Here is a 71,015-nt window from a genome sequence, read left to right as displayed (position 1 = left end):
CAAGGCTCCTGGGACAGCTGTGGGTGAGTGGCTCCAGGCTCCAAGGTTCCTGGTATTCCATAGGGAGATGCTGCTGCTCGCAGCCACGGTCACACCAATGGGGAGGTGGGATTTGAGGAGCCCCACTTGCTTGCCATCAGCCGATGCGGTGGCACAGCACAGCTATGGGGCACCCCGTAGGGTCCTTTGTCCTGCAGCACCCTAGGAGGCAGGATGATGCTCATCTCTGGGACACTGCGTAGGGTCCCTTTTCCCTGCAGCACCCAATGGGGCGGGACAATGCTCACCCTTCATCCCTAACCATCAAGTGTTGGGCTTCTGCTTCAAGAGGGACCTGCGGTACCCGTCCCATGGCTGATTCTTACGGGATGTCGCGCATCGTCGGAGGCATGGATGCGCACCAGGGTGCCTGGCCACGGATGCTCAGCATCCAGTTCCCCACAGCCACCGCATTCTCGCACATCTGCGGGGGGTCCCTCATCCCGTATGAAGACAGGCTGAGGAAGTTGGGGCTTTTCAGCCTGGAGAAGAGATGGCTGCGTGGAGACCTAAGAGCAGCCTTCCAGTACCTGAAGGGGGTCTACAGGGATGCTGGGGAGGGACTCTTTGTCAGGGACTGTAGTGACAGGACAAGGGGTAATGGGTTAAAACTTAAACAGGGGAAGTTTAACTTGGATACAAGGAGGAAATTCTTTCCTGTTAGGGTGCTGAGAAACGGGAATCGGTTGCCCAGGGAGGTTGTGAGTGCTCCATCCCTGGCAGTGCTCAAGGCCAGGTTGGATGAAGCCTTGCGTGGGATGGTTTAGTGAGAGGTGTCCCTGTCCATGCCAGGGGGGTTGGAACTAGATGATCTGAAGGTCCTTTCCAATGCTAATGGGTCCTCAATGGGTCCTCACAACCGCTCACTGCTTCGTTGCGCAAAAGTAAGGGGGAGAAGGGATTCCAGCCATAGGGAATAGGCAAGGAGCAGCTCCCATCCCGTCCCCTTCCCCATCCTGGATGCACTGGGAAGAGCGCTCAGGAGAAGGCTGCTTCCAGCTTGACCGCCCTTGAGCCTAAGGCACGCTGCTTTCCTTTGGGAAGCAGCCGCAATGTGGCTCCTTCCCATCCCTCTTCTCCATAGAATGGATTAGAAGAGATTAAATGGAATGGTATGGAATGGAATGGAATGCAATGGTTATGGATCATGGAGTGGGGTGGCTTGGAAAGGAGCTTGAGATCATCCACTTCCAACCCCTTGCCATGGGCAGGGGTGCCTTCCATAGAGCAGCTTGCTCCAAGCTGGCCTGCAGCACTGCAGCCAGGGATGGAGCATCCAAACCTTCTCCATCCATGCCATCCCAGTGCCCCAGCACCCTCTTAGGGAATCCCTTCCTTATCTCCAGTCTGCAATTCCCTCTCGGAACCCATCAGCCCTTGTCCTATGGCTCCAATCCCTGCTCTTCCACTCCCTCCCAGCTTCACCACGCATTGGTTCATGATGGTCAGAATCATGGACGTGGCTTGGGCCAATGCCGAGACCCACAAGTGTTGGATACGGCAGGTCGTGGTCCAGGAATATTATACGGCTTAGGATCACGGTTAGGGTTAGGTTCCGAATTAGGGTTAGGTTTAGGGTTAGGGTCAGGGTCAGGGTTAGGTACAGGGTTAGGTTTAGGGTTACGTCTTAGGGTTAGGGATTGGGTTAGGGTTAGGGTTAACCGTAACCGGAGTTAACTCCAGGGGTGGAGTTAACACCAGGTTGAGCCTTAGGTTTCGGGTTAGGTTTACAGTTCGGATTAGGTTTAGGGATAAGATTAGGGTTAGGTTTAGGGTTAATCTTCACCAGATTTAAGCCTAGGGGCGGAGTTAACCCCAGGGTTAGGGTTTAGGATTACGGTCAGGATTAAGTTAGGGTTATGGTTAGGCTGGGTTAGGATTAGGGTTAGTGGTAGGTTTTAGGGTTAGGGTCAGGGTTACGGTTAGGGGTTAGGGTTGGTGTTAGGGTTACGGTTAGTGTTAAGTTTAAAGTTAGGGTTACCTCTAACCGGAGTTAACCCTAGGGGTGGAGTTAACCCCAGGGTTAGGGTTAGGCTTAGGGTTAGCATTAACCCTAATCGGAATTAACCCTAGGGCGGGTTTATTCACAGGCTGAGGACTAGTGTTAGGGTTAGGGTTAAGGTTAGGGTTACCTCTAACTGGAGTTAACCCTACGGGTGGAGTTAACCCCAGGGTTAGGGTTAGGCTTAGGGTTAGCATTAACCCTAATCGGAATTAACCCTAGGGGCGGGTTTAATCCCAAAATGAGGTTTAGGGTTAGGGTTAGGGTTAGGGTTAGAGTTAAGGTTAGGGTTACCTAACCTTATGGAATGGAATGGAATGCAGTGGTTATGGATCATGGAGTGGGGTTAGGGTTAGTGCTAACACTAAGCCTAACCCTAACCCTGGGGTTAGCTCCACCCCTAGGGTTAACTCCGGTTAAATGTAACCCTAACTTTAACCTTAACCCTAACCGTAACCCTAGCACCAACCCTAACCTCTAACCGCAACCCTGACCCTAACCCTAAAACCTACCACTAACCCTTATCCTAAACCAGCCTAACCATAACACTAACTTAATCCTGACCGTAATCTTAAACCCTAACCCTGGGGTTAACTCCGCCCCTAGGCTTAACTCAGGTGAAGATTAACCCTAAACCTGACCCTAATCTTATCCCTAAACCTAATCCTAACTGTAACCCTAACCCGAACCCTAAGGCTCAACCTGGTGTTAACTCCACCCCTGGAGTTAACTCCGGTTACGGTTAAACCTAACCCTAACCCTATCCCTAACCCTAACACGTAAGCCTAAACCTAACCCTGTACCTAACCCTGACCCTGACCCTAACCCTAAACCTAACCCTAATTCAGAACCTAACCCTAACCGTGATCCTAAGCCGTATAATATTCCTGGACCATGACCTGCCGTATCCAACACCTGTGGGTCTTGGCGTTGGCCCAAGCCACGTCCATGATTCTGACTATCATGAAGCAATGCGTGGTGAAGCTGGGAGGGAGTAGAAGAGCAGGGATTGGAGCCATAGGACAAGGGCTGATGGGTTCCGAGAGGGAATTGCAGGCTGGAGGTAAGGAAGGGATTCCCTAAGAGGGTGCTGGGGCACTGGGATGGCATGGATGGAGAGAGTTTGGATGCTCCATCCCTGGCTGTGCTGCAGGCCAGCTTGGAGCAAGCTGCTCTATGGAAGGCATCCCTGCCCATGGCAAGGGGTTGGAAGTGGATGATCTCAAGCTCCTTTCCAAGCCACCCCACTCCATGATCCATAACCACTGCATTCCATTCCATTCCATACCATTCCATTTTAATCTCTTCTAATCCATTCTATGGAGAAGAGGGATGGGAAGGAGCCACATTCCGGCTGCTTCCCAAAGGAAAGCAGCGTGCCTTAGGCTCAAGGGCGGTCAAGCTGGAAGCAGCCTTCTCCTGAGCGCTCTTCCCAGTGCATCCAGGATGGGGAAGGGGACAGGATGGGAGCTGCTCCTTGCCTATTCCCTATGGCTGGAATCCCTTCTCCCCCTTACTTTTGCGCGACGAAGCAGTGAGTGGCTGTGAGGACCCATTGAGGGGTGATCATAGAATCATAGAATCATAGAATAGTTAGGGTTGGAAAGGACCTTAAGATCATCTAGTTCCAACCCCCCTGCCATGGACAGGGACACCCTAACCGCATGCGTTGATGGCAAGCAAGTGGGGCTCCTCAAATCCCACCTCCCCATTGGTGTGACCGTGGCTGCGAGCAGCAGCATCTCCCTATGGAATACCAGGAACCTTGGAGCCTGGAGCCACTCACCCACAGCTGTCCCAGGAGCTTTGCACCAGCCAGGCCGAGGCCAGCAGGATGATGACACGGAGCAAAGCCATCGCTGCCACCACCGCTAAGAGTGACACCAAGGAGGTGACACCAAGGAGGTGACACCAAGGAGCTGCAAGCACCACTGCACCCAAAGCGCAAGTGCCCCGGGGATACGGGTGCTGGATGCAGGTCCCTTGGAGCTGGGGCTGAGGTCATAGAGAGGCAGGTTCCATGGGGGGAGCTCCATGGGGAGGGGGGTTGGTCAGGGGTGTCGATGGGGGCTTCCATGGGGAGATGGGGGGGTTCTGATGCACTTGGGGTGACCTGAATCCCTATGAGATGCTCTGGAGCCCTGTATGATGTATGGGGTTTTGGGCAGGAACCTTCGGCAGTTAACCCCTAGGGTTAACACCGGTTAGAGGTAACCCTAACTTTAACCCTAACCCTAACCCTAACCCTAACCCTCAGCCTGGGATTAAACCCGCCCCTAGGGTTAATTCCGATTAGGGTTAATGCTAACCTTAAGCCTAACCCTAACCCTGGGGTTAACTCCACCCCTAGGGTTAACTCCGGTTAGAGGTATCCCTAACTTTAACCTTAACCCTAACCGTAACCATAACCCCTAACCGTAACCCTGACCCTAACCCTAAAACCTACCGCTAACCTTAGTCCTAACCCAGCCTAACCATAACCCTAACTTAATCCTGACCGTAATCCTAACCCTAACCCTGGGGTTAACTCCGCTCCTAGGCTTAACTCTGGTGACGGTTAACCCTAAACCTAGCCCTAATCCTATCCCTAAACCTAATCCTAACTGTAACCCTAACCCGAACCCTAAGGCTCAACCTGGTGTTAACTCCACCCCTGGGGTTAACTCCGGTTACGGTTAACCCTAACCCTAACCCTATCCCTAACCCTAACACGTAACCCTAAACCTAACCCTGTACCTAACCCTGACCCTGACCCTAACCCTAAACCTAACCCTAATTCGGAACCTAACCCTAACCGTGATCCTAAGCCGTATAATATTCCTGGACCACGACCTGCCGTATCCAACACTTGTGGGTGTCGGCATTGGCCCAAGCCACGTCCATGATTCTGACCACCATGAACCAATGCGTGGTGAAGCTGGGAGGGAGTGGAAGAGCAGGGATTGGAGCCATAGGACAAGGGCTGATGGGTTTTGTTTTAAATTGAGACCACAACCGATCATAATCCAAGTAAAATTTTATTAATTATAGCAAGTAGAATATGAGCAAAGACAGCGCTGGACGACAGGGGAGTCTGTGCTCCGCCAACTGCCGTCCTGAGCAGTTCAAACAGTCCCTTTTTATATATCTTTACTTCCGTGTTCATGAAGTAGTGGAGGTAATCTGTGCATGCTTCAGTTGTTGTTAGGGGGTCGTTTTCTGCCAAAGTGAGAAGTTTTCCTCTTTTGTCCCATTGTTGACCCCTCTACTCCTATGTCCTTTGTTCGTCTTATCTCTGCCATTTCCTGGAACATCTTACAGCTATCTTTAGGCAACATCTGCTATGTTTGCATAAGCGATAAGCGATTGCGGTTGGCGACTGTAAGTCTATGTAAGCGATTGCGGTTATTGCCTAACCTTTACATTGGGCTTAACATAAATCTTAATAAACAATATCCTAATTCATAGTTTCTTACAATCCCCCCTTTTTCTTTTATCCTATTATTGTTTATTAGATGCTGCTTTCATTTTCAGAATTGTAAGCCAACCTTTTTCCACACTCCCAACATTTATCATAGCATTCACAAGGTAATTCCTTACAATCACAGGTATAGATTTTACGTGGTATGACACATTCACAACAATCTTCATCCTCATCAATAGATACACTCTTATATTTTACCCCAGATCTCATAGTTAAAATAAGCATTTTAGCCATGTCAAATCTTTTCCTAATAAAGTGCAAAATGCAGCGTAATATGCAAGGCCCAAATATAAGTCCCAAAATCAATATAATAAGCGGTCCTGCTAAAGCAGACAACAAAGTGGTTAGCCAAGGTGAAATATTAAACCAGTTTTCATACCATGACCTGCCCGCCTCACAATCTTTCTTACGTTGACCTAACCTTTTCCGGAGTTCTACATAAAGGTTGTACAGGGAATTCAGGTTGTCCCGTCGCAGTGAAAGTGGTTATCACTTTGGATGTTTCCCAGGATATTAATTCTCACTTTAATGGTTCATGCGGGTTTCCGTTTGCTTGGGTTATTATCAATAACAAAACTAACGGTATACCAGGAAAAAGGGTGTCTGTCAATTTTTGCCAATTTAAGTATATTTTTACCAGTCCTGGGGAAGTTCGGCCATTGCTGTTTTTGCATCCCTTTGTTCTGGTTCTTTTCTCCACAGTTTATTCCTCCTCTGCCTCGCCCGTCGACTCGGTTGCTTCGAGCCACGGGGTGTACCATCTTCTCGGCAGCAAGGGAATTCTTCAGGAGAACAGCTGTTTCGGGCTTTCTGCCTGTTTACATAGGCTTCCCACTTTTGCAGCCTTAACTAATGGGGCAAAGCAAGATACAGTTAGTACTTCCCTTTTACACTTTATAATCAAAATTTCGGCTATAAAGGGGACTGGTTCATTGGAGTGGTAACAATAATATTGAGGGTTTATTCCTTAGGCAAAAATCTCCCACCACTCATGGGATTCCCAAATAATTTCTTGTTTTAGACTCTAATTGTTTTAATTTCCACTCAGTGAGAGTTCTTTGGATTTTCCAACACTGTGTGCAAACTCCTATTGGAGGGCATCCACATTCACAGTGTGTCCACCACTTATCCTGACATACCTTACACCTAAAACAAGCAAATGGATGACAATTGCAATTCAAATTATTACACCTAATTCGTATATCTAGAGTACATACATTATTTACATCAGCATATCTTCTATATTCACTATTGTGTGGTTGCATAAGTTTAGCAATTTCCTTCAACACACTTTGTATGCTTCCATATATAATAGAAAAGGAGAAATAATTATAGCAAATATAAACAGCAATACACACTTTATACCAAAAGATAATGCGTCAAAATAAATAAAGTCTCTATCATTACGTTATCTTTTCAAGGTTATCTTGGTGTCCCCTGGAGTACTGATTACTTTCCAGTGGGGTCTCGTCACTGGGCCTTTAATGCGACTGGCTCCAATATTTTCTGGCCGTTAAACAAATAATGTCCCAAATATTTCACTTTTTCCTCCACAAATTGTAACTTTTCTTGTGATACCCGTAGGCCCTTTTGTGCAAGAAAGTTTAGAAGTCGAATGCTTTCTTTTCTTACATCCTCCTTATTATTCCCTGCTATGAGCAGATCATCTACATACTGTAACAGCACGTTCCCCGTTTGTACCTGGTATTCTTTTGAGAGCTCTTCCAGGTATGTTTGTAGCCCATATCCCTGGGAATACCTGATCCAGTATATCTTCAATCTGACTTCTCCCTCGACATGATTAGTGATCAAAATTAAGCTTTTAACATCTCTATATACTGTTGGTCCTTTACTTTTAAAGTGATCTCGCCTCCTTTGAAAGTAATGGTTTCTCCCAAGTGTTCTAACAAATCTCTCCCCAAAAGAGCTTTTGCGGAGTTAGGCATATACAAAAACTTATGGATGCCCCATTGTTTTCCCAACTGATATTTTAGTAGTTTACAAAAATAAGCCTTTTCACCTTAGCCAGTCGCCCCTTTTATCATCATATAATCGTCCCCAAAGGTATTAAAGCTTTGTTTAAAACTGAATACATTGCACCTGTATCAACCAAAAATTCCATTATAACCAGTGGATCTGCTAGGGAAGATTCCCCTGGTCCCGTCAGCCTAGTTCCAATTCAGTCACCCGAGCCACCCCATGGCACTCCCACTAGGGTAGTCTCACTCCCAGCATCCAAACTCCTCATAGCACTCACACCGATTCGGTTCCACAGAAGAGGAGGTCACTCCCCCACTTCTGTCCGACATTCATCCTCCACCAGTTTTAAAGCAACCAGCGCAGCCGTGGCTGTAGCACGACCCAGCTTTTTCTTTTCTACCTATTTCCAATTCCTATACACTCTCCATGCTTCCTCCTTCACTCCCATCCACATTTATTCATCAACCGTTCAATCCCGTCTGTCAACATGTCTGTCTGCCTGCCCCAGCAGCCATCTCATACTTAAACACAGGAACTGCGGGAGCTTCCCTCCTTTCCCCTTTGGTTTTCCCTTTTTTATTTATTTATTTGTTATTTTTCACAGGTGCTCACCCTGCTCTGCAGGGGTTACAGATGCCTGCCTCTGCAACAGCACTTCTGGTTTAACCCCTTCTTAACCCTGAATGTGAATGTGCTGCTTGTTGCCAGTGACAGTAATTTCCTCCTCCTTATCAATATCTGATAGGACAGAGGCAGAGGGTGCTCCTCTCGGAGGTACCTGTGATATATAATTTTCTTGATGACTGTCCCAATATCACAGGCTGAACAACATCTCTCCAGCGTAGCTTTCTGTTTTTCCAAAACCAAAATTAGGGATCTGGCAGAGTTATATTAATTTCACATTCTGTCTGCCACTCCAGGTGCTTTCTTAAAGTGAAACATATCTGCATACATTACTTCACTGCATTTTCTTGGCCACCTCAAAACCAACATAAATTGTAAAAAAATGCATTAGAATTCAGAGTTCCATTTTTAGGCCATTTTTCCTGATTTTCCAAAGTTTATAAAGGCCACCATTGATTACAATATTTTACCAATGTTTTCTTGTTTACCGAGCCCCCAGAAGAACCTCCCAGTTCTTTCCAATGTGCCAAAATGTAACCCAATGGGCTTTTCTTCACAATTCCCTTGTTTTGACCGTCTCCCATTTCAAACAATCTCTTACAAATCTCTATAGCTTCTCTTTCCCAGTGCTCTGCAAATGCACTTAAAATATGAGAGCACCTACACACAAGTTTTATGATATTCTCAGGGGATTCAGTAAGATAGTATCTCTGGGTTCTGCAGATCAACTCTCCTGTCATTAGAACATAGTTTCAGTTCCAGCAAAATTTACACTGCCCTAGTATCCACGGCAGGTTCCACTGTTCAAAACTTATTATGCACTCATATGTCAGGTTACGAAGGTTTTCCTAATATCCCCCATTGATTGTCCCAAAAAGAGAGACATTAATTGTTGTATTCCCATTTTTTTTTCCTTTGTAACCACATCTTCTCAAATTTTCTTTGATACCTTTTATAAACCCTTTCTCAGTTTTCCATTCTAACTTCCCGGAAGTCCGACAAGATTTTGTGGCTTTTCTCCACAAAGTAATCTTTTATTTCTGGTCACCGATTAGATAATTATAATTTTCTACCTGGCAGTGTTTTGTAAGACACCCCGAGCAGTATCTGCCCCACCGCTCTCCTGAGTGGCAATATCCACGTGAAATGCCACCCGTCACATACAGTTACACTCCTACAAGGCACATACTCTCACAGGGCATATAGGAAATTCCCTTGCCCTTGTATTTCGTAAAGTTATCCACTGCGGGAGGGGTAGCCGGACCTTCCCCCGCTTTCTAAGCTGCTTGATGGTTATACACAGACAAGACACAGGACAGAAAAACATAAACGCTTCGTCCGTCTCTGGCCGCTCCCCTCGCGGAGACACGGAACCGCGGATTAGGACTCCACACTCGCTTCGTAGCTACGCTACGTCTCAGTCACACAGAAACACATGGGATCCCACACACTCACGCTATGGTTCCGCTTGCCCTTCTCCTGCTTCCTACACGGTCATTAGCAGGTCCGCCCTGGCTCCCAAAACTTGGGATGCAGCGAAAACCCGGGCTCGCCCGATCCGCCTTCAGGATTGCTTGCAGCCGCGGCTATCGGTCGACGCGCCCCCCCAGCTTGCAAGCCCTACCTGCCACGGGGAACTCCGCTGTGCGCCAGACGTCTCTGCACGCCTTACCAGCAGCCCCGGGCCACGCGTACGCCCTACAGGTCCCCCAAAGTACCTAAATTCCAAGCATACCGCCTCTCCACAGCCGGCGCAGGTCGCTGTCTGTCCCCGCAGTGAGCGGATGAGAAGCGGAGCTCCTCCAGGCAAGCGGCCTGGGGGGGGCTTAGGATATCCGCTCCTCACCCGATCCTGCAGCCGAACAGAGGCCTCCTGGCTGGCTCGCCAAATTGATACGCGGATTGACTCCACAACTCGTTAAAGTTGTAAAGTAGGTATGCTTTATTCAGCGCTGAGGTGCATGGGGATCGTTCCTCCAAAGTATGCACACCCAGGGTCGTTTTTCCTTTACATTTATTCCCTTACGCCTATACATACAATGGGTACCCTTCCCATGGGAGTCGAAGGCTTGCTGCCCTTCACCCCCATCTTCTGGAATATCTCCGAACACGCACTCACTCGCTCCCCCTTGTTCCTGGCCCAGTCCCTCGCGGGAGATGGGAACCGCAGTACTTAAGGGTCCACACTCGCTTGGTTCAGTATATCGAACCTCTCATTCGTTATATTCCAGGAAACCCAATCCCGCCCGAACGGTAAACCCGCGAACAACTCTGCCGTGAACAATCACTCTGCAGATCTGCCGTGAAAAATTTCAATCTGCAGATCTGCCGTGAACAATTTCACTCTGCAGATCTGCCGTGAACAATCACTCTGCAGATCTGCCGCGAACAATCTCACTCTGCAGATCTGCCGTGAACAATTTCACTCTGCAGATCTGCCGTGAACAATCACTCTGCAGATCTGCCGTGAACAATCACTCTGCAGATCTGCCGCGAACAATCTCACTCTGCAGATCTGCCGTGAACAATTTCACTCTGCAGATCTGCCGTGAACAATCTCACTCTGCAGATCTGCCGTGAACAATCTCACTCTGCAGATCTGCCGTGAACAATTTCACTCTGCAGATCTGCCGTGAACCAATTTCACTCTGCAGACCTCCGCCGTGAACTATTTCGCTCTGTGGAAAATTTCGCAATATACTTACGCGTCCTGCGTCTTCGTCCGGACTCTCGTGCACAGAATTTTTATGGGATTTTACCGGTTCCTTCTTTGCTCATATTCTAGCATTTAGGTTCGTCGGTAAGGATGAGGTAAGCTGTTGGTCGCGGGGCCGCGAAATGTCGCGGGGCGCCTCCCCAGAGGACCAAAGCCCACCGTTCCTTATCCGAGTCACGGCACCAGAAATTGTTATAAATTGAGACCACAACGGATCATAATCCAATTAAAATTTTATTAATTATAGCAAGTAGAATATGAGCAAAGACAGCGCTGGACGACAGGGGTGTCTGCGCTCCGCCAACTGCCGTCCTGAGCAGTTCAAACAGTCCCTTTTTATACATCTTTACTTCCGTGTTCATGAAGTAATGGAGGTACTCTGTGCATGCTTCAGTTGTTGTTAGGGGGCCGTTTTCTGCCAAAGTGAGAAGTCTTCCTCTTTTGTCCCATTGTTGACCCCTCTACTCCTATGTCCTTTGTTCGTCTTATCTCTGCCATTTCCTGGAACATCTTACAGCTATCTTTAGGCAACATCTGCTATGTTAGCATAAGCGATAAGCGATTGCGGTTGGCGAATGTTAGTCTATGTAAGCGATTGTGGTTCTTGCCTAAACTTCACATTGGGCTTAACATAAATCTTAATAAAGAATATCCTAATTCATAGTTTCTTACAGGATCCGAGAGGGAATTGCAGGCTGGAGATAAGGAAGGGATTCCCTAAGAGGGTGCTGGGGCACTGGGATGGCATGGATGGAGAAGGCTTGGATGCTCCATCCCTGGCAGTGCTGCAGGCCAGCTTGGAGCAAGCTGCTCTATGGAAGGCATCCCTGCCCATGGCAAGGGGTTGGAAGTGGATGATCTCAAGCTCCTTTCCAAGACACCCCACTCCATGATCCATAACCACTGCATTCCATTCCATTCCATACCATTCCATTTTAATCTCTTCTAATCCATTCTATGGAGAAGAGGGATGGGAAGGAGCCACATTCCGGCTGCTTCCCAAAGGAAAGCAGCGTGCCTTAGGCTCAAGGGCAGTTAAGCTGGAAGCAGCTTTCTCCTGAGCGCACTTCCCAGTGCATCCAGGATGGGGAAGGGGACGGGATGGGAGCTGCTCCTTGCCTATTCCCTATGGCTGGAATCCCTTCTCCCCCTTACTTTTGCGCGACGAAGCAGTGAGCGGCTGTGAGGACCCATTGAGGGGTGATCATAGAATCATAGAATAGTTAGGGTTGGAAAGGACCTAAAGATCATCTAGTTCCAACCCCCCTGCCATGGACAGGGACACCTCTCACTAAACCATCCCACGCAAGGCTTCATCCAACCTGGCCTTGAGCACTGCCAGGGATGGAGCACTCACAACCACCCTGGGCAACTGATTCCAGTTTCTCACCACCCTAACAGGAAAGAATTTCCTCCTTATATCCAATTTAAACTTGCCCTGTTTAAGTTTTAACCCATTACCCCTTGTCCTGTCACTACAGGCCCTGACAAAGACTCCCTCCCCAGCATCCCTGTAGGCCCCCTTCAGGTACTGGAAGGCTGCTCTTAGGTCTCCACGCAGCCATCTCTTCTCCAGGCTGAAAAGCCCCAACTTCCTCAGCCTGTCTTCATACGGGATGAGGGACCCCCCGCAGATGTGCGAGAATGCGGTGGCTGTGGGGAACTGGATGCTGAGCATCCGTGGCCAGGCGCCCTGGTGCGCATCCATGCCTCCGACTATGCGAGACATCCTGTAAGAATCAGCCATGGGACGGGTACTGCAGGTCCCTCTTGAAGCAGAAGCCCAACACTTGATGCTTAGGGATGAAGGGTGAGCATTGTCCCGCCCCATTGGGTGCTGCAGGGAAAAGGGACCCTACGCAGTGTCCCAGAGATGAGCATCATCCTGCCTCCTAGGGTGCTGCAGGACAAAGGACCCTACGGGGTGCCCCATAGCTCTGCTCTGCCACCGCATGGGCTGATGGCAAGCAAGTGGGGCTCCTCAAATCCCACCTCCCCATTGGTGTGACCGTGGCTGGGAGCAGCAGCATCTCCCTATGGAATACCAGGAACCCTGGAGCCTGGAGCCACTCACCCACAGCTGTCCCAGGAGCCTTGCACCAGCCAGGCCGAGGCCAGCAGGATGATGACACGGAGCAAAGCCATCGCTGCCACCACCGCTAAGAGTGACACCAAGGAGCTGCAAGCAAGGAGCTGCAAGCAAGGAGCTGCAAGCAAGGATCTGCAAGCAAGGAGCTGCAAGCACCACTGCACCCAAAGCGCAAGTGCCCCGGGGATACGGGTGCTGGATGCAGGTCCCTTGGAGCTGGGGCTGATGTCATAGAGAGGCAGGTTCCATGGGGGGAGCTCCATGGGGAGGGGGGTGGGTCAGGGGTGTCGATGGGGGCTTCCATGGGGAGATGGGGGGGTTCTGATGCGCTTGGGGTGCTCCGAATCCCAATGGAAAGCTCTGGAGCTCTGTATGATGTATGGGGTTTTGGGCAGGAACCTTAGGCAGTTAACCCCTAGGGTTAACACCGGTTAGAGGTAACCCTAACCTTAACCCTAACCCTAACCCTAACCCTAACCCTCAGCCTGGGATTAAACCCGCCCCTAGGGTTAATTCCGATTAGGGTTAATGCTAACCCTAAGCCTAACCCTAACCCTGGTGTTAACTCCACCCCTAGGGTTAACTCCGGTTAGAGGTAAACCTAACTTTAACCCTAACCCTAACCCTAACCCTCAGCCTGGGATTAAACCCGCCCCTAGGGTTAATTCCGATTAGGGTTAATGCTAACCCTAAGCCTAACCCTAACCCTGGGGTTAACTCTACCCCTAGGGTTAACTCCGGTAAGAGGTAACCCTAACTTTAACCTTAACCCTAACCGTAACCCTAACACCAAACCTAACCCCTAACCGTAACCCTGACCCTAACCCTAAAACCTACCACTAACCCTAATCCTAACCCAGCCTAACCATAACCCTAACTTAATCCTGACCGTAATCCTTAACCTTAACCCTGGGGTTAACTCCGCCCCTAGGCTTAACTCAGGTTAAGGTTAACCCTAAACCTTACCCTAATCTTATCCCTTAACCTAATCCTAACTGTAACCCTAACCCGAACCCTAAGGCTCAACCTGGTGTTAACTCCACCCCTGGAGTTAACTCCGGTTACGGCTAACCCTAACCCTAACCCTATCCCTAACCCTAACACGTAACCCTAAACCTAACCCTGTACCTAACCCTGACCCTGACCCTAACCCTAAACCTAACCCTAATTCGGAACCTAACCCTAACCGTGATCCTAAGCCGTATAATATTCCTGGACCACGACCTGCCGTATCCAACACTTGTGGGTGTCGGCATTGGCCCAAGCCACGTCCATGATTCTGAGCATCATGAAGCAATCCGTGGTGAAGCTGGGAGGGAGTGGAAGAGCAGGGATTGGAGCCATAGGACAAGGGCTGATGGGTTCCGAGAGGGAATTGCAGGCTGGAGATAAGGAAGGGATTCCCTAAGAGGGTGCTGGGGCACTGGGATGGCATGGATGGAGAAGGTTTGGATGCTCCATCCCTGGCAGTGCTGCAGGCCAGCTTGGAGCAAGCTGCTCTATGGAAGGCATCCCTGCCCATGGCAAGGGGTTGGAAGTGGATGATCTCAAGCTCCTTTCCAAGACACCCCACTCCATGATCCATAACCACTGCATTCCATTCCATTCCAACCCATTCCATTTTAATCTCTTCTAATCCATGCTGTGGAGAAGAGGGATGGGAAGGAGCCACATTGTGGCTGCTTCCCAAAGGAAAGCAGCTTGCCTTAGGCTCAAGGGCGGTTAAGGTGGCAGCAGCCTTCTCCTGAGCGCTCTTCCCAGTGCATCCAGGATGGGGAAGGGGACGGGATGGGAGCTGCTCCTTGCCTATTCCCTATGGCTGGAATCCCTTCTCCCCCTTACTTTTGCGCGACGAAGCAGTGAGCGGCTGTGAGGACCCATTGAGGGGTGATCATAGAATCATAGAATAGTTAGGGTTGGAAAGGACCTTAAGATCATCTAGTTCCAACCCCCCTGGCATGGACAGGGACACCTCTCACTAAACCATCCCACGCAAGGCTTCATCCAACCTGGCCTTGAGCACTGCCAGGGATGGAGCACTCACAACCAAGCTGGAAAGCCCTGCTGCCGCCTTCCTCCCACCCACCTACCCCTCCTCCTTTACCCCTCTCCTTTCCCCACTCCCTTTCCCTCCCCTCAGAAAAAAGAAAAAAAAAGGAAAAAAAAAAAAAAAAGAAACCTTTAAAAAAAACAAAAAAAAAAAAAAAAGAGAAAAGATGAATGGCAGAAATCCTATGGAATAATGGTTGTTAAGGTAAATACTAATGAACAATGTAAGGGATGTGTTACTAAGGAAAGAGGTATAGGGTGTCTTGCTTTAAAGAATAATTTACAACATCAGAAAGATATTGAAAGCTTGGATTTGACAGTTGCCCCATCAGCCCCACCGGCATTAAATGAAGAAAGGGGGGAGGAAGAGGATTTTGTAATTAAAAAAAAAAAAAAAAAAAAAAAAAAAAGAGAATGAATGTAGACAGAATGTGATATAATCAATGTGCCCTTTGCAAGCAGGAAGGACATTGGAAAAATGAATGTCCATCAAAAGGGGGGCAGTTCATGACAACAAGAAATCCTTTTGCAGGATCCGACGTGGCTAAAACAATGTTGTTGGGGGATTTTGTTAATCAAAGCTGACTAAGCCAAGCAGAAAATAAAGAACCCCTTGTAAAGATCCAACTAGGTGAGGAGGAAGTAAAATTTTTAATAGACACAGGGGCTACATATTCAGTTTTAAATGATTTACACGGGGGGTTAGGGGAAAGAACTATGACAATTGTGAGAGCCACAGGGAAGGAGGAAATACGGCCATTCTTGCAGCCCCTGGATCTGCGATTTGGAGGGAAGGAATTAACACACGAATTTCTATATGTACCTGAATGCCCCATTCCCCCTTTAGGACGGGACTTATTGGCCAAATTGGATGCAATGATCATTTTGAAGATGGTGAAGTAATAATGCAAATCCCCGAATCAAAAGCAGGACAGATTTTGGTTCTTAAAAAAAAAAAAAAAACAAAACCATTGCTCAAATTCCAAAAGAGGTAAAAGAGGCTGTGATACCGACAGTCTGGGAGACAGAAATCCCGGGAAAATCAAAAGCAGCTCAACCAGTAACAGTGGAATTGAAAGATGAGGTTAGGCCAGTAAGAGTTAAACAATATCTTCCGAAGCTAGAGGCAAAGTTTGGGATTATAAAAACAATTGAGAAATTTTTGAAATATCGAATTTTGGAAGAATGTGAATCAGAATATAACACACTAATTTTTCCAGTAAGAAAACGAAACAGTGAATATAGGTTAGTACAGGATCTGAGGACAATAAATAAAATAACAAAAGATACCCCCCCCAGTAGTAGCAAATCCTTATACTCTGTTAACATCTGTAAAGGAAAAATATAAATGGTTTACAGTGATTGATTTAAAAGATGCCTTCTTCTGCATTCCTCTTAATAAAAATAGCAGGAAACTGTTTGCATTTGAATGGGAAGAATCCACAGAGTGGACGAAAAACACAATTAACATGGACCAGACTTCCACAAGGATTCAAAAATAGTCCGACCCTATTCGGAAACCAACTGGAGACATGGACTACTCAAGGAAAGGTACAGGTACCGAGATCACAATATCTCCGATTGCAATACGTAGATGGTATCTTTATTGTGGCAGAACAGAAATCATTATGCATAAAAGTGACTATTGAAATCCTGAACCAGCTAGGAATAAAAACTGCATAGAGACAATTTGTGCCATTCCAGAACCACGGAATTTACATGAGTTAAGAACATTTTTGGGCATGGCAGGATGGTGCACGTTGTGGATAATGAATTACGGACTTATTGCTAAACCCCTGTATGAAGCCCAAAAATCACATGCTTTTGTTTGGGACAAACCACAGAAAGAGGCCTTTAAAAACTGAAGAAGACGTTAATAAAATCACCAGCATTGGGACTCCCAGATTTGACAAAGGACTTTCAGTTATTTGTCCATGAGAGGCAGAGATTGACGTTGGGAGTATTAACCCAGAAAATTGGAAGCTGGAAAAGACCAGTAGGATATTTTTCAAAACAACTAGATCCGGTAAGTGCGGGATGGCCTTCATGTTTAAGAGCGGTAGCGGCAACTATTGTTCTAATACAGGAGGCCAGAAAACTGACTCTGGGAAAACATATTGAAGTGTTTGCACCACATATGGTAAAAACTGTCTTGGAACAAAAGGGGGGGTATCGGTTATCCCCTAGCCGAATGATGAAATATCAAGCAATCTTAACAGAACAAGATGATGTGAATCTAAAGACTACTAATTTGTTAAATCTAGTAGCTTTTCTAGGAACTGACCTAGAGGAAGGAACTCTTGAACATAACTGTACAGAGGTCATCGAGCATATATATATGCAACCAGAACAGACTTAAAAGAGGTACCTCTTGAGCAACCGGACTGGGAACTTTTCACAGATGGAAGCAGCTTTGTGGAGAACAGAACACGGTACGCAGGATATGCTGTAACAATGCAACAAAAGGTAATTGAGGCAAAAACATTACCTCCTGAGACGTCAGCTCAATGGGCAGAGCTGATAGCTCTTACAAGAACGTTGGAACTGAGCGACGATAAAAGGTGAATGTATGAACTGATTCAAAGTATGCGTTTGCTATAATACATATACACAGAACATTGTAAAAAGAACGAGGACTGTTGTCTTCACCAGGGACTAATATAAAATATCAAGAAGAAATTTTGAAACTGATAATTGCTGTACAAAAACCCAAACAGATAGCCAGTATGCATTGTAAAGCACACCAAGGAGGAACTTTGAAGATGTCCGAAAAATACACTGGCAGATTGGACAACTCGACAAGTTGCCCAAAAGGTATGGAACATGATGGCCCTGATACCTCTCAAGGTAAGCCCACTCCATACCTATCTTTCACAAGATCCTAATTATTCAAAAGAAGATGAAAAGCTGGCCGGACTGTTGGAGGCTCAAAAGAATTCTGAAGGGTGGTATACAACAACAACTGGACGAATAATAGCACCACCAGCAATAATGCGAAAAATCCTACAAACTGAACACCAAAAATGTCATTGGGGTGCAGAAGTATTGGTAACTTATTTAAGGCTAGGAATAATTTCCACACAGATGTTAACGATGGCAAAAGCAGTAGGATCAAAATGTGAAATTTGTTTAAAAAAACAATCCAATAGTAAGGAGACAAATTGAAATAGGAAAAATTAAAATAGGAATGGAGCCAGGAGATTATTGGCAGGTTGATTTTGCGGAATTACCAAAAGTACAAAGATACAAATATCTGTTAGTAGGGGTTGACACCTTTTCTGGATGGCCAGAAGCCTTTCCCTGTCGCACCAATCAAGCAAAAGAAGTGGTGAAATGGTTACTTAGAGAAATCATCCCACGGTTTGGAGTTCCTTTAGGAATATCATCAGATAGGGGTCCACATTTTATTGCCAACGCAGTACAAGAAGTTAGTAAACTATTAGGAATATCATGGAACTTACACACTCCTTGGAGGCCCCAATCTAGTGGACAGGTAGAAAAGATGAACCAAACAATAAAAAGACAAATCAGTAAAATATGTCAGGAAGCCAAAATAAAATGGCCACAAGCATTGCCTATAGCTCTGCTACGAATTAGAATAAAACCCAGAAGTAAAATGTCAGTAAGCCCCTATGAAATCCTCTATGGAAAACCATATGAGGCACCGGAACCCAACCCTAATATCCATATTAAAGGGAATCAGGATGTTTATAATTATGTGCTATCTCTCAGTAGAACCTTAACTCGACTGCGAAGCACTCTGGTGTAGAATAGGCCACTATCTCTGGAAAATCCAGCACATGATATCCAACCAGGAGGCCAAGTATACATCCGGAACTGGAATGAAGAACCATTAAAAGAACGGTGGGACGGACCATATCAAGTATTGCTAACCACATTCACAGCAGTGAAGGTAAAAGGAATAGATTCTTGGATACATTATACACGAATAAAGAAAGTTTCAAAAATCTGGGAAACACAGGTACTAGGCCCTACAAAACTAAAACTGGAATGTAAATAAGATGCCTGGGTTCTATTATAAAACTTTGATTTTCATATGGTCGTTAACAGAGCTGACAGCTGTTTTTATCCTAGCAATCCCTCAGAAAGATGTTTTAAAACGACCTAAAACAAGATGCCATTCTGACTTGCAAGTTCACAAAAACCACTCCAATAGGACCAACACCAACAAGGGTAGTTGGGAAAAAGATAATTGGTCCTATAGGACTGGATATACAATTAGCCATAACGAAACTAAGGTTACAAGAAAAAGGACTGAAAGATCAGTAAATTCAACACAAATAATCCAATTGTATCATCGAAATCCTGAGGAAAATTTAATGATAGGACTGATAGAAGATTTTGCAAAGATGAAAAACACAAGTAGAATAACAGCTTGTTTACCAATACCCAAAGCGGCAGGAGAACCAACTGAATGGGGAATAATAACATTCTCACTTTCAGAAATTAACAGAGCAATCACTTGTCAGGAAAAGGAGGTAACGGAAAACATGACAATGACAGAATATCGAGAAGAAGGTGTTTTTGGAGATCCTGCAGTTTTAGTACTAAGGTCAGTCTGTAAGAGATACCAAAATGCTCAATTTACCTTTGTAAGAGATGAATGGGGAAAATGCATTTGTAAGAAAGAAATCAAGATAAACAGGCAAAAAAGGGTGTGGGAATGTGGAAAAACAAATAGTGCAAAACAAGACTGGAATACAATTTGGTCAGTGAGCATTTTACAGAAATTCCAATATATTGGGAACATCTCTTGGTGTCTTAGATGGACAGGAAAACAAAACTTAACAGAAAATATAAACATCAGTAACTTACTGTCCATAAATAGGGTTAGTCAAAATATAATCAAAAATGTTCCTTGGTGGAATTGTACCAGAATCTTAGATTGTGACACTGACCCTGAGGAAATTACAATACCTCCAGTCAAGATTGCTTTAAAGGCAGGATGCGCGTGCCGAGGACTGAAAATTGGAGGAAAAGTAATACAAGTCCCCGCTGACAATATAGATTGTAAATATTCAACAGTGCATAGTATGGGACATTTCGTTTAGGCAGCAAGTGACGGAACCTGGACTACCCACCTACCCATGAAAGGTCCAGCTAAAGAAATTACTTTAGGATTACCGACTCTTTGTCCAATTTGGAAAAATTCACCATTCAAAGGCAAATTAGAAATCTTACAAATTCGAACAAGAAGAGATATAGATAATAACGACAATAATGATGAAGACATTTGGCAGGAGCACTCAACAGGAGTTAAGATAGGATGGGCTTTTGAATCTCTACTTGCCCCAGTGGCAGCATATCGAAACAGAGAAATGATTGACAACCTGTTTAGTCAAACAAAAGGGTTAGCCAGAATAACAAAAAAAAAAGGGATTCAAAGATATAAATTTGCAATTACAAGCCACAACTAAAATGACCTTGCAGAACAGAATGGCATTGGACATGTTACTGATTAAAGAACATGGTGTTTGTGAATATTTGAAAGATAGAATAGACCATTGTTGTATTCATATTCCCAATGTAACTGCGAACATAGAATATAATATTTCCCAATTGACTAAAGTTGAACAGGAAGCAGAAAAAAAGAGAATATATTGAACAAAATTGGACTGGAGCACTCTTTGGTAGTTTAGGCCTTCACCTCACAGGATGGGTCCATTCCCTCGTACAAACTATAATTGTGATACTGATTGTATTTTTTAATGCTAATGTCCTGGGTTGAGCAGCAGCAGTCATTTTTCTCCTTCTTAGGAGCTAGTACAGTGCTGTGTTTTGATCTTTTGGCCTTGGAACAGTGGTGATAATGCCGATGTTGTCAGTTGCTGCTCGAATGTTTGGTCTGGCCAAGGACTTTCTGAGCCTCATGCTCTGCCAGGGAGGAGGGGAGGCCGGGAGGAAGTAGAGACAGGACACCTGACCCAAACTAGCCAAAGAGGTATTCCATACCACAGCACGTCATGCCCAGGATGTAGCGGGGAGTTACCCCGGAAGGGCTGGAGGGACTGCAGGGTTGGAGGAGGTATCGGTTGGTGCTCGGCTGGGGGGAGTGGGGCGAGTTATCAGTTGGCTGGTGTTGAGGTGTTGTATTCTTTCCTCTTGTTATTTCCTTTATCATTATTATTAGTGGTGGTAGCAGCAGTGATTTGTGTTATACCTTAGTTACTAAACTGTTCTTATCTCAGCCCGTGGGAGTTGCATTCTTTTTTTGATTCTCCTCTCCGTCCCTCCAGGAGCAGGGGGAGGGCAAGAAGGGGGGGAGTGAGTGAACGAGGTTTGTGGTTGGGTTTAAACCACGACAGTTCTTTTTGGCGCCCAACGTGGGGCACGAAGGGTTGAGATAACGACGGAGATGATCAGATTAATAGTCGTCACAGTGCTGATTTATTGGCTCTCAAAGGTGTTTCTCTTGCTCTCAGCGCTTCAGAATGTAGTACATTACATAGAGCCGGTATTCCCTGTGTTCGTGTTTATCAAGTGTGGGGCTTGGGCTAAGGTTTTTGTTTCACTGTACTTTATGGCAATGGCTTGTAATACGGTTGGGCTCCAGCAGCAGGGAGAGATGGACGTGGCCGTGGACTTGTACCCGGCCGTCCCGAGGCTCTTCAGCGCCCTGGCCCTTGTCCTCGCCTCTGTCTTTGTGAAGCTGCGGGGAGCCGAGGGGGAGCGGCCCCGGGAGCCGGCGGCGGCCGAAGCGGCCCGGGAGAGCGGCCCCGGGGACCAGGCGGCGGCGGGAGCGGGGCCGGAGGCCGGGAAGGAGGCGGCTGCTGAGCAGCGGGAGGAGGCGGCCGAGGAGCCGAGCCCCGCGGAGGAGCCGAGCCTCGTGGCGGCCGAGAGCGTCCCTCGGCAGCCGCCCGCAGAGCCGCAGGAGGATGCAGGAGTGCACGCAGCATTTCTCAGCAAGGCAGAGGAGGAAGAGCTGCACCCAGGGAAAGAGAAGCTGGTGGTGGGAGAGCCGGCAAGCACAGCAGCTGCACCAGCCCCGGGGACAAGTACAGCAGCGTCATTGGAGAGTTCTGAAGGGTTCGAATGGCCTGTGGGTACCCTTGGGACCTGCCTGCTGATTGTGATGGGGATCAGCATGCTGGCACACACACAGAGCGTGTTCTACCCACGGCCATTTTGTCTGATCTCAGAAGTCAAGCAGAGTCGGGTTTGGGTCTTGTCTGGGGTTAGACCACAATATGGGAGGACCAAGAGATCTTCCCCAAGGCTGGACAGCCATGAGTGGCAGGGTGTGTGGGACAGTATGAGCGAGTATCTGGTCCACTGGGCCCCTCCAGTGCTTTGGAAGCGTCGGAGATGGAAGGCAGCTCTATGGAGTCCCCAGCAACAAGCTGCAGAAATTACTGAAGGGGACAGTGAATTATTTCGAGCCTGGTGGGCCATGACACTTCAGGCCATCAGGGCAGAGATGCAACATAGAGATGGACTAATGATCGAGGGGTGGACTTAGCAATGGACACTATTGCCCAGGTTATTCATGAGTGTGAACACTGCACACAGCCTCTCCTGCTCTGAGAGACTGTAACAAGAGATGGAGCCTGACATCATGGACCAGATGGACTCAGCAGCTTTATAGGTCCATGCACTAAGAAATTATGTTTTTCTCGGTGTATATGTAGATGTATATATATATGTAAGAGTGATGGCATATTGAAGATGTGGGATCTGAGCAAGACGTGAATGGTATGGAATAAGGGGTGGATAATGTCCTGGGTTGAGCAGCAGCAGTCATTTTTCTCCTTCTTAGGAGCTAGTACAGTGCTGTGTTTTGATCTTTTGGCCTTGGAACAGTGGTGATAATGCCGATGTTGTCAGTTGCTGCTCGAATGTTTGGTCTGGCCAAGGACTTTCTGAGCCTCATGCTCTGCCAGGGAGGAGGGGAGGCCGGGAGGAAGTAGAGACAGGACACCTGACCCAAACTAGCCAAAGAGGTATTCCATACCACAGCACGTCATGCCCAGGATGTAGCGGGGAGTTACCCCGGAAGGGCTGGAGGGACTGCAGGGTTGGAGGAGGTATCGGTTGGTGCTCGGCTGGGGGGAGTGGGGCGAGTTATCAGTTGGCTGGTGTTGAGGTGTTGTATTCTTTCCTCTTGTTATTTCCTTTATCATTATTATTATTGGTGGTAGCAGCAGTGATTTGTGTTATACCTTAGTTACTAAACTGTTCTTATCTCAGCCCGTGGGAGTTGCATTCTTTTTTTGATTCTCCTCTCCGTCCCTCCAGGAGCAGGGGGAGGGCAAGAAGGGGGGGAGTGAGTGAACGAGGTTTGTGGTTGGGTTTAAACCACGACAGCTATATTTGATGTATCTTTGTATTCGAAAGGAAATAGCACAAAACAGAGCATGGACCCATTGAATCATAGAGGCAGTAACTAGGAAACATCTGAAATACCCTACACCTCCACTGACTTATCAGGAGACAGCTACCTAAGAGAATGAAAATACTTACTTAAAGTTAAGTGAAGTATTTTCAAAGGGGGGAAATGTTAGAGAAAAAGGCAAAATTTTACGATAACTAAACATTAGAAATTATTATATTTGAAAATTTATAAATCAGTAGTGTGGGTTTGGAAATACTGTAATTTTCCAGTACAGTCTGTAGTTTGTACCAGAGTTATTCAGTAACCAATGTTAACAATGGTAGGCTAGGTGGTAAGAGCTAACATAATTACATACGGTAAAGGGGTACATACGGGTAGATTTAAAAAGTATTGTGAAAGTCTATCGAAGTAGAAACTAATGGACACACCAGGGTAGTCAAGTGAGAACAAGACAATACTGGCGTCCACACAATGGTTGGGATATATCCAAACAACAGAAAGGTGAAGGAGGACAGAGCGAGGAAGACTTCTTACTTCATCTGAGGAAGACTCCTTACTTCATCAATGCGACCACCAGAAGAGGCTGCGCAAGCGCAGAAGAGGCTGATGTCGTAATAGACTGATGTGGCAATCCTTAATACATATGTAGTAGTTAATGATGCAATCCGTGTTAAATATGTATTAGTAACCAAATTTTAGTGTATAATTTGCGAACGCGATGTGACGAGGTCGAAGCCAGATTTGGGCGAGTGCCCCTGGTTTCCCAGCGCTGCAATAAAGCACCTCATATAACCATTCCGGTGGTTATGTGTTTATTCTTACGCTAACACCCCTGCCATGGACAGGGACACCTCTCACTAAACCATCCCACGCAAGGCTTCATCCAACCTGGCCTTGAGCACTGCCAGGGATGGAGCACTCACAACCTCCCTGGGCAACCGATTCCAGTTTCTCAGCACCCTAACAGGAAAGAATTTCCTCCTTGTATCCAATTAAAACTTGCCCAGTTTAACCCATTACCCCTTGTCCTGTCACTACAGTCCCTGACAAAGAGTCCCTCCCCAGCATCCCTGTAGGCCCCCTTCAGGTACTGGAAGGCTGCTCTTAGGTCTCCACGCAGCCATCTCTTCTCCAGGCTGAAAAGCCCCAACTTCCTCAGCCTGTCTTCATACGGGATGAGGGACCCCCCGCAGATGTGCGAGAATGCGGTGGCTGTGGGGAACTGGATGCTGAGCATCCGTGGCCAGGCGCCCTGGTGCGCATCCATGCCTCCGACGATGCGCGACATCCCGTAAGAATCAGCCATGGGACGGGTACCGCAGGTCCCTCTTGAAGCAGAAGCCCAACACTTGATGCTTAGGGATGAAGGGCGAGCATCGTCCCGCCCCACTGGGTGCTGCAGGGAAAAGGGACCCTACACAGTGTTCCAGAGATGAGCATCATCCTGCCTCCTAGGGTGCTGCAGGACTAAGGACCCTACGGGGTGCCCCATAGCTGTGCTGTGCCACCGCATGGGGTGATGGCAAGCAAGTGGGGCTCCTCAAATCCCACCTCCCCATTGGTGTGACCGTGGCTGGGAGCAGCAGCATCTCCCTGTGGAATACCAGGAACCATGGAGCCTGGAGCCACTCACCCACAGCTGTCCCAGGAGCCTTGCACCAGCCAGGCCGAGGCCAGCAGGATGATGACACGGAGCAAAGCCATCGCTGCCACCACCGCTAAGACTGACACCAAGGAGGTGACACCAAGGAGGTGACACCAAGGAGCTGCAAGCACCACTGCACCCAAAGCGCAAGTGCCCCGGGGATACGGGTGCTGGATGCAGGTCCCTTGGAGCTGGGGCTGATGTCATAGAGAGGCAGGTTCCATGGGGGGAGCTCCATGGGGAGGGGGGTGGCTCAGGGGTGTCGATGGGGGCTTCCATGGGGAGATGGGGGGGTTCTGATGCGCTTGGGGTGCTCTGAATCCCAATGGGATGCTCTGGAGCTCTGTATGATATATGGGGTTTTGGGCAGGAACCTTAGGCAGTTAACCCCTAGGGTTAACTCTGGTTAGAGGTAACCCTAACCTTAACCCTAACCCTAACACTAACCCTAACCCTCAGCTTGGGATTAAACCCGCCCCTAGGGTTAATTTCGATTAGGGTTAATGCTAACCCTAAGCCTAACCCTAATCCTGGGGTTAACTCCACCCCTAGGGTTAACTCCGGTTAGAGGTAACCCTAACTTTAACCCTAACCCTAACCCTCAGCCTGGGATTAAACCTGCCCCTAGGGTTAATTCCGATTAGGGTTAATGCTAACCCTAAGCCTAACCCTAACCCTGGGGTTAACTCTACCCCTAGGGTTAACTCCGGTAAGAGGTAACCCTAACTTTAACCTTAACCCTAACCGTAACCCTAACACCAAACCTAACCCCTAACCGTAACCCTGACCCTAACCCTAAAACCTACCACTAACCCTAATCCTAACCCAGCCTAACCATAAACCTAACTTAATACTGACCGTAATCCTAAACCTTAACCCTGGGGTTAACTCCACCCCTAGGCTTAACTCAGGTTAAGGTTAACCCTAAACCTAACCCTAATCTTATCCCTTAACCTAATCCTAACTGTAACCCTAACCCGAACCCTAAGGCTCAACCTGGTGTTAACTCCACCCCTGGAGTTAACTCTGGTTACGGCTAAACCTAACCCTAACCCTATCCCTAACCCTAACACGTAACCCTAAACCTAACCCTGTACCTAACCCTGACCCTGACCCTAACCCTAAACCTAACCCTAATTCGGAACCTAACCCTAACCGTGATCCTAAGCCGTATAATATTCCTGGACCACGACCTGCCGTATCCAACACTTGTGGGTGTCGGCATTGGCCCAAGCCACGTCCATGATTCTGAGCATCATGAAGCAATCCGTGGTGAAGCTGGGAGGGAGTGGAAGAGCAGGGATTGGAGCCATAGGACAAGGGCTGATGGGTTCCGAGAGGGAATTGCAGGCTGGAGATAAGGAAGGGATTCCCTAAGAGGGTGCTGGGGCACTGGGATGGCATGGATGGAGAAGGTTTGGATGCTCCATCCCTGGCAGTGCTGCAGGCCAGCTTGGAGCAAGCTGCTCTACGGAAGGCATCCCTGCCCATGGCAAGGGGTTGGAAGTGGATGATCTCAAGCTCCTTTCCAAGCCACCTCACTCCATGATCCATAACCACTGCATTCCATTCCAACCCATTCCATTTTAATCTCTTCTAATCCATGCTATGGAGAAGAGGGATGGGAAGGAGCCACATTGCGGCTGCTTCCCAAAGGAAAGCAGCGTGCCTTAGGCTCAAGGGCGGTCAAGCTGGCAGCAGCCTTCTCCTGAGCGCTCTTCCCAGTGCATCCAGGATGGGGAAGGGGACGGGATGGGAACTGCTCCTTGCCTATTCCCTATGGCTGGAATCCCTTCTCCCCCTTACTTTTGCGCGACGAAGCAGTGAGCGGCTGTGAGGACCCATTGAGGGGTGATGATAGAATCATAGAATCATAGAATAGTTAGGGTTGGAAAGGACCTTAAGATCATCTAGTTCCAACCCCCTGCCATGGACAGGGACACCTCTCACTAAACCATCCCACGCAAGGCTTCATCCAACCTGGCCTTGAGCACTGCCAGGGATGAAGCACTCACAACCCCCCTGGGCAACCGATTCCAGTTTCTCAGCACCATAACAGGAAAGAATTTCCTCCTTGTATCCAATTTAAACTTGCCCTGTTTATGTTTTAACCCATTACCCCTTGTCCTGTCACTACAGTCCCTGACAAAGAGTCCCTCCCCAGCATCCCTATAGGCCCCCTTCAGGTACTGGAAGGCTGCTCTGAGGTCTCCACGCAGCCATCTCTTCTCCAGGCTGAAAAGCCCCAACTTCCTCAGCCTGTCTTCATATGGGATGAGGGACCCCCCGCAGATGTGCGAGAATGCAGTGGCTGTGGGGAACTGGATGCTGAGCATCCGTGGCCAGGCGCCCTGGTGCGCATCCATGCCTCCGACTATGCGCGACATCCCGTAAGAATCAGCCATGGGACGGGTACCGCAGGTCCCTCTTGAAGCAGAAGCCCAACACTTGATGCTTAGGGATGAAGGGTGAGCATTGTCCCGCCCCATTGGGTGCTGCAGGGAAAAGGGACCCTACGCAGTGTTCCAGAGATGAGCATCATCCTGCCTCCTAGGGTGCTGCAGGACTAAGGAACCTACGGGGTGCCCCATAGCTCTGCTGTGCCACCGCATGGGCTGGTGGCAAGAAAGGGGGGCTCCTCAAATCCCACCTCCCCATTGGTGTGACCGTGGCTGGGAGCAGCAGCATCTCCCTATGGAATACCAGGAACCTTGGAGCCTGGAGCCACTCACCCACAGCTGTCCCAGGAGCCTTGCACCAGCCAGGCCGAGGCCAGCAGGATGATGACACGGAGCAAAGCCATCGCTGCCACCACCGCTAAGAGTGACACCAAGGAGGTGACACCAAGGAGGTGACACCAAGGAGCTGCAAGCACGACTGCAGCCAAAGCGCAACTGGCCCGGGGATACGGGTGCTGGATGCAGGTCCCTTGGAGCTGGGGCTGATGTCATAGAGAGGCAGGTTCCATGGGGGGAGCTCCATGGGGAGGGGGTGGCTCAGGGGTGTCGATGGGGGCTTCCATGGGGAGATGGGGGGTTCTGATGCGCTTGGTGTGCTCTGAATGCCTATGGGATGCTCTGGAGCTCTGTATGATGTATGGGGTTTTGGGCAGGAACCTTAGGCAGTTAACCCCTAGGGTTAACTCCGGTTAGAGGTAACCCTAACCTTAACCCTAACCCTAACCCTAACCCTAACCCTCAGCCTGGGATTAAACCCGCCCCTAGGGTTAATTCCGATTAGGGTTAATGCTAACCCTAAGCCTAACCCTAACCCTGGGGTTAACTCCACCCCTGGGGTTAACTCCGGTTAGAGGAAACCCTAACCTTAACCCTAACCCTAACCCTAACCCTTAGCCTGGGATTAAACCCACCCCTAGGGTTAATTCCGATTAGGGTTAATGCTAAGCCTAAGCCTAAGCCTAAACCTAACCCTGGGGTTAACTCCACCCCTAGGGTTAACTCCGGTTAGAGGTAACCCTAACCTTAATGTTAACCCTAACCGTAAGCCTAACACCAACCCTAACCCCTAACCGTAACCCTGACCCTAACCCTAAAACCTACCACTAACCCTAATCCTAACCCAGCCTAACCATAACTCTAACTTAATCCTGACCGTAATCCTAACCCTCACCCTGGGGTTAACTCCGCCCCTAGGGTTAACTCTGGTGAGGGTTAACTCTGGTGAAGATTAACCCTAAACCTAACCCTAATCCTATCCCTAAACCTAATCCTAACTTGTCCTGAGTTGAGCAGCAGCAGTAATTTTTCTCCTTCTTAGGAGCTAGTACAGTGCTGTGTTTTGATCTTTTGGCCTTGGAACGGTGGTGATAAAGCCGATGTTTTCAGTTGCTGCTCGAATGTCTATTCTGGCCAAGGACTCTGTGAGTCTCATGCTCTGCTGGGGACGAGGGAGGCCGGGAGGAAGCAGAGACAGGACACCTGACCCAAACTAGCCAAAGAGGTATTCCATACCATAGCACGTCATGCCCGGAGGGGGAACTGGAAGTTACCCGGAAGGGGCAGGCTCTCACTCTTCGTGGGGGGTCGAACTCGTTCGGCGGTGGTATCGTATTCTCTTGTTATTTTCTCTTATCAATATTATCATTTGTGGTAGCAGTAGTGGTTTGTGTTATACCTTAGTCACTGGGCTGTTCTTATCTCAACCCGTGGGAGTTACATTCTCCTGATTTTCCTCCCCATCCCTCCGGGAGTGGGGAGGGTAGGGGGGGGGGGGTGAGTGGACAACCGGTGTGGATTGGCTTAAACTACGACATAACTGTAAACCTAACCCGAACCCTAAGGCTCAACCTGGCATTAACTCCACCCCTGGGGTTAACTCCGGTTACGGTTAACCCTAACCCTAACACGTAACCCTAAACCTAACCCTGTACCTAACCATGACCCTGACCCTAACCCTAAACCTAACCCAAATTCGGAACCTAACCCTAACCGTGATCCTAAGCCGTATAATATTCCTGGACCACGACCTGCCATATCCAACACTTGTGGGTCTCGGCATTGGCCCAAGCCACGTCCATGATTCTGAGCATCATGAAGGAATCCGTGGTGAAGCTGGGAGGGAGTGGAAGAGCAGGGATTGGAGCCATAGGACAAGGGCTGATGGGTTCCGAGAGGGAATTGCAGGCTGGAGATAAGGAAGGGATTCCCTAAGAGGGTGCTGGGGCACTGGGATGGCATGGATGGAGAAGGTTTGGATGCTCCATCCCTGGCAGTGCTGCAGGCCAGCTTGGAGCAAGCTGCTCTATGGAAGGCATCCCTGCCCATGGCAAGGGGTTGGAAGTGGATGATCTCAAGCTCCTTTCCAAGACACCCCACTCCATGATCCATAACCACTGCATTCCATTCCATTCCATCCCATTCCATTTTAATCTCTTCTAATCCATTCTATGGAGAAGAGGGATGGGAAGGAGCCACATTGCGGCTGCTTCCCAAAGGAAAGCAGTGTGCCTTAGGCTCAAGGGCGGTCAAGCTGGCAGCAGCCTTCTCCTGAGCGCTCTTCCCAGTGCATCCAGGATGGGGAAGGGGACGGGATGGGAACTGCTCCTTGCCTATTCCCTATGGCTGGAATCCCTTCTCCCCCTTACTTTTGCGCGACGAAGCAGTGAGCGGCTGTGAGGACCCATTGAGGGGTGATCATAGAATCATAGAATCATAGAATAGTTAGGGTTGGAAAGGACCTTAAGATCATCTAGTTCCAACCCCCCTGCAAGAGCAGGGTAACCTACAGTACATCACACAGGAACTTGTCCAGGCGGGCCTTGAATATCTCCAGTGTAGGAGACTCCACAACCCCCCTGGGCAACCTGTTCCAGTGCTCTGTCACTCTTACAGTAAAGAAGTTCTTCCTGATGTTAACGTGGAACTTCCTATGTTCCAGTTTACACCCATTGCCCCTTGTCCTATCACTGGATATCACTGAAAAAAGCCTAGCTCCATCATCCTGACACCTACGCTTTACATATTTGTAAACATTGATGAGGTCACCCCTCAGTCTCCTCTTCTCCAAGCTAAAGAGACCCAGCTCCCTCAGCCTCTCCTCATAAGGGAGATGTTCCACTCCCTTCATCATCTTTGTGGCTCTGCGCTGGACTCCTTCAAGCAATTCCCTGTCCTTCTTGAACAGAGGGGCCCAGAACTGGACGCAATATTCCAGATGCGGCCTCACCAAGGCTGAGTAGAGGGGGAGGAGAACCTCTCTTGACCTACTAACCACTCCCTTTCTAATGCACCCTAAGATGCCATTTGCCTTCTTGGCCACAAGAGCACATTGCTGGCTCATGGTCATCCTCCTATCCACCAGGACCCCCAGGTCCCTTTCCCCTTCACTACTTTCCAGCAGGTCAACCCCCAACCTGTACTGGTACATGGGGTTGTTCTTCCCCAGATGCAAGACTCTACACTTGCCCTTGTTAAATTTCATCAAGTTTCTCCCCGCCCAACTCTCCAGCCTGTCCAGGTCTCGCTGAAGGGCAGCACAGCCTTCTGGAGTGTCAGCCACTCCTCCCAGTTTTGTGTCATCAGCGAACTTGCTGAGGGTGCACTCAGTTCCCTCATCCAGGTCATTGATGAAAATATTAAACAGCACCGGTCCCAGCACCGACCCCTGAGGAACTCCACTAGTCACAGACCTCCAGCTAGATTCTGCGCCATTGACCACAACTCTCTGCCTTCTTCCTTTCAACCAGTTCTCGATCCACCTCACCACTTGATCGTCAAGCCCACACTTCTTTAGCTTATCTATGAGGATGCTGTGGGAGACAGTATCAAATGCCTTACTGAAATCAAGAAAAACTACATCTACCGCTCTACCATCATCCCTCCACCTAGTCACTTCCTCATAGAAGGCTATAAGGTTGGTCATACATGACTTCCCCCTCATAAAACCATGTTGGCTGTTCTTAATGACGCCCTCATCCTTGATATGCCTAGTGATGGAGTCAAGAATAAGTTGTTCCATCATCTTTCCAGGGATGGAGGTAAGGCTGACCGGTCTATAATTACCCGGGTCCTCCTTCTTGCCCTTCTTATAGATTGGTGTGACCTTTGCCATCCGCCAATCTTCAGGCACCTCGCCCGTTTCCCACGACTTACCAAAGATGATGGAAAGGACCCTACGGGGTGCCCCATAGCTGTGCTGTGCCACCGCATGGGCTGGTGGCAAGAAAGGGGGGCTCCTCAAATCCCACCTCCCCATTGGTGTGACCGTGGCTGGGAGCAGCAGCATCTCCCTATGGAATACCAGGAACCTTGGAGCCTGGAGCCACTCACCCACAGCTGTCCCAGGAGCCTTGCACCAGCCAGGCCGAGGCCAGCAGGATGATGACACGGAGCAAAGCCATCGCTGCCACCACCGCTAAGAGTGACACCAAGGAGGTGACACCAAGGAGGTGACACCAAGGAGCTGCAAGCACCACTGCACCCAAAGCGCAACTGCCCCGGGGATACGGGTGCTGGATGCAGGTCCCTTGGAGCTGGGGCTGATGTCATAGAGAGGCAGGTTCCATGGGGGGAGCTCCATGGGGAGGGGGGTGGGTCAGGGGTGTCGATGGGGGCTTCCATGGGGAGATGGGGGGGTTCTGATGCGCTTGGGGTGCTCTGAATCCCTATGGGATGCTCTGGAGCACTGTATGATGTATGGGGTTTTGGGCAGGAACCTTGGGCAGTTAACCCCTAGGGTTAACTTTGGTTAGAGGTAACCCTAACCTTAACCCTAACCCGAACCCTAACCCACAGCCTGGGATTAAACCCCCCCCTAGGGTTAATTCCGATTAGGGTTAATGCTAAGCCTAAGCCTAACCCTAACCCTGGGGTTAACGCCACCCCTAGGGTTAACTCCGGTTAGAGGAAACCCTAACCTTAAACCTAACCCTAACCCTAACCCTTAGCCTGGGATTAAACCCTCCCCTAGGGTTAATTCCGATTAGGGTTAATGCTAAACCTAAACCTAACCCTAACCCTGGGGTTAACTCCACCCCTAGGGTTAACTCCGGTTAGAGGCAACCCTAACCTTAACCTTAGCCCTTACCCTTTACACTCAGCCTGGGATTAAACCCGCCCCTAGGGTTAATTCCGATTAGGGTTAATGCTAACCCTAAGCCTAAACCTAACCCTGGGGTTAACTCCACCCCTAGGGTTAACTCCGTTTAGAGGTAACTCTAACCTTAACCTTAACCCTAACCGTAACCGTAACACCAACCCTAACCCCTAACCGTAACCCTGACCCTAACCATAAAACCTACCACTAACCCTAATTCTAAACCAGCCTAACCATAACCCTAACTTAATCCTGACCGTAATCCTAACCCTAACCCTGGGGTTAACTCCGCCCCTAGGATTAGCTCTGGTGAAGGTTAACCCTAAACCTAACCCTAATCCTATCCCTAAACCTAATCCTAACTGTAACCCTAACCCAAAACCTAAGGCTCAACCTGGTGTTAACCCCACCCCCTGGAGTTAACTCCGGTTACGGTTAACCCTAACCCTAACCCTAACCCTATCCCTAACCCTAACACGTAAGCCTAAACCTAACCCTGTACCTAACCCTGACCCTGACCCTAACCCTAAACCTAACCCTAATTCGGAACCTAACCCTAACCGTGATCCTAAGCCGTATAATATTCCTGGACCACGACCTGCCGTATCCAAAACTTGTGGGTGTCGGCATTGGCCCAAGCCACGTCCATGATTCTGACCATCATGAGCCAATCCGTGGTGAAGCTGGGAGGGAGTGGAAGAGCAGGGATTGGAGCCATAGGACAAGGGCTGATGGGTTCCGAGAGGGAATTGCAGGCTGGAGATAAGGAAGGGATTCCCTAAGAGGGTGCTGGGGCACTGGGATGGCATGGATGGAGAAGGTTTGGATGCTCCATCCCTGCAGTGCTGCAGGCCAGCTTGGAGCAAGCTGCTCTATGGAAGGCATCCCTGCCCATGGCAAGGGGTTGGAAGTGGATGATCTCAAGCCCCTTTCCAAGCCACCCCACTCCATGATCCATAACCATTGCATTCCATTCCATTCCATCCCATTCCATTTTAATCTCTTCTAATCCATTCTATGGAGAAGAGGGATGGGAAGGAGCCACATTGCGGCTGCTTCCCAAAGGAAAGCAGTGTGCCTTAGGCTCAAGGGCGGTCAAGCTGGCAGCAGCCTTCTCCTGAGCGCTCTTCCCAGTGCATCCAGGATGGGGAAGGGGACGGGATGGGAACTGCTCCTTGCCTATTCCCTATGGCTGGAATCCCTTCTCCCCCTTACTTTTGCGCGACGAAGCAGTCAGCGGCTGTGAGGACCCATTGAGGGGTGATCATAGAATCATAGAATAGTTAGGGTTGGAAAGGACCTTAAGATCATCTAGTTCCAACCCCCCTGCCATGGACAGGGACACCTCTCACTAAACCATCCCACACAAGGCTTCATCTAACCTGGCCTTGAACACCGCCAGGGATGGAGCACTCACAACCTCCCTGGGCAACCGATTCCAGTGTCTCAGCACCCTAACAGGAAAGAATTTCCTCCTTGTATCCAATTTAAACTTGCCCTGTTTAAGTTTTAACCCATTACCCCTTGTCCTGTCACTACAGTCCCTGACAAAGAGTCCCTCCCCAGCATCCCTATAGGCCCCCTTCAGGTACTGGAAGGCTGCTTTTAGGTCTCCACGCAGCCATCTCTTCTCCAGGCTGAAAAGCCCCAACTTCCTCAGCCTGTCTTCATACGGGATGAGGGACCCCCCGCAGATGTGCGAGAATGCGGTGGCTGTGGGGAACTGGATGCTGAGCATCCGTGGCCAGGCGCCCTGGTGCGCATCCATGCCTCCGACGATGCGTGACATCCCGTAAGTATCAGCCATGGGACGGGTACCGCAGGTCCCTCTTGAAGCAGAAGCCCAACACTTGATGCTTAGGGATGAAGGGCGAGCATTGTCCCGCCCCACTGGGTGCTGCAGGGAAAAGGGACCCTACGCAGTGTCCCAGAGATGAGCATCATCCTGCCTCCTAGGGTGCTGCAGGACAAAGGACCCTACGGGGTGCCCCATAGCTGTGCTGTGCCACTGCATGGGCTGATGGCAAGCAAGTGGGGCACCTCAAATCCCACCTCCCCATTGGTGTGACCGTGGCTGGGAGCAGCAGCATCTCCCTATGGAATACCAGGAACCATGGAGCCTGGAGCCACTCACCCACAGCTGTCCCAGGAGCCTTGCACCAGCCAGGCCGAGGCCAGCAGGATGATGACACGGAGCAAAGCCATCGCTGCCACCACCGCTAAGACTGACACCAAGGAGGTGACACCAAGGAGGTGACACCAAGGAGCTGCAAGCACCACTGCACCCAAAGCGCAAGTGCCCCGGGGATACGGGTGCTGGATGCAGGTCCCTTGGAGCTGGGGCTGATGTCATAGAGAGGCAGGTTCCATGGGGGGAGCTCCATGGGGAGGGGGGTGGCTCAGGGGTGTCGATGGGGGCTTCCATGGGGAGATGGGGGGGTTCTGATGCGCTTGGGGTGCTCTGAATCCCAATGGGATGCTCTGGAGCTCTGTATGATATATGGGGTTTTGGGCAGGAACCTTAGGCAGTTAACCCCTAGGGTTAACTCTGGTTAGAGGTAACCCTAACCTTAACCCTAACCCTAACACTAACCCTAACCCTCAGCTTGGGATTAAACCCGCCCCTAGGGTTAATTTCGATTAGGGTTAATGCTAACCCTAAGCCTAACCCTAATCCTGGGGTTAACTCCACCCCTAGGGTTAACTCCGGTTAGAGGTAACCCTAACTTTAACCCTAACCCTAACCCTCAGCCTGGGATTAAACCTGCCCCTAGGGTTAATTCCGATTAGGGTTAATGCTAACCCTAAGCCTAACCCTAACCCTGGGGTTAACTCTACCCCTAGGGTTAACTCCGGTAAGAGGTAACCCTAACTTTAACCTTAACCCTAACCGTAACCCTAACACCAAACCTAACCCCTAACCGTAACCCTGACCCTAACCCTAAAACCTACCACTAACCCTAATCCTAACCCAGCCTAACCATAAACCTAACTTAATACTGACCGTAATCCTAAACCTTAACCCTGGGGTTAACTCCACCCCTAGGCTTAACTCAGGTTAAGGTTAACCCTAAACCTAACCCTAATCTTATCCCTTAACCTAATCCTAACTGTAAACCTAACCCGAACCCTAAGGCTCAACCTGGTGTTAACTCCACCCCTGGAGTTAACTCTGGTTACGGCTAAACCTAACCCTAACCCTATCCCTAACCCTAACACGTAACCCTAAACCTAACCCTGTACCTAACCCTGACCCTGACCCTAACCCTAAACCTAACCCTAATTCGGAACCTAACCCTAACCGTGATCCTAAGCCGTATAATATTCCTGGACCACGACCTGCCGTATCCAACACTTGTGGGTGTCGGCATTGGCCCAAGCCACGTCCATGATTCTGAGCATCATGAAGCAATCCGTGGTGAAGCTGGGAGGGAGTGGAAGAGCAGGGATTGGAGCCATAGGACAAGGGCTGATGGGTTCCGAGAGGGAATTGCAGGCTGGAGATAAGGAAGGGATTCCCTAAGAGGGTGCTGGGGCACTGGGATGGCATGGATGGAGAAGGTTTGGATGCTCCATCCCTGGCAGTGCTGCAGGCCAGCTTGGAGCAAGCTGCTCTACGGAAGGCATCCCTGCCCATGGCAAGGGGTTGGAAGTGGATGATCTCAAGCTCCTTTCCAAGCCACCTCACTCCATGATCCATAACCACTGCATTCCATTCCAACCCATTCCATTTTAATCTCTTCTAATCCATGCTATGGAGAAGAGGGATGGGAAGGAGCCACATTGCGGCTGCTTCCCAAAGGAAAGCAGCGTGCCTTAGGCTCAAGGGCGGTCAAGCTGGCAGCAGCCTTCTCCTGAGCGCTCTTCCCAGTGCATCCAGGATGGGGAAGGGGACGGGATGGGAACTGCTCCTTGCCTATTCCCTATGGCTGGAATCCCTTCTCCCCCTTACTTTTGCGCGACGAAGCAGTGAGCGGCTGTGAGGACCCATTGAGGGGTGATGATAGAATCATAGAATCATAGAATAGTTAGGGTTGGAAAGGACCTTAAGATCATCTAGTTCCAACCCCCTGCCATGGACAGGGACACCTCTCACTAAACCATCCCACGCAAGGCTTCATCCAACCTGGCCTTGAGCACTGCCAGGGATGAAGCACTCACAACCCCCCTGGGCAACCGATTCCAGTTTCTCAGCACCATAACAGGAAAGAATTTCCTCCTTGTATCCAATTTAAACTTGCCCTGTTTATGTTTTAACCCATTACCCCTTGTCCTGTCACTACAGTCCCTGACAAAGAGTCCCTCCCCAGCATCCCTATAGGCCCCCTTCAGGTACTGGAAGGCTGCTCTGAGGTCTCCACGCAGCCATCTCTTCTCCAGGCTGAAAAGCCCCAACTTCCTCAGCCTGTCTTCATATGGGATGAGGGACCCCCCGCAGATGTGCGAGAATGCAGTGGCTGTGGGGAACTGGATGCTGAGCATCCGTGGCCAGGCGCCCTGGTGCGCATCCATGCCTCCGACTATGCGCGACATCCCGTAAGAATCAGCCATGGGACGGGTACCGCAGGTCCCTCTTGAAGCAGAAGCCCAACACTTGATGCTTAGGGATGAAGGGTGAGCATTGTCCCGCCCCATTGGGTGCTGCAGGGAAAAGGGACCCTACGCAGTGTTCCAGAGATGAGCATCATCCTGCCTCCTAGGGTGCTGCAGGACTAAGGAACCTACGGGGTGCCCCATAGCTCTGCTGTGCCACCGCATGGGCTGGTGGCAAGAAAGGGGGGCTCCTCAAATCCCACCTCCCCATTGGTGTGACCGTGGCTGGGAGCAGCAGCATCTCCCTATGGAATACCAGGAACCTTGGAGCCTGGAGCCACTCACCCACAGCTGTCCCAGGAGCCTTGCACCAGCCAGGCCGAGGCCAGCAGGATGATGACACGGAGCAAAGCCATCGCTGCCACCACCGCTAAGAGTGACACCAAGGAGGTGACACCAAGGAGGTGACACCAAGGAGCTGCAAGCACGACTGCAGCCAAAGCGCAACTGGCCCGGGGATACGGGTGCTGGATGCAGGTCCCTTGGAGCTGGGGCTGATGTCATAGAGAGGCAGGTTCCATGGGGGGAGCTCCATGGGGAGGGGGTGGCTCAGGGGTGTCGATGGGGGCTTCCATGGGGAGATGGGGGGTTCTGATGCGCTTGGTGTGCTCTGAATGCCTATGGGATGCTCTGGAGCTCTGTATGATGTATGGGGTTTTGGGCAGGAACCTTAGGCAGTTAACCCCTAGGGTTAACTCCGGTTAGAGGTAACCCTAACCTTAACCCTAACCCTAACCCTAACCCTAACCCTCAGCCTGGGATTAAACCCGCCCCTAGGGTTAATTCCGATTAGGGTTAATGCTAACCCTAAGCCTAACCCTAACCCTGGGGTTAACTCCACCCCTGGGGTTAACTCCGGTTAGAGGAAACCCTAACCTTAACCCTAACCCTAACCCTAACCCTTAGCCTGGGATTAAACCCACCCCTAGGGTTAATTCCGATTAGGGTTAATGCTAAGCCTAAGCCTAAGCCTAAACCTAACCCTGGGGTTAACTCCACCCCTAGGGTTAACTCCGGTTAGAGGTAACCCTAACCTTAATGTTAACCCTAACCGTAAGCCTAACACCAACCCTAACCCCTAACCGTAACCCTGACCCTAACCCTAAAACCTACCACTAACCCTAATCCTAACCCAGCCTAACCATAACTCTAACTTAATCCTGACCGTAATCCTAACCCTCACCCTGGGGTTAACTCCGCCCCTAGGGTTAACTCTGGTGAGGGTTAACTCTGGTGAAGATTAACCCTAAACCTAACCCTAATCCTATCCCTAAACCTAATCCTAACTTGTCCTGAGTTGAGCAGCAGCAGTAATTTTTCTCCTTCTTAGGAGCTAGTACAGTGCTGTGTTTTGATCTTTTGGCCTTGGAACGGTGGTGATAAAGCCGATGTTTTCAGTTGCTGCTCGAATGTCTATTCTGGCCAAGGACTCTGTGAGTCTCATGCTCTGCTGGGGACGAGGGAGGCCGGGAGGAAGCAGAGACAGGACACCTGACCCAAACTAGCCAAAGAGGTATTCCATACCATAGCACGTCATGCCCGGAGGGGGAACTGGAAGTTACCCGGAAGGGGCAGGCTCTCACTCTTCGTGGGGGGTCGAACTCGTTCGGCGGTGGTATCGTATTCTCTTGTTATTTTCTCTTATCAATATTATCATTTGTGGTAGCAGTAGTGGTTTGTGTTATACCTTAGTCACTGGGCTGTTCTTATCTCAACCCGTGGGAGTTACATTCTCCTGATTTTCCTCCCCATCCCTCCGGGAGTGGGGAGGGTAGGGGGGGGGGGGTGAGTGGACAACCGGTGTGGATTGGCTTAAACTACGACATAACTGTAAACCTAACCCGAACCCTAAGGCTCAACCTGGCATTAACTCCACCCCTGGGGTTAACTCCGGTTACGGTTAACCCTAACCCTAACACGTAACCCTAAACCTAACCCTGTACCTAACCATGACCCTGACCCTAACCCTAAACCTAACCCAAATTCGGAACCTAACCCTAACCGTGATCCTAAGCCGTATAATATTCCTGGACCACGACCTGCCATATCCAACACTTGTGGGTCTCGGCATTGGCCCAAGCCACGTCCATGATTCTGAGCATCATGAAGCAATCCGTGGTGAAGCTGGGAGGGAGTGGAAGAGCAGGGATTGGAGCCATAGGACAAGGGCTGATGGGTTCCGAGAGGGAATTGCAGGCTGGAGATAAGGAAGGGATTCCCTAAGAGGGTGCTGGGGCACTGGGATGGCATGGATGGAGAAGGTTTGGATGCTCCATCCCTGGCAGTGCTGCAGGCCAGCTTGGAGCAAGCTGCTCTATGGAAGGCATCCCTGCCCATGGCAAGGGGTTGGAAGTGGATGATCTCAAGCTCCTTTCCAAGACACCCCACTCCATGATCCATAACCACTGCATTCCATTCCATTCCATCCCATTCCATTTTAATCTCTTCTAATCCATTCTATGGAGAAGAGGGATGGGAAGGAGCCACATTGCGGCTGCTTCCCAAAGGAAAGCAGTGTGCCTTAGGCTCAAGGGCGGTCAAGCTGGCAGCAGCCTTCTCCTGAGCGCTCTTCCCAGTGCATCCAGGATGGGGAAGGGGACGGGATGGGAACTGCTCCTTGCCTATTCCCTATGGCTGGAATCCCTTCTCCCCCTTACTTTTGCGCGACGAAGCAGTGAGCGGCTGTGAGGACCCATTGAGGGGTGATCATAGAATCATAGAATCATAGAATAGTTAGGGTTGGAAAGGACCTTAAGATCATCTAGTTCCAACCCCCCTGCAAGAGCAGGGTAACCTACAGTACATCACACAGGAACTTGTCCAGGCGGGCCTTGAATATCTCCAGTGTAGGAGACTCCACAACCCCCCTGGGCAACCTGTTCCAGTGCTCTGTCACTCTTACAGTAAAGAAGTTCTTCCTGATGTTAACGTGGAACTTCCTATGTTCCAGTTTACACCCATTGCCCCTTGTCCTATCACTGGATATCACTGAAAAAAGCCTAGCTCCATCATCCTGACACCTACGCTTTACATATTTGTAAACATTGATGAGGTCACCCCTCAGTCTCCTCTTCTCCAAGCTAAAGAGACCCAGCTCCCTCAGCCTCTCCTCATAAGGGAGATGTTCCACTCCCTTACTCATCTTTGTGGCTCTGCGCTGGACTCCTTCAAGCAATTCCCTGTCCTTCTTGAACAGAGGGGCCCAGAACTGGACGCAATATTCCAGATGCGGCCTCACCAAGGCTGAGTAGAGGGGGAGGAGAACCTCTCTTGACCTACTAACCACTCCCTTTCTAATGCACCCTAAGATGCCATTTGCCTTCTTGGCCACAAGAGCACATTGCTGGCTCATGGTCATCCTCCTATCCACCAGGACCCCCAGGTCCCTTTCCCCTTCACTACTTTCCAGCAGGTCAACCCCCAACCTGTACTGGTACATGGGGTTGTTCTTCCCCAGATGCAAGACTCTACACTTGCCCTTGTTAAATTTCATCAAGTTTCTCCCCGCCCAACTCTCCAGCCTGTCCAGGTCTCGCTGAAGGGCAGCACAGCCTTCTGGAGTGTCAGCCACTCCTCCCAGTTTTGTGTCATCAGCGAACTTGCTGAGGGTGCACTCAGTTCCCTCATCCAGGTCATTGATGAAAATATTAAACAGCACCGGTCCCAGCACCGACCCCTGAGGAACTCCACTAGTCACAGACCTCCAGCTAGATTCTGCGCCATTGACCACAACTCTCTGCCTTCTTCCTTTCAACCAGTTCTCGATCCACCTCACCACTTGATCGTCAAGCCCACACTTCTTTAGCTTATCTATGAGGATGCTGTGGGAGACAGTATCAAATGCCTTACTGAAATCAAGAAAAACTACATCTACCGCTCTACCATCATCCCTCCACCTAGTCACTTCCTCATAGAAGGCTATAAGGTTGGTCATACATGACTTCCCCCTCATAAAACCATGTTGGCTGTTCTTAATGACGCCCTCATCCTTGATATGCCTAGTGATGGAGTCAAGAATAAGTTGTTCCATCATCTTTCCAGGGATGGAGGTAAGGCTGACCGGTCTATAATTACCCGGGTCCTCCTTCTTGCCCTTCTTATAGATTGGTGTGACCTTTGCCATCCGCCAATCTTCAGGCACCTCGCCCGTTTCCCACGACTTACCAAAGATGATGGAAAGGACCCTACGGGGTGCCCCATAGCTGTGCTGTGCCACCGCATGGGCTGGTGGCAAGAAAGGGGGGCTCCTCAAATCCCACCTCCCCATTGGTGTGACCGTGGCTGGGAGCAGCAGCATCTCCCTATGGAATACCAGGAACCTTGGAGCCTGGAGCCACTCACCCACAGCTGTCCCAGGAGCCTTGCACCAGCCAGGCCGAGGCCAGCAGGATGATGACACGGAGCAAAGCCATCGCTGCCACCACCGCTAAGAGTGACACCAAGGAGGTGACACCAAGGAGGTGACACCAAGGAGCTGCAAGCACCACTGCACCCAAAGCGCAACTGCCCCGGGGATACGGGTGCTGGATGCAGGTCCCTTGGAGCTGGGGCTGATGTCATAGAGAGGCAGGTTCCATGGGGGGAGCTCCATGGGGAGGGGGGTGGGTCAGGGGTGTCGATGGGGGCTTCCATGGGGAGATGGGGGGGTTCTGATGCGCTTGGGGTGCTCTGAATCCCTATGGGATGCTCTGGAGCACTGTATGATGTATGGGGTTTTGGGCAGGAACCTTGGGCAGTTAACCCCTAGGGTTAACTTTGGTTAGAGGTAACCCTAACCTTAACCCTAACCCGAACCCTAACCCACAGCCTGGGATTAAACCCCCCCCTAGGGTTAATTCCGATTAGGGTTAATGCTAAGCCTAAGCCTAACCCTAACCCTGGGGTTAACGCCACCCCTAGGGTTAACTCCGGTTAGAGGAAACCCTAACCTTAAACCTAACCCTAACCCTAACCCTTAGCCTGGGATTAAACCCTCCCCTAGGGTTAATTCCGATTAGGGTTAATGCTAAACCTAAACCTAACCCTAACCCTGGGGTTAACTCCACCCCTAGGGTTAACTCCGGTTAGAGGCAACCCTAACCTTAACCTTAGCCCTTACCCTTTACACTCAGCCTGGGATTAAACCCGCCCCTAGGGTTAATTCCGATTAGGGTTAATGCTAACCCTAAGCCTAAACCTAACCCTGGGGTTAACTCCACCCCTAGGGTTAACTCCGTTTAGAGGTAACTCTAACCTTAACCTTAACCCTAACCGTAACCGTAACACCAACCCTAACCCCTAACCGTAACCCTGACCCTAACCATAAAACCTACCACTAACCCTAATTCTAAACCAGCCTAACCATAACCCTAACTTAATCCTGACCGTAATCCTAACCCTAACCCTGGGGTTAACTCCGCCCCTAGGATTAGCTCTGGTGAAGGTTAACCCTAAACCTAACCCTAATCCTATCCCTAAACCTAATCCTAACTGTAACCCTAACCCAAAACCTAAGGCTCAACCTGGTGTTAACCCCACCCCCTGGAGTTAACTCCGGTTACGGTTAACCCTAACCCTAACCCTAACCCTATCCCTAACCCTAACACGTAAGCCTAAACCTAACCCTGTACCTAACCCTGACCCTGACCCTAACCCTAAACCTAACCCTAATTCGGAACCTAACCCTAACCGTGATCCTAAGCCGTATAATATTCCTGGACCACGACCTGCCGTATCCAAAACTTGTGGGTGTCGGCATTGGCCCAAGCCACGTCCATGATTCTGACCATCATGAGCCAATCCGTGGTGAAGCTGGGAGGGAGTGGAAGAGCAGGGATTGGAGCCATAGGACAAGGGCTGATGGGTTCCGAGAGGGAATTGCAGGCTGGAGATAAGGAAGGGATTCCCTAAGAGGGTGCTGGGGCACTGGGATGGCATGGATGGAGAAGGTTTGGATGCTCCATCCCTGCAGTGCTGCAGGCCAGCTTGGAGCAAGCTGCTCTATGGAAGGCATCCCTGCCCATGGCAAGGGGTTGGAAGTGGATGATCTCAAGCCCCTTTCCAAGCCACCCCACTCCATGATCCATAACCATTGCATTCCATTCCATTCCATCCCATTCCATTTTAATCTCTTCTAATCCATTCTATGGAGAAGAGGGATGGGAAGGAGCCACATTGCGGCTGCTTCCCAAAGGAAAGCAGTGTGCCTTAGGCTCAAGGGCGGTCAAGCTGGCAGCAGCCTTCTCCTGAGCGCTCTTCCCAGTGCATCCAGGATGGGGAAGGGGACGGGTTGGGAGCTGCTCCTTGCCTATTCCCTATGGCTGGAATCCCTTCTCCCCCTTACTTTTGCGCGACGAAGCAGTGAGCGGCTGTGAGGACCCATTGAGGGGTGATCATAGAATCATACAATCATAGAATAGTTAGGGTTGGAAAGGACCTTAAGATCATCTAGTTCCAACCCCCCTGCCATGGACAGGGACACCTCTCACTAAACCATCCCACGCAAGGCTTCATCTAACCTGGCCTTGAACACCGCCAGGGATGGAGCACTCACAACCTCCCTGGGCAACCGATTCCAGCGTCTCAGCACCCTAACAGGAAAGAATTTCCTCCTTGTATCCAATTTAAACTTGCCCTGTTTAAGTTTTAACCCATTACCCCTTGTCCTGTCACTACAGTCCCTGACAAAGAGTCCCTCCCCAGCATCCCTATAGGCCCCCTTCAGGTACTGGAAGGCTGCTCTTAGGTCTCCACGCAGCCATCTCTTCTCCAGGCTGAAAAGCCCCAACTTCCTCAGCCTGTCTTCATACGGGATGAGGGACCCCCCGCAGATGTGCGAGAATGCAGTGGCTGTGGGGAACTGGATGCTGAGCATCCGTGGCCAGGCGCCCTGGTGCGCATCCATGCCTCCGACGATGCGCGACATCCCGTAAGAATCAGCCATGGGACGGGTACCGCAGGTCCCTCTTGAAGCAGAAGCCCAACACTTGATGCTTAGGGATGAAGGGCGAGCATTGTCCCGCCCCACTGGGTGCTGCAGGGAAAAGGGACCCTACGCAGTGTCCCAGAGATGAGCATCATCCTGCCTCCTAGGGTGCTGCAGGACTAAGGACCCTACGGGGTGCCCCATAGCTGTGCTGTGCCACCGCATGGGCTGATGGCAAGCAAGTGGGGCTCCTCAAATCCCACCTCCCCATTGGTGTGACCGTGGCTGGGAGCAGCAGCATCTCCCTATGGAATACCAGGAACCTTGGAGCCTGGAGCCACTCACCCACAGCTGTCCCAGGAGCCTTGCACCAGCCAGGCCGAGGCCAGCAGGATGATGACACGGAGCAAAGCCATCGCTGCCACCACCGCTAAGAGTGACACCAAGGAGGTGACACCAAGGAGGTGACACCAAGGAGCTGCAAGCACCACTGCACCCAAAGCGCAAGTGCCCCGGGGATACGGGTGCTGGATGCAGGTCCCTTGGAGCTGGGGCTGATGTCATAGAGAGGCAGGTTCCATGGGGGGAGCTCCATGGGGAGGGGGGTGGCTCAGGGGTGTCGATGGGGGCTTCCATGGGGAGATGGGGGGGTTCTGATGCGCTTGGGGTGCTCTGAATCCCTATGGGATGCTCTGGAGCTCTGTATGATGCTGTGGTTTTGGGATGCTCTGAATCTCTGTGGGGTGCTCTGCTTTGTGGGATGCTCTGGAGCCCTGTGGGATGCTCTGAATCCCTCTGGCATGCTCTGCTTGTGGGATGCTCTGAATCCTTGTGGGATGCTCTCCTTGTGGGATGCTCTGAATCCCTCTGGCATGCCCTGCTTCCTTGTGGGATGCTCTGAATCTCTGTAGCATGCTCTGATTCCTTATGGGATGCTCTGACTGTGGGATGCTGTGAATCCCTCTGGGATGCTCTGGATCTCTATGGGATGCTCTGAACCCCTATGGGATGCTCTGCTCATGGGATGCTCTGAATCCCTATGGGATACTCTGCTCATGGGATTCTCTGAATCCCTATGGGATGCTCTGCTTGTGGGATGCTCTGAATCCCTATGGGATGCTCTGCTTGTGGGATGCTGTGAATCCCTGTGGGATGCCCTGCTTGAGGGATGCTCTGAACAGCTATGGGGATTTAAGGTCCCTTCCACCCCACACCACGCTCTCTGACTGTAAAGTACGATCTGCATTTGGCTGCAGAAGAGCTCTCGGCACTGAGTCAGGCCCAGGAGCAGGTGCAGACATTTGTGCAGAACATCCTGTCTTTGCTGCTGGCCTCACCAGAGGCCACTGGAGACCGCTGAGGGCAGGTCAGGCCTGGAGAACAGCCAGGATCAAGGGCAGCAGCGCCACCTCCTCTGAAGGAAGCCCAAGGGCTGAGGCTCTGCAGTCTCTCCTTTGCCCTGCACCACCCTTGGCTTTCAGCCCCACAGCAGAGCCCTTCTGCAGCCGCTTCTCAGCTCTTGTTGTTCGCTGGCAGCTTCCAAAGGCACTTGTGCCTCTGCCGGAGCCGGAGCAATGGCCCAGCCCGTGCTGCGGTGCGTGGGGCGCTCTGATGGCACCATCAAGGGAGTGCCGGGCTCGGCAGCGCTGGCAGGAGCAGAGCTGTGGGGCCTGACCCTGCTCCCGAGGCAGACGTGGGTGAGCTCCAGCACTTGGGGTTTTGGGCAGGAACCTTCGGCTCCGCTTCCCCCTCAGCGTGCTCGGCCGCCATGACACCGGGCGGCGCCGCCAGATGACGTCAGAGCTGGCGGACGGAAGGGAGGGGGGGAAGGGTCCGGGCGCACGGCGTCTGTGGTAGCCTCTGGCGGGGGATGTGGAGAGGAAAGATGGGGTTGGAGCCGGGATGGGGCCTGGATGGAGCCGGGATGGGGCCAGGATGGGCCCGGGATGGAGCCGGGATGGGGCCAGGATGGAGCCGGGATGGGTCCGGATGGAGTTGGATGGAGCCGTGATCGGAGCGGATTGGAGCCTGGCAGGAGCCGGGCAGGAGCGGGGTGAGCGGGGCTGTGGCAGGGATTGAGTGGGAAGGGCAGGGGCTGGGCTGGGCTGGAGCCGGGGGGCAGGGGGTCGGGAGCAGGGATGCAGTGGGGGGGTCAGGGCTGTGGGGCGGGGTGGAGCGGGGTGGGCAGGGGGCACAGCAGGGGTGCAGTGGGGTGAGGTGGGCTGGGCTGTGCCAGGAGCGCCCGGGAAGCGGGGCCTGACCCAGCAGGGGAAGTGCAGGCAGGGCTGGAGCCCACGCTGCGCATGGTGGGGATGGCGGCGGGCCCACTGTGTCCCAGCAGGGCTGGGCTAAGGAGCCCCCGCCGTGCTGGAGCAGCGCTGTCTGCGGTGCTGAGCAGTGTAAAGGACGTGTGTGGAGGGTTAAAGGGTCGGTGGCAGAAGGAAACAGTTGCGGTGCAGACTGGTTTCCTGGCCCTGAGGATCCGTTCCCGAGATGTGGAGTACATCTTTGTGCGTTGTAAAATGTTGTTGTATCCAAATGCAATTCGTCATTCTTGAATTGTGTGACACGATAATGACGATGGAAATAATGAAAAGTCGTGTTTGGCACCTGTTTGATAGGCATATTCTTAATGCATAGAGAAGCTGAGATAAGCTGAAGCAATGTCTGTCTTGCTTTAGCCCTTTGCAGGACATCTGGCATCTATTCCGATGGCTGCAGTGAAACAAGAGGCTGGCTCCAATGCGCCATTCGGGTGGAGAGGCTTCCCTGGGACTCCCTCCTACCACATAGCATTGATGTGTGATGCTAAAGCTGTTTCCCTGGAACACATGGGAGCCAGACTTGAGTGAGGAAGGTCAAAGTGATATGAAAGCGGCAGTGCTCATCTCAAGCTTTGTTCACAGTTGTGCAACAGGAGCATAAGTTGGAATTGGGATGGTTGTCAGGACCTTGATCATTCCCAATGTGAAAATCATGCCATGATGAATAACACTTTAAGGAATCTGGTGTTCTCTCTTTAAGAGAAACCAATGAAGACAGGAATCCCATTCAAAGACCTTATGTCTCAATGCATTCTTCTGTTCAGAAACATTATTGTCTGCCTTTTTGCTTTTCTTCTTTCCAGAGCACAGTGGAGAAAGTGGTGGCTGGCTCTGTCCCAGTTGCTCAGATGATCCCACTTGGAATCCCTCTTCTAGGGAAGGATAAGCATGCAGTAGCCACAAATACTCTTATAGAAATGAACTCAGGTCTGAGTAAGAGCTTTGAATCCAGGTGAAAACTTCACTTATGTGTTCATGTGGATTATTAAGCCTCGAGACTGCAAAAAGCCGTGTGTGTAAGTATAGTATATTTTATTAACTTCTCATCCACATCCTCTGTGGATCATTGGCCTTCACCCCCAGCCCAGGAGATAAACATCTGAGGCTGAGAGAGCTGAGCTTGTTGAGCCTGGAGAAGAGAAGGCTTCTTAAGGGGAGACCTTAGAGCAGCTCCCAGGGCCTAAAGACGCGATGAGAGACCTGGAGAGGGGCTTTGGGCAAGGGCCTGTAGGGACAGGACAAAGGGAATGTCTTTAACCTATGAAAGGGGAGATTGAGATGAGCTCTTAGGCAGAAGTTCTTCCCTGTGAGGGTGCTGAGGTGCTGGCACAGGGTACCCAGAGAAGCTGTGGCTGCCCCATCCCTGGCAGTGTTCAAGGCCAGGTTCGACGCAGGGGCTTGGAGCAAGCTGCTCTAGTGGAAGGTGTCCCTGCCCGTGGCAGGGGTTGGAACTGGATAAGCTTTAAGGTCCTTTCCAACACAAACTAGCCTGGGATTCTGTGATTTTGTTCAATACCTTTAGCACTGGATGTAATTCTTAAATGATGGGCAAAATGAACCACGGCATCCTTCAACTGCCATATATGTTAGTAAGGGTAAGAATGGAAAACTAAGTTGTGTTTTCTTCTCCAGTGTCAGGAAACATGACCGAATTCAGGTTCCTCTTCATCCTGCAAAAACAACCACCGCATCTTCAGGAGCTGCGCATGCATCTTGTTCCAGTGCTAACTAGTGCAGTTAGTTAGGAACTACTGCTTGTGTCATAGCTGTAGAAGATCCATCATGCCTCAAACCTTGCACGGTGACAGGTGTGGGCGTATATGTAAGAGCTCCAAGTTTTTCCAGTGATGCCTGTAAGTGTCTTCTCTCTGGCTTTTTAATTTTACTGAAAACTAACTTAGTATCTTTCTGGCCTAGTTTAGTTGTCAGTAAAGTCACTCTTCCCAGTTGTTTTCCTATTTTCTCAATAGCCTTTGAGCTGTAAGGATCAGTACCAGCAGCTGCAACTATCAGCTGCTGTGTCTCAGTTTTGTGACTTTGTGACTTTGCTGCTGCAGACTGTAACCAGGAAAATACTGAAAACCTCTTGTTAGCCTTACTGACATGGTGTGATGTGGCTTTTTCTTCAGATGGCACCACATCTTGAATGCAGACATCTGCTACCAGTAAATACACCCGTTGCATTGGATGGGAGTCAGCAACTGCTGCACAGGTGCATCCCCAAACCAACATCTGCATAAAGGTAATTGAGAATAAATCTAACAAAAGAGTAGTTTACCTCCTGGCATGCATGTTTCTAACAGGTGACTTCATTAAAACTAGTTTGATCCAGCTTGGGTTTCTCTAATTACATTGTGAGAGCTTTAAGGGTTAGCAGAATTCAAACCACCTTGACTAGAAATAAGCATTAAAGGTAAACCACATAAGCTCAGGAAGGCATCTTGAAAATCACAGGAGGTAGCAGTCTGAAAGACAGGACGTGCATTGTGTTCAGTAGGGAGGTATTCTGTGATTTTATCATTATGGCCTTACTATTACTGAGCATTTTAAGTTTATTAAATAGGTTCTCATTACTCTGCTTCCCTGCGTTGCTTGTAAGTGCTTGGCACAGATGGGCTGGCAAGATTGGGGCAGTGGGGAGATGCACAGAATGCTCAAGCACAGCATTAGTCAGCGATCCAAAAGTGCTGGTGGGCTTAAGTAGCCAAAATCTACCCTCCAGAATACTCCCTACATAAGGGCATGGGGACCCACGTAGGGGCTGTCCTCCACCCTTCCAATGAGGGGAGGGGGTGTGAGAAGGAGCCAACTGACACTGCATGTCCACAGTTGGTAGATTATAGACACTGCCCCAAACTGGGTGTTTCCTGGCATTCCTGATGCTGATGCAAAGGCAGTCCTGAAATATTTGGTGGCAACCATCAAAAGAGCAGACTCGTGATTCTTGGCTCTGGTGGGATCTCGCTTGTGAGATACAGTGACTGTGCTCGGTCACCCTCAGGGCGACAAGAACCATTTTCCTTGCAGATACTGGACTTGCTGTTTTGTGTGAGTGCAGTGACTAAGCAAACTGGCGCTAGTCTATAGAAAGATCTGCAGGTATTGATGCTGGATCTGCTGAGGGAACTGTACCATAGTTGAAAATGAATTGGCACCAACATGCATGGATTTGTGCTGGGCAAGCACTATGGCCTAATGTCCTGGGTTCAGCAGCAGCAGTCATTTTTCTCCTCCTCAGTAGCTAGTGCAGCACTGTGTTTTGATTTTTTGGCCTGGGAACGGTGTTGATAACGCCAATGTTTTTAGTTTCTGCTCAGGTGTTTGCTCTGGCCAAGGACTTTGTGAGCCTCCTGCTCTGCCAGGGAGGAGGGGAAGCCAGGAGGAAGCAGAGACAGGACACCTGACCCAAGCTGGCCAAAGAGGTATTCCATACCACAGCACGTCATGCCCAGGATGTAACGGAGAGTTACTCAAAAGGGCTGGGACTGCAGGGTTGGAGGAGGTATCGGTGGGTGCTCGGCTGGGGGGAGTGGGGCGATTTATTGGTCGCCTGGTGTTGAGGTGTTGTAATCTTTCCTCTTGTTATTTCCTTTATCATTATTATTATTGGTGGTAGCAGTAGTGATTTGTGTTATACCTTAGTCACTAAACTCTTCTTATATCAGCCCGTGGGAGTTGCATTCTTTTTGATTCTCCTCTCTGACCCTCCGGGAGCAGGGGAAGGGCAAGAAGTGGGGGGAGTGAGAGAGCAACTGCATGATTTATGGGTGACTTTGTTTAAACCACACGTTTGATCATTTTGTGGAGTAGCCTGTCTGTCAGCAGAACACTTGTGTACCCAGTAACCTCCCTGGCACTCTTACAGACACCAGGTCCTGCTGCATTCCCCAAGGTGGAACTAGACGTCTGCAATAAAGGAGCTCCCATGTACACGATGGAACCAAAAGCAGCCTTGGAGGAGACAAAACAGGGAAGCCAGGGCCAGCAGACTACCGCCCAGGAAAGGTAAGGCAGCCTGCCCACCTCTCCTCCTCTGCTTTGCAACTACCAGCCTTTGAGCCTCCCTGCTTTCTGTTGGGGCTTCTGAGAACACACGACCACCTTAGTGCAGTGACCAGCCACAGAACAGCAGGCCTGCTCTCCTGCCTTGGCCCGAAGCTGAGCAGAGGGAGGCCAAGGAGCACATCTCTGCCTCTCCACTAGCTCAGCTATTGAAAGCTGACACGTACTCACACATCACAAGCTGTTGGGAAGGCATAAGCCGACCCTGGATCAGACCTTTCTCATGCACTGGGGGTCGGGGGCAGAGTAGGGGTATCCTGCAATGTCTGGCTGGGGCTAGAAGGGTTCTAGACTTGGAACTAATTCCAGTGCCAGCTCAGTTCCAGCCATGAGCTTGCCCTGCCACATGGAGTGGGCATGTCACTCCAGTTTCCATCAGAGACTAGATTTTTCCTTTGAGTGGCCTTCTAAAACCCCTTGAAGGATGTATTTTATCTGCCCCTTAGCTCTGTCTCTGTTGCCTTTACCTTCCTCCCCCAAAGAGGGAGAGATGCCAGTCAGTACTGCGGCAGAGCACTGGCAATGTCCTAATAACACCAGAGGTTTCAAATGTGCCACTGGGACCTGGGGACTTTAGCTAAAGGTGCTGTCATGATTTAGGACAGCTGGTAGCTCAGAACCACACAGCCGCTCACTCACTCTCCTTCCTATTCCCCCCCTTGGCTTCCGGAGGAAAGGAGAGGAGAGTGGAAAGAATGTAACTCCCATGGGCTGAGATAAGAACAGTCCAGTAGCTAAGGTATAACACAAAACCACTACTGCTGCCACCAATAATAATAATGATAAGATGAATAACAAGGGGAGAGGATACAGTTGCTCACCACCCATCAACTGATACCCAACCTGCCCTGAGCAGGGATCTGGGCCTCCCGGGTGACTGCCCCCAGTTTCCCCCTGGGGCGGCTGCAGGGTCTCTGTGCCCCCCTGCAGGATGGAGGGATGCGGGCAGGGGAAGGGAAGGGCAGCACAAGAGACGGGACCACACCGGGGAGTGTCACAGACCGGGTCACAAAGGGCCCCGCTGTGACCCTTCTGCCAAGGGCAGGTGGCACAGGGCGTCCGGTGCAGGCTGGCCCTGGAGCTGGGATAGTCCCTGTGCCAGCAGCTGTCCTGCTGTCGGGAACCTTCTCTGCAGCTCTCTTTGTACCCAGCCCGGGTGTGCTGGGCTTCCTCCATCTGCCATGGCAGATATATACATCTACATATACACAGAGAAAAACATCATTTCTTAGTGCATGGACCTATAAAGCTGCTGAGTCCATCTGGTCCATGATGTCAGGCTCCATCTCTTGTTACAGTCTCTCAGAGCAGGAGAGGCTGTGTGCAGTGTTCACACTCATGAATAACCTGGGCAATAGTGTCCATTGCTAAGTCCACCCCTCGATCATGAGTCCATCTCTATGTTGCATCTCTGCCCTGATGGCCTGAAGTGTCATGGGCCCACCAGGCTCAAAATAATTCACTGTCCCCTTCAGCAGTTTCTGCAGCTTGTTGATGGGGACTCCATACAGCTGCCTTCCATCTCCGATGCTTCCAAAGCACTGGAGGGGCCCAGTGGACCAGATACTCGCTCATACTGTCCCCCACACTCTGCCACTCATGACTGTCCAGCCTTGGGGAAGATCTCTTGGTCCTCCCATATTGTTGTCTAACCCCAGACAAGACCCAAACCTGACTTTGCTTAACTTCTGAGATCAGACAAAATGGCCGTGGGTAGAACACCCTCTGTGTGTGTGCCAACATGCTGATCCCCATCACAATCAGCAGGCAGGTCCCAAGGGTACCCACAGGCCATTCGAACCCTTCAGAACTCTCCAATGACGCTGCTGTGCTTGTCCCTGGGGCTGGTGCAGCTGCTGTGCTTGCCGGCTCTCCCACCACCATCTTCTCTTTCCCTGGGTGCAGCTCTTCCTCCTCTGCCTTGCTGGGAAATGCTGCGTGCACTCCTGCATCCTCCTGCGGCTCTGCGGGCGGCTTCCGGGGGACACTCTCGGCCGCCGCGGGGCTGGGCTCGGCCGCGGGGCTCGGCTCCTCCGCGGGGCTCGGCTCCTCGGCCGCCCCCTCCCGCTGCTCAGCAGCCGCCTCCTTCCTGGCCTCCGGTCCCGCTCCCGCTGCCGCCTGGTCCCCGGGACCGCTCTCCCGGGCCGCTTCGGCCGCCGCCGGCTCCCGGGGCCGCTCCCCCTCGGCTCCCCGCAGCCTCACAAAGACGGAGGCGAGGACAAGGGCCAGGGCGGTGAAGAGCAGCAGGACGGCCGGGTACAAGTCCACGGCCACGTCCATTTCCCCCTACTGCCGGAGCCCACCCGTATTACAAGCCATTGCCATAAAGTACAGTGAAACAAAAACCTTAGCCCAAGCCCCACACTTGATAAACACTAACACAGGGAATACCGGCTCTAAGTAATGTACTACATTCTGAAGCTCTGAGAGCAAGAGAAACAACTTTGAGAGCCAATAAATCAGCACTGTGACGACTATTAATCTGATCATCTCCGTCGTTATCTCAACCCTTCAAGCCCCACGTTGGGCGCCAAAAAGAACTGTCGTGGTTTAAACCCAACCACAAACCTCGTCCACTCACTCCCCCCACTTCTTGCCCTCCCCCTGCTTCTGGAGGGACGGAGAGGAGAATCAAAAAGAATGCAACTCCCACGGGTTGAGATAAGAACAGCCCAGTAACTAAGGTATAACACAAATCACTGCTGCTACCACCAATAATAATAGTGCTAAAGGAAATAACAAGAGGAAAGAATACAACACCTCAACACCAGCCGACCAATAACTCACCCCACTCCCCCCAGCCAAGCACCGACCGATACCTCCTCCAACCCTGCAGTCCCTCTACCCCCCTTCCGGGTCGCTCCAAGTTACATCCTGGGCATGACGTGCTGTGGTATGGAATACCTCTTTGGCTAACTTGGGTCAGGTGTCCTGTCTCTGCTTCCTCCCGGCCTCCCCTCCTCCCTGGCTGAGCATGAGGCTCAGAAAGTCCTTGGCCAGACCAAACATTCGAGCAGCAACTGAAAACATTGGCATTATCACCACTGTTCCAAGGCCAAAAGATCAAAACACAGCACTGTACTAGCTCCTAAGAAGGAGAAAAATGACTGCTGCTGCTCAACCCAGGACAATGAGTCACTCTGACACTGGCCTGAGGTCAGCGGAGCAGCAGGGAGCGAGCATGCAGCCTGCAGGAGAAAGGAGACGTTAGTGCACAGCTCCTGAGGGGCAGCTCCTGCCACCCGGCAGCGCTGGGGACTTGAGGGTGTCACAGAACCATGGAATGCTTTGGGTTGGGATAGACATTAAAGGTCATCCAGCTCCAACCCCTGCCACAGGCACGGACACCTTCCACTAGAGCAGCTTGTTCCAAGTCCCAGCCAACCTGGCCTTGAACACGGCCAGCCATGGGGCAGTCACAGTTCCTGTGGGCACCCTGTGCCAGTGTCCCACCACCCTCACAGGGAACAACTTCTAAGATCTCCTCTCAATCTCTCCTGTCAGGTTAAAGACCTTCCCCCTTGTCCCATCGCCACAGGCCCCTCTTCTCCCCACAAGAAATGAGGCCAGATCCCAGGATCATCCCTCGGCAGCCGCAGCGCTCCGCTGCTGGCTCAGCCAGCGCAACTCGCACACCCAGTCCAAAGCAGCCACTCTGGGGAAGTCACTTGAGGTTTTCTTGGCAACTCCTAAAGCACCCCAAGATCACCATCGCCACCCACCTCGTTCCACGCTCCTGTCTCCACAGGTGGCACCGGCTCCAAGGCACCAAGACGGGAACCACCAGAGGAGCTGCTCTTGCCTCCTCCACCGGTAGCTTGTGCTCCATGGGGCAGCTGTCGTCTCCCGGTGCCTCTGCTGAAGGGTTCCGTGGGGTTCCATGGCCTTGCACACCTGAACACGGAGCGTTCCAGAATCAGCCACCCCTGTGGTCCCATGTCCCCAAGGTCATTGTGATGCATGAGCTCGGGCTGGGTCCATGGGGTACTCCAGAGGTGCTACAGGCATTCACTGGGATTCTCTAGTGGTATCCCCAGGATGCTCCAGGGCTCCTGAGGATGTTCCAGGGGTGCTTTAGGGGTCATAGCAGCCAAACTGGGGTTATTATACTCCAATTTTGCCACGACCAGGGAGCATTTTCTCAATCCTGACACTTACTTATTAAAAAGAATTTCTCTCCTCATCAAATCACAGAAGCACAGAATAGTTAGTGTTGGAAAGGACGTTAAGATCATCTAGTTCCAACCCCCATGCCATGGGTTAATCGCTATTAAATCAGTGGTAAATCCAGGCAGAGCTGCCTCTCTGTAGGCCTTGAACCAGGAAAAAACTGCTGCCAGATGGATTTCATTCTGGGCAGCCTGTGACAAGTGTCCCACCACACTTACAGGGAAGAACTTCCTCTTAAGCTCTCATCTTATTCACCCCCCTCTGTCAACTTAAAGCCGTTCCCACTTGGCTGATCACTACATGCCCCCTCCAGCTTTCTTGTAGGCATCAAACAGATACTGGGAGGCAAACTCATTGTCTAAGTCATCATCTAAATTATCATTTGTATCATCTTCAAATCACTGTCAATTAACAGTTGAATTGAAAGTTAATTATTGCTAAATCACCATTGGATTCCCATTTGATTTTAATTCAGTCCCTGATTAATTACCATTGGTCATTAACAAGGCCCTTTCAGTTATCCCCACAAGGATGACTTCTCTGAACCATTCCCCTGTGAAGCACAGTGAGGCACAGCTCCAAGTCCATTTCCCTTCACGTGTGCAGCAGCAGATCCAGCAAGTGCCCCCGCTCCCCACTGAGGGCCATGGCAGATGGAGGAAGCCCAGCACACCCGGGCTGGGTACAAAGAGAGCTGCAGAGAAGGTTCCCGACAGCAGGACAGCTGCTGGCACAGGGACTATCCCAGCTCCAGGGCCAGCCTGCACCGGACGCCCTGTGCCACCTGCCCTTGGCAGAAGGGTCACAGCGGGGCCCTTTGTGACCCGGTCTGTGACACTCCCCGGTGTGGTCCCGTCTCTTGTGCTGCCCTTCCCTTCCCCTGCCCGCATCCCTCCATCCTGCAGGGGGGCACAGAGACCCTGCAGCCGCCCCAGGGGGAAACTGGGGGCAGTCACCCGGGAGGCCCAGATCCCTGCTCAGGGCAGGTTGGGTATCAGTTGATGGGTGGTGAGCAACTGTATCCTCTCCCCTTGTTATTCATCTTATCATTATTATTATTGGTGGCAGCAGTAGTGGTTTTGTGTTATACCTTAGCTACTGGACTGTTCTTATCTCAGCCCATGGGAGTTACATTCTTTCCACTCTCCTCTCCTTTCCTCCGGAAGCCAAGGGGGGGAATAGGAAGGAGAGTGAGTGAGCGGCTGTGTGGTTCTGAGCTACCAGCTGTCCTAAATCATGACAGCACCTTTAGCTAAAGTCCCCAGGTCCCAGTGGCACATTTGAAACCTCTGGTGTTATTAGGACATTGCCAGTGCTCTGCCGCAGTACTGACTGGCATCTCTCCCTCTTTGGGGGAGGAAGGTAAAGGCAACAGAGACAGAGCTAAGGGGCAGATAAAATACATCCTTCAAGGGGTTTTAGAAGGCCACTCAAAGGAAAAATCTAGTCTCTGATGGAAACTGGAGTGACATGCCCACTCCATGTGGCAGGGCAAGCTCATGGCTGGAACTGAGCTGGCACTGGAATTAGTTCCAAGTCTAGAACCCTTCTAGCCCCAGCCAGACATTGCAGGATACCCCTACTCTGCCCCCGACCCCCAGTGCATGAGAAAGGTCTGATCCAGGGTCGGCTTATGCCTTCCCAACAGCTTGTGATGTGTGAGTACGTGTCAGCTTTCAATAGCTGAGCTAGTGGAGAGGCAGAGATGTGCTCCTTGGCCTCCCTCTGCTCAGCTTCGGGCCAAGGCAGGAGAGCAGGCCTGCTGTTCTGTGGCTGGTCACTGCACTAAGGTGGTCGTGTGTTCTCAGAAGCCCCAACAGAAAGCAGGGAGGCTCAAAGGCTGGTAGTTGCAAAGCAGAGGAGGAGAGGTGGGCAGGCTGCCTTACCTTTCCTGGGCGGTAGTCTGCTGGCCCTGGCTTCCCTGTTTTGTCTCCTCCAAGGCTGCTTTTGGTTCCATCGTGTACATGGGAGCTCCTTTATTGCAGACGTCTAGTTCCACCTTGGGGAATGCAGCAGGACCTGGTGTCTGTAAGAGTGCCAGGGAGGTTACTGGGTACACAAGTGTTCTGCTGACAGACAGGCTACTCCACAAAATGATCAAACGTGTGGTTTAAACAAAGTCACCCATAAATCATGCAGTTGCTCTCTCACTCCCCCCACTTCTTGCCCTTCCCCTGCTCCCGGAGGGTCAGAGAGGAGAATCAAAAAGAATGCAACTCCCACGGGCTGATATAAGAAGAGTTTAGTGACTAAGGTATAACACAAATCACTACTGCTACCACCAATAATAATAATGATAAAGGAAATAACAAGAGGAAAGATTACAACACCTCAACACCAGGCGACCAATAAATCGCCCCACTCCCCCCAGCCGAGCACCCACCGATACCTCCTCCAACCCTGCAGTCCCAGCCCTTTTGAGTAACTCTCCGTTACATCCTGGGCATGACGTGCTGTGGTATGGAATACCTCTTTGGCCAGCTTGGGTCAGGTGTCCTGTCTCTGCTTCCTCCTGGCTTCCCCTCCTCCCTGGCAGAGCAGGAGGCTCACAAAGTCCTTGGCCAGAGCAAACACCTGAGCAGAAACTAAAAACATTGGCGTTATCAACACCGTTCCCAGGCCAAAAAATCAAAACACAGTGCTGCACTAGCTACTGAGGAGGAGAAAAATGACTGCTGCTGCTGAACCCAGGACATTAGGCCATAGTGCTTGCCCAGCACAAATCCATGCATGTTGGTGCCAATTCATTTTCAACTATGGTACAGTTCCCTCAGCAGATCCAGCATCAATACCTGCAGATCTTTCTATAGACTAGCGCCAGTTTGCTTAGTCACTGCACTCACACAAAACAGCAAGTCCAGTATCTGCAAGGAAAATGGTTCTTGTCGCCCTGAGGGTGACCGAGCACAGTCACTGTATCTCACAAGCGAGATCCCACCAGAGCCAAGAATCACGAGTCTGCTCTTTTGATGGTTGCCACCAAATATTTCAGGACTGCCTTTGCATCAGCATCAGGAATGCCAGGAAACACCCAGTTTGGGGCAGTGTCTATAATCTACCAACTGTGGACATGCAGTGTCAGTTGGCTCCTTCTCACACCCCCTCCCCTCATTGGAAGGGTGGAGGACAGCCCCTACGTGGGTCCCCATGCCCTTATGTAGGGAGTATTCTGGAGGGTAGATTTTGGCTACTTAAGCCCACCAGCACTTTTGGATCGCTGACTAATGCTGTGCTTGAGCATTCTGTGCATCTCCCCACTGCCCCAATCTTGCCAGCCCATCTGTGCCAAGCACTTACAAGCAACGCAGGGAAGCAGAGTAATGAGAACCTATTTAATAAACTTAAAATGCTCAGTAATAGTAAGGCCATAATGATAAAATCACAGAATACCTCCCTACTGAACACAATGCACGTCCTGTCTTTCAGACTGCTACCTCCTGTGATTTTCAAGATGCCTTCCTGAGCTTATGTGGTTTACCTTTAATGCTTATTTCTAGTCAAGGTGGTTTGAATTCTGCTAACCCTTAAAGCTCTCACAATGTAATTAGAGAAACCCAAGCTGGATCAAACTAGTTTTAATGAAGTCACCTGTTAGAAACATGCATGCCAGGAGGTAAACTACTCTTTTGTTAGATTTATTCTCAATTACCTTTATGCAGATGTTGGTTTGGGGATGCACCTGTGCAGCAGTTGCTGACTCCCATCCAATGCAACGGGTGTATTTACTGGTAGCAGATGTCTGCATTCAAGATGTGGTGCCATCTGAAGAAAAAGCCACATCACACCATGTCAGTAAGGCTAACAAGAGGTTTTCAGTATTTTCCTGGTTACAGTCTGCAGCAGCAAAGTCACAAAGTCACAAAACTGAGACACAGCAGCTGATAGTTGCAGCTGCTGGTACTGATCCTTACAGCTCAAAGGCTATTGAGAAAATAGGAAAACAACTGGGAAGAGTGACTTTACTGACAACTAAACTAGGCCAGAAAGATACTAAGTTAGTTTTCAGTAAAATTAAAAAGCCAGAGAGAAGACACTTACAGGCATCACTGGAAAAACTTGGAGCTCTTACATATACGCCCACACCTGTCACCGTGCAAGGTTTGAGGCATGATGGATCTTCTACAGCTATGACACAAGCAGTAGTTCCTAACTAACTGCACTAGTTAGCACTGGAACAAGATGCATGCGCAGCTCCTGAAGATGCGGTGGTTGTTTTTGCAGGATGAAGAGGAACCTGAATTCGGTCATGTTTCCTGACACTGGAGAAGAAAACACAACTTAGTTTTCCATTCTTACCCTTACTAACATATATGGCAGTTGAAGGATGCCGTGGTTCATTTTGCCCATCATTTAAGAATTACATCCAGTGCTAAAGGTATTGAACAAAATCACAGAATCCCAGGCTAGTTTGTGTTGGAAAGGACCTTAAAGCTTATCCAGTTCCAACCCCTGCCACGGGCAGGGACACCTTCCACTAGAGCAGCTTGCTCCAAGCCCCTGCGTCGAACCTGGCCTTGAACACTGCCAGGGATGGGGCAGCCACAGCTTCTCTGGGTACCCTGTGCCAGCACCTCAGCACCCTCACAGGGAAGAACTTCTGCCTAAGAGCTCATCTCAATCTCCCCTTTCATAGGTTAAAGACATTCCCTTTGTCCTGTCCCTACAGGCCCTTGCCCAAAGCCCCTCTCCAGGTCTCTCATCGCGTCTTTAGGCCCTGGGAGCTGCTCTAAGGTCTCCCCTTAAGAAGCCTTCTCTTCTCCAGGCTCAACAAGCTCAGCTCTCTCAGCCTCAGATGTTTATCTCCTGGGCTGGGGGTGAAGGCCAATGATCCACAGAGGATGTGGATGAGAAGTTAATAAAATATACTATACTTACACACACGGCTTTTTGCAGTCTCGAGGCTTAATAATCCACATGAACACATAAGTGAAGTTTTCACCTGGATTCAAAGCTCTTACTCAGACCTGAGTTCATTTCTATAAGAGTATTTGTGGCTACTGCATGCTTATCCTTCCCTAGAAGAGGGATTCCAAGTGGGATCATCTGAGCAACTGGGACAGAGCCAGCCACCACTTTCTCCACTGTGCTCTGGAAAGAAGAAAAGCAAAAAGGCAGACAATAATGTTTCTGAACAGAAGAATGCATTGAGACATAAGGTCTTTGAATGGGATTCCTGTCTTCATTGGTTTCTCTTAAAGAGAGAACACCAGATTCCTTAAAGTGTTATTCATCATGGCATGATTTTCACATTGGGAATGATCAAGGTCCTGACAACCATCCCAATTCCAACTTATGCTCCTGTTGCACAACTGTGAACAAAGCTTGAGATGAGCACTGCCGCTTTCATATCACTTTGACCTTCCTCACTCAAGTCTGGCTCCCATGTGTTCCAGGGAAACAGCTTTAGCATCACACATCAATGCTATGTGGTAGGAGGGAGTCCCAGGGAAGCCTCTCCACCCGAATGGCGCATTGGAGCCAGCCTCTTGTTTCACTGCAGCCATCGGAATAGATGCCAGATGTCCTGCAAAGGGCTAAAGCAAGACAGACATTGCTTCAGCTTATCTCAGCTTCTCTATGCATTAAGAATATGCCTATCAAACAGGTGCCAAACACGACTTTTCATTATTTCCATCGTCATTATCGTGTCACACAATTCAAGAATGACGAATTGCATTTGGATACAACAACATTTTACAACGCACAAAGATGTACTCCACATCTCGGGAACGGATCCTCAGGGCCAGGAAACCAGTCTGCACCGCAACTGTTTCCTTCTGCCACCGACCCTTTAACCCTCCACACACGTCCTTTACACTGCTCAGCACCGCAGACAGCGCTGCTCCAGCACGGCGGGGGCTCCTTAGCCCAGCCCTGCTGGGACACAGTGGGCCCGCCGCCATCCCCACCATGCGCAGCGTGGGCTCCAGCCCTGCCTGCACTTCCCCTGCTGGGTCAGGCCCCGCTTCCCGGGCGCTCCTGGCACAGCCCAGCCCACCTCACCCCACTGCACCCCTGCTGTGCCCCCTGCCCACCCCGCTCCACCCCGCCCCACAGCCCTGACCCCCCCACTGCATCCCTGCTCCCGACCCCCTGCCCCCCGGCTCCAGCCCAGCCCAGCCCCTGCCCTTCCCACTCAATCCCTGCCACAGCCCCGCTCACCCCGCTCCTGCCCGGCTCCTGCCAGGCTCCAATCCGCTCCGATCACGGCTCCATCCAACTCCATCCGGACCCATCCCGGTTCCATCCCGGGCCCATCCTGGCCCCATCCCGGCTCCATCCCGGCCCCATCCCGGCCCCATCCCGGCTCCATCAAGGCCCCATCCCGGCTCCAACCCCATCTTTCCTCTCCACATCCCCCGCCAGAGGCTACCACAGACGCCGTGCGCCCGGACCCTTCCCCGCCTCCCTTCCGTCCGCCAGCTCTGACGTCATCCGGCGGCGCCGCCCGGTGTCATGGCGGCTGAGCACGCTGAGGGGGAAGCGGAGCCGAAGGTTCCTGCCCAAAACCCCAAGTGCTGGAGCTCACCCACGTCTGCCTCGGGAGCAGGGTCAGGCCCCACAGCTCTGCTCCTGCCAGCGCTGCCGAGCCCGGCACTCCCTTGATGGTGCCATCAGAGCGCCCCACACACCGCAGCACGGGCTGGGCCATTGCTCCGGCTCCGGCAGAGGCACAAGTGCCTTTGGAAGCTGCCAGCGAACAACAAGAGCTGAGAGGCGGCTGCAGAAGGGCTCTGCTGTGGGGCTGAAAGCCAAGGGTGGTGCAGGGGAAAGGAGAGACTGCAGAGCCTCAGCCCTTGGGCTTCCTTCAGAGGAGGTGGCGGTGCTGCCCTTGATCCTGGCTGTTCTCCAGGCCTGACCTGCCCTCAGCGGTCTCCAGTGGCCTCTGGTGAGGCCAGCAGCAGAGACAGGATGTTCTCCACAGATGTCTGCACCTGCTCCTGGGCCTGAGCAGTGCTGAGAGCTCTTCTGCAGCCAAATGCAGATCGTACTTTACAGACAGAGAGCGTGGTGTGGGGTGGAAGGGACCTTAAATCCCCATAGCTGTTCAGAGCATCCCTCAAGCAGGGCATCCCACAGGGATTCACAGCATCCCACAAGCAGAGCATCCCATAGGGATTCAGAGCATCCCACAAGCAGAGCATCCCATAGGGATTCAGAGAATCCCATGAGCAGAGTATCCCATAGGGATTCAGAGCATCCCATGAGCAGAGCATCCCATAGGGGTTCAGAGCATCCCATAGAGATCCAGAGCATCCCAGAGGGATTCACAGCATCCCACAGTCAGAGCATCCCATAAGGAATCAGAGCATGCTACAGAGATTCAGAGCATCCCACAAGGAAGCAGGGCATGCCAGAGGGATTCAGAGCATCCCACAAGGAGAGCATCCCACAAGGATTCAGAGGATCCCACAAGCAGAGCATGCCAGAGGGATTCAGAGCATCCCACAGGGCTCCAGAGCATCCCACAAAGCAGAGCACCCCACAGAGATTCAGAGCATCCCAAAACCACAGCATCATACAGAGCTCCAGAGCATCCCATAGGGATTCAGAGCACCCCAAGCGCATCAGAACCCCCCCATCTCCCCATGGAAGCCCCCATCGACACCCCTGAGCCACCCCCCTCCCCATGGAGCTCCCCCCATGGAACCTGCCTCTCTATGACATCAGCCCCAGCTCCAAGGGACCTGCATCCAGCACCCGTATCCCCGGGGCACTTGCGCTTTGGGTGCAGTGGTGCTTGCAGCTCCTTGGTGTCACCTCCTTGGTGTCACCTCCTTGGTGTCACTCTTAGCGGTGGTGGCAGCGATGGCTTTGCTCCGTGTCATCATCCTGCTGGCCTCGGCCTGGCTGGTGCAAGGCTCCTGGGACAGCTGTGGGTGAGTGGCTCCAGGCTCCAAGGTTCCTGGTATTCCATAGGGAGATGCTGCTGCTCCCAGCCACGGTCACACCAATGGGGAGGTGGGATTTGAGGAGCCCCACTTGCTTGCCATCACCCCATGCGGTGGCACAGCACAGCTATGGGGCACCCCGTAGGGTCCTTAGTCCTGCAGCACCCTAGGAGGCAGGATGATGCTCATCTCTGGGACACTGCGTAGGGTCCCTTTTCCCTGCAGCACCCAGTGGGGCGGGACAATGCTCGCCCTTCATCCCTAAGCATCAAGTGTTGGGCTTCTGCTTCAAGAGGGACCTGCGGTACCCGTCCCATGGCTGATTCTTACGGGATGTCGCGCATCGTCGGAGGCATGGATGCGCACCAGGGCGCCTGGCCACGGATGCTCAGCATCCAGTTCCCCACAGCCAACGCATTCTCGCACATCTGCGGGGGGTCCCTCATCCCGTATGAAGACAGGCTGAAGAAGTTGGGGCTTTTCAGCCTGGAGAAGAGATGGCTGCGTGGAGACCTAAGAGCAGCCTTCCTGTACCTGAAGGGGGCCTATAGGGATGCTGGGGAGGGACTCTTTGTCAGGGACTGTAGTGACAGGACAAGGGGTAATGGGTTAAAACTTAAACAGGGCAAGTTTAAATTGGATACAAGGAGGAAATTCTTTCCTGTTAGGGTGCTGAGACACTGGAATCGGTTGCCCAGGGAGGTTGTGAGTGCTCCATCTCTGGCGGTGTTCAAGGCCAGGTTAGATGAAGCCTTGCGTGGGATGGTTTAGTGAGAGGTGTCCCTGTCCATGGCAGGGGGGTTGGAACTAGATGATCTTAAGGTCCTTTCCAACCCTAACTATTCTATGATTCTATGATCACCCCTCAATGGGTCCTCACAGCCGCTCACTGCTTCGTCGCGCAAAAGTAAGGGGGAGAAGGGATTCCAGCCATAGGGAATAGGCAAGGAGCAGCTCCCATCCCGTCCCCTTCCCCATCCTGGATGCACTGGGAAGAGCGCTCAGGAGAAGGCTGCTTCCAGCTTGACCGCCCTTGAGCCTAAGGCACACTGCTTTCCTTTGCGAAGCAGCCGCAATGTGGCTCCTTCCCATCCCTCTTCTCCATAGAATGGATTAGAAGAGATTAAAATGGAATGGAATGGAATGCAATGCAATGGTTATGGATCATGGAGTGGGGTGGCTTGGAAAGGAGCTTGAGATCATCCACTTCCAACCCCTTGCCATGGGCAGGGATGCCTTCCATAGAGCAGCTTGCTCCAAGCTGGCCTGCAGCACTGCCAGGGATGGAGCATCCAAACCTTCTCCATCCATGCCATCCCAGTGCCCCAGCACCCTCTTAGGGAATCCCTTCCTTATCTCCAGCCTGCAATTCCCTCTCAGAACCCATCAGCCCTTGTCCTATGGCTCCAATCCCTGCTCTTCCACTCCCTCCCAGCTTCACCACGCATTGCTTCATGATGGTCAGAATCATGGACGTGGCTTGGGCCAATGCCGAGACCCACAAGAGTTGGATACGGAAGGTCGTGGTCCAGGAATATTTTACGGCTTAGGATCACGGTTAGGGTTAGGTTTAGGGTTAGGGTCAGGGTCAGGGTTAGGTACAGGGTTAGGTTTAGGGTTACGTCTTAGGGCTAGGGATAGGGTTAGGGTTAGGTTTAGGGTTAACCGTAACCGGAGTTAACTCCAGGGGTGGAGTTAACACCAGGGGTGGAGTTAACTCCAGGGGCGGAGTTAACTCCAGGGGTGGAGTTAACACCAGGTTGAGCCTTAGGGTTCGGGTTAGGGTTACAGTTAGGATTAGGTTTAGGGATAGGATTAGGGTTTGGTTTAGGGTTAACCTTCACCAGAGTTAAGCCTAGAGGCGGAGTTAACCCCAGGGTTAGGGTTAGGATTCCGGTCAGGATTAAGTTAGGGTTATGGTTAGGCTGGGTTAGGATTAGGGTTAGTGGTAGGTTTTAGGGTTAGGGTCCGGGTTACGGTTAGGGGTTAGGGTTGGTGTTAGGGTTACGGTTAGGGTTAAGGTAAAGGTTAGGGTTACCTCTAACCGGAGTTAACCCTAGGGGTTAACTGCCCAAGGTTCCTGCCCAAAACCCCATACATCATACAGAGCTCCAGAGCATCCCATAGGGATTCAGAGCACCCCAAGCGCATCAGAATCCCCCCATCTCCCCATGGAAGCCCCCATCGACACCCCTGACCCACCCCCCTCCCCATGGAGCTCCCCCCATGGAACCTGCCTCTCTATGACATCAGCCCCAGCTCCAAGGGACCTGCATCCAGCACCTGTATCCCCGGGGCAGTTGCGCTTTGGGTGCAGTGGTGCTTGCAGCTCCTTGGTGTCACCTCCTTGGTGTCACCTCCTTGGTGTCACTCTTAGCGGTGGTGGCAGCGATGGCTTTGCTCCGTGTCATCATCCTGCTGGCCTCGGCCTGGCTGGTGCAAGGCTCCTGGGACAGCTGTGGGTGAGTGGCTCCAGGCTCCAAGGTTCCTGGTATTCCATAGGGAGATGCTGCTGCTCCCAGCCACGGTTACACCAATGGGGAGGTGGGATTTGAGGAGCTCCACTTGCTTGCCATCAGCCCATGCGGTGGCACAGCACAGCTATGGAACACCCCGTAGGGTCCTTTGTCCTGCAGCACCCTAGGAGGCAGGATGATGCTCATCTCTGGGACACTGCGTAGGGTCCCTTTTCCCTGCAGCACCCAATGGGGCGGGACAATGCTCGCCCTTCATCCCTAAGCATCAAGTGTTGGGCTTCTGCTTCAAGAGGGACCTGCGGTACCCGTCCCATGGCTGATTCTTACGGGATGTCGCGCATCGTCGGAGGCATGGATGCGCACCAGGGCGCCTGGCCACGGATGCTCAGCATCCAGTTCCCCACAGCCACCGCATTCTCGCACATCTGCGGGGGGTCCCTCATCCCGTATGAAGACAGGCTGAGGAAGTTGGGGCTTTTCAGCCTGGAGAAGAGATGGCTGCGTGGAGACCTAAGAGCAGCCTTCCAGTACCTGAAGGGGGCCTATAGGGATGCTGGGGAGGGACTCTTTGTCAGGGCCTGTAGTGACAGGACAAGGGGTAATGGGTTAAAACTTAAACAGGGCAAGTTTAAATTGGATACAAGGAGGAAATTCTTTCCTGATAGGGTGCTGAGACACTGGAATCGGTTGCCCAGGGAGGTTGTGAGTGCTCCATCTCTGGCGGTGTTCAAGGCCAGGTTAGATGAAGCCTTGCGTGGGATGGTTTAGTGAGAGGTGTCCCTGTCCATGGCAGGGGGGTTGGAACTAGATGATCTTAAGGTCCTTTCCAACCCTAACTATTCTATGATTCTATGATCACCCCTCAATGGGTCCTCACAGCCGCTCACTGCTTCGTCGCGCAAAAGTAAGGGGGAGAAGGGATTCCAGCCATAGGGAATAGGCAAGGAGCAGCTCCCATCCCGTCCCCTTCCCCATCCTGGATGCACTGGGAAGAGCGCTCAGGAGAAGGCTGCTTCCAGCTTGACCGCCCTTGAGCCTAAGGCACACTGCTTTCCTTTGAGAAGCAGCCGCAATGTGGCTCCTTCCCATCCCTCTTCTCCATAGAATGGATTAGAAGAGATTAAAATGGAATGGAATGGAATGGAATGCAATGGTTATGGATCATGGAGTGGGGTGGCTTGGAAAGGAGCTTGAGATCATCCACTTCCAACCCCTTGCCATGGGCAGGGATGCCTTCCATAGAGCAGCTTGCTCCAAGCTGGCCTGCAGCACTGCCAGGGATGGAGCATCCAAACCTTCTCCATCCATGCCATCCCAGTGCCCCAGCACCCTCTTAGGGAATCCCTTCCTTATCTCCAGCCTGCAATTCCCTCTCGGAACCCATCAGCCCTTGTCCTATGGCTCCAATCCCTGCTCTTCCACTCCCTCCCAGCTTCACCACGCATTGCTTCATGATGGTCAGAATCATGGACGTGGCTTGGGCCAATGCCGAGACCCACAAGTGTTGAATACGGCAGGTCATGGTCCAGGAATATTATACGGCTTAGGATCACGGTTAGGGTTAGGTTTAGGGTTAGGGTCAGGGTCAGGGTTAGGTACAGGGTTCGGTTTAGGGTTACGTCTTAGGGTTAGGGATAGGGTTAGGGTTAGGTTTAGGGTTAACCATAACCGGAGTTAACTCCAGGGGTGGAGTTAACACCAGGGGTGGAGTTAACTCCAGGGGTGGAGTTAACTCCAGGGGTGGAGTTAACACCAGGTTGAGCCTTAGGGTTCGGGTTAGGGTTACAGTTAGGATTAGGTTTAGGGATAGGATTAGGGTTTGGTTTAGGGTTAACCTTCACCAGAGTTAAGCCTAGAGGCGGAGTTAACCCCAGGGTTAGGGTTAGGATTCCGGTCAGGATTAAGTTAGGGTTATGGTTAGGCTGGGTTAGGATTAGGGTTAGTGGTAGGTTTTAGGGTTAGGGTCCGGGTTACGGTTAGGGGTTAGGGTTGGTGTTAGGGTTACGGTTAGGGTTAAGGTTAAGGTTAGGGTTACCTCTAACCGGAGTTAACCCTAGGGGTTAACTGCCCAAGGTTCCTGCCCAAAACCCCATACATCATACAGAGCTCCAGAGCATCCCATAGGGATTCAGAGCACCCCAAGCGCATCAGAATCCCCCCATCTCCCCATGGAAGCCCCCATCGACACCCCTGAGCCACACCCCTCCCCATGGAGCTCCCCCCATGGAACCTGCCTCTCTATGACATCAGCCCCAGCTCCAAGGGACCTGCATCCAGCACCCGTATCCCCGGGGCAGTTGCGCTTTGGGTGCAGTGGTGCTTGCAGCTCCTTGGTGTCACCTCCTTGGTGTCACCTCCTTGGTGTCACTCTTAGCGGTGGTGGCAGCGATGGCTTTGCTCCGTGTCATCATCCTGCTGGCCTCGGCCTGGCTGGTGCAAGGCTCCTGGGACAGCTGTGGGTGAGTGGCTCCAGGCTCCAAGGTTCCTGGTATTCCATAGGGAGATGCTGCTGCTCCCAGCCACGGTCACACCAATGGGGAGGTGGGATTTGAGGAGCTCCACTTGCTTGCCATCAGCCCATGCGGTGGCACAGCACAGCTATGGAACACCCCGTAGGGTCCTTTGTCCTGCAGCACCCTAGGAGGCAGGATGATGCTCATCTCTGGGACACTGCGTAGGGTCCCTTTTCCCTGCAGCACCCAGTGGGGCGGGACAATGCTCGCCCTTCATCCCTAAGCATCAAGTGTTGGGCTTCTGCTTCAAGAGGGACCTGCGGTACCCGTCCCATGGCTGATTCTTGCGGGATGTCGCGCATCGTCGGAGGCATGGATGCGCACCAGGGCGCCTGGCCACGGATGCTCAGCATCCAGTTCCCCACAGCCACCGCATTCTCGCACATCTGCGGGGGGTCCCTCATCCCGTATGAAGACAGGCTGAGGAAGTTGGGGCTTTTCAGCCTGGAGAAGAGATGGCTGCGTGGAGACCTAAGAGCAGCCTTCCAGTACCTGAAGGGGGCCTATAGGGATGCTGGGGAGGGACTCTTTGTCAGGGCCTGTAGTGACAGGACAAGGGGTAATGGGTTAAAACTTAAACAGGGCAAGTTTAAATTGGATACAAGGAGGAAATTCTTTCCTGTTAGGGTGCTGAGACACTGGAATCGGTTGCCCAGGGAGGTTGTGAGTGCTCCATCTCTGGCGGTGTTCAAGGCCAGGTTAGATGAAGCCTTGCGTGGGATGGTTTAGTGAGAGGTGTCCCTGTCAATGGCAGGGGGGTTGGAACTAGATGATCTTAAGGTCCTTTTCAACCCTAACTATTCTATGATTCTATGATCACCCCTCAATGGGTCCTCACAGCCGCTCACTGCTTCGTCGCGCAAAAGTAAGGGGGAGAAGGGATTCCAGCCATAGGGAATAGGCAAGGAGCAGCTCCCATCCCGTCCCCTTCCCCATCCTGGATGCACTGGGAAGAGCGCTCAGGAGAAGGCTGCTTCCAGCTTGACCGCCCTTGAGCCTAAGGCACACTGCTTTCCTTTGCGAAGCAGCCGCAATGTGGCTCCTTCCCATCCCTCTTCTCCATAGAATGGATTAGAAGAGATTAAAATGGAATGGAATGGAATGCAATGCAATGGTTATGGATCATGGAGTGGGGTGGCTTGGAAAGGAGCTTGAGATCATCCACTTCCAACCCCTTGCCATGGGCAGGGATGCCTTCCATAGAGCAGCTTGCTCCAAGCTGGCCTGCAGCACTGCCAGGGATGGAGCATCCAAACCTTCTCCATCCATGCCATCCCAGTGCCCCAGCACCCTCTTAGGGAATCCCTTCCTTATCTCCAGCCTGCAATTCCCTCTCAGAACCCATCAGCCCTTGTCCTATGGCTCCAATCCCTGCTCTTCCACTCCCTCCCAGCTTCACCACGCATTGCTTCATGATGGTCAGAATCATGGACGTGGCTTGGGCCAATGCCGAGACCCACAAGAGTTGGATACGGAAGGTCGTGGTCCAGGAATATTATACGGCTTAGGATCACGGTTAGGGTTAGGTTTAGGGTTAGGGTCAGGGTCAGGGTTAGGTACAGGGTTAGGTTTAGGGTTACGTCTTAGGGTTAGGGATAGGGTTAGGGTTAGGTTTAGGGTTAACCGTAACCGGAGTTAACTCCAGGGGTGGAGTTAACACCAGGGGTGGAGTTAACTCCAGGGGTGGAGTTAACTCCAGGGGTGGAGTTAACACCAGGTTGAGCCTTAGGATTCGGGTTAGGGTTACAGTTAGGATTAGGTTTAGGGATAGGATTAGGGTTTGGTTTAGGGTTAACCTTCACCAGAGTTAAGCCTAGAGGCGGAGTTAACCCCAGGGTTAGGGTTAGGATTCCGGTCAGGATTAAGTTAGGGTTATGGTTAGGCTGGGTTAGGATTAGGGTTAGTGGTAGGTTTTAGGGTTAGGGTCCGGGTTACGGTTAGGGGTTAGGGTTGGTGTTAGGGTTACGGTTAGGGTTAAGGTTAAGGTTAGGGTTACCTCTAACCGGAGTTAACCCTAGGGGTTAACTGCCCAAGGTTCCTGCCCAAAACCCCATACATCATACAGAGCTCCAGAGCATCCCATAGGGATTCAGAGCACCCCAAGCGCATCAGAATCCCCCCATCTCCCCATGGAAGCCCCCATCGACACCCCTGACCCACCCCCCTCCCCATGGAGCTCCCCCCATGGAACCTGCCTCTCTATGACATCAGCCCCAGCTCCAAGGGACCTGCATCCAGCACCCGTATCCCCGGGGCAGTTGCGCTTTGGGTGCAGTGGTGCTTGCAGCTCCTTGGTGTCACCTCCTTGGTGTCACCACCTTGGTGTCACTGTTAGCGGTGGTGGCAGCGATGGCTTTGCTCCGTGTCATCATCCTGCTGGCCTCGGCCTGGCTGGTGCAAGGCTCCTGGGACAGCTGTGGGTGAGTGGCTCCAGGCTCCAAGGTTCCTGGTATTCCATAGGGAGATGCTGCTGCTCCCAGCCACGGTCACACCAATGGGGAGGTGGGATTTGAGGAGCTCCACTTGCTTGCCATCAGCCCATGCGGTGGCACAGCACAGCTATGGAACACCCCGTAGGGTCCTTTGTCCTGCAGCACCCTAGGAGGCAGGATGATGCTCATCTCTGGGACACTGCGTAGGGTCCCTTTTCCCTGCAGCACCCAGTGGGGCGGGACAATGCTCGCCCTTCATCCCTAAGCATCAAGTGTTGGGCTTCTGCTTCAAGAGGGACCTGCGGTACCCGTCCCATGGCTGATTCTTACGGGATGTCGCGCATCGTCGGAGGCATGGATGCGCACCAGGGCGCCTGGCCACGGATGCTCAGCATCCAGTTCCCCACAGCCACCGCATTCTCGCACATCTGCGGGGGGTCCCTCATCCCGTATGAAGACAGGCTGAGGAAGTTGGGGCTTTTCAGCCTGGAGAAGAGATGGCTGCGTGGAGACCTAAGAGCAGCCTTCCAGTACCTGAAGGGGGCCTATAGGGATGCTGGGGAGGGACTCTTTGTCAGGGCCTGTAGTGACAGGACAAGGGGTAATGGGTTAAAACTTAAACAGGGCAAGTTTAAATTGGATACAAGGAGGAAATTCTTTCCTGTTAGGGTGCTGAGACACTGGAATCGGTTGCCCAGGGAGGTTGTGAGTGCTCCATCTCTGGCGGTGTTCAAGGCCAAGTTAGATGAAGCCTTGCGTGGGATGGTTTAGTGAGAGGTGTCCCTGTCCATGGCAGGGGGGTTGGAACTAGATGATCTTAAGGTCCTTTTCAACCCTAACTATTCTATGATTCTATGATCACCCCTCAATGGGTCCTCACAGCCGCTCACTGCTTCGTCGCGCAAAAGTAAGGGGGAGAAGGGATTCCAGCCATAGGGAATAGGCAAGGAGCAGCTCCCATCCCGTCCCCTTCCCCATCCTGGATGCACTGGGAAGAGCGCTCAGGAGAAGGCTGCTTCCAGCTTGACCGCCCTTGAGCCTAAGGCACACTGCTTTCCTTTGCGAAGCAGCCGCAATGTGGCTCCTTCCCATCCCTCTTCTCCATAGAATGGATTAGAAGAGATTAAAATGGAA

At 51.4% G+C, this 71,015-nt stretch overlaps 1 protein-coding gene and 1 long non-coding RNA gene across 11 annotated transcripts; one reads left to right on the top strand and one right to left on the bottom strand.

Moving 5' to 3' along the window:
- Positions 1 to 45,949: 45,949 nt before the first annotated feature.
- On the top strand, positions 45,950 to 57,074 carry LOC136003838 (uncharacterized). 4 transcript variants are annotated; one of them, XR_010608190.1, is made up of 7 exons: positions 45,950 to 46,064; positions 46,693 to 47,351; positions 47,968 to 48,188; positions 48,465 to 48,577; positions 49,642 to 49,757; positions 50,201 to 50,340; positions 54,146 to 57,070. It is a non-coding gene; the product is annotated as an uncharacterized LOC136003838 (long non-coding RNA). The 4 variants fall into 4 exon arrangements; XR_010608191.1 differs by lacking the exon at positions 54,146 to 57,070 and adding an exon at positions 52,303 to 52,797; XR_010608193.1 differs by having other exon boundaries at positions 45,951 to 46,064; positions 47,139 to 47,351; positions 54,146 to 57,074.
- On the bottom strand, positions 47,351 to 60,968 carry LOC136003836 (uncharacterized). 7 transcript variants are annotated; one of them, XR_010608189.1, is made up of 8 exons: positions 60,730 to 60,920; positions 59,443 to 60,101; positions 58,606 to 58,826; positions 58,217 to 58,329; positions 57,037 to 57,152; positions 56,454 to 56,593; positions 54,120 to 54,291; positions 47,351 to 48,005 (listed from the first exon to the last, which is right to left on the bottom strand). XR_010608189.1 is itself a non-coding variant. In XM_065659813.1 (8 exons), the coding sequence occupies exon 8, from the start codon at positions 52,675 to 52,677 to the stop codon at positions 51,847 to 51,849; it is 831 nt and encodes a 276-aa protein (XP_065515885.1). In that variant the 5' UTR covers positions 52,678 to 53,585; positions 54,120 to 54,291; positions 56,454 to 56,593; positions 57,037 to 57,152; positions 58,217 to 58,329; positions 58,606 to 58,826; positions 59,443 to 60,101; positions 60,730 to 60,927; the 3' UTR covers positions 49,716 to 51,846. The 7 variants fall into 7 exon arrangements, 6 of the variants coding, with proteins under 6 accessions (XP_065515885.1, XP_065515889.1, XP_065515884.1 ...); XM_065659813.1 differs by lacking the exon at positions 47,351 to 48,005 and adding an exon at positions 49,716 to 53,585 and having other exon boundaries at positions 60,730 to 60,927; XM_065659817.1 differs by lacking the exons at positions 47,351 to 48,005; positions 60,730 to 60,920 and adding an exon at positions 60,941 to 60,968 and having other exon boundaries at positions 49,716 to 54,291; positions 59,443 to 59,655.
- Between the last annotated feature and the right edge of the window lie 10,047 nt (positions 60,969 to 71,015).

This window comes from Lathamus discolor, chromosome 23 (assembly GCF_037157495.1).
Source record: "Lathamus discolor isolate bLatDis1 chromosome 23, bLatDis1.hap1, whole genome shotgun sequence".
Lineage (NCBI taxonomy): Eukaryota > Metazoa > Chordata > Aves > Psittaciformes > Psittacidae > Lathamus > Lathamus discolor.
Note: the sequence above shows the minus strand (reverse complement) of the source record. Positions and strands in the feature narration are given on the sequence as shown.

What these genes read in the sequence shown, in the direction of transcription:
- LOC136003836 (XM_065659817.1), bottom strand. Translation starts at nt 52,677, where the DNA reads ATGGACGTGGCCGTGGACTTGTACCCGGCCGTCCTGCTGCTCTTCACC.